At 36.9% G+C, this 72,089-nt stretch overlaps 1 non-coding gene and 1 pseudogene across 1 annotated transcript; one reads left to right on the top strand and one right to left on the bottom strand.

Annotated features, from left to right (window-relative positions):
• Nucleotides 1-49,019: 49,019 nt before the first annotated feature.
• Nucleotides 49,020-49,852, bottom strand: LOC118921466 (NADH dehydrogenase (ubiquinone) complex I, assembly factor 6-like; annotated as a pseudogene).
• Nucleotides 49,853-67,545: 17,693 nt separating this feature from the next.
• On the top strand, nucleotides 67,546-67,710 carry LOC130680507 (U1 spliceosomal RNA). Its single transcript, XR_008993534.1, has one exon. It is a non-coding gene; the product is annotated as a U1 spliceosomal RNA (small nuclear RNA).
• The last annotated feature ends 4,379 nt before the right edge of the window (nucleotides 67,711-72,089 follow it).

The following is a 72,089-nucleotide window of genomic DNA, read 5'->3' as shown; positions in this document are numbered from 1 at the left end:
CGATCTAGGGAATTTCAACAGACTTTCCAGAAATATTCTCTGGGTCTATTTCAGGGAAAAGTATTTCTTCCATGATACTGACTGTGGAGGAGGGAACATGCTCAACAAAACAGGTCAACATAAAGCCCAGAGATCTCCAAGAGATTTACTAAGAAATTCCTGATGCTCAACTACCAAATGAATCATTTCAGTACCTAGAAGTGGAAACACTGCTTATAAGAAATTTAAGGACACAAGTTGTTCACAACAATAATTTTAAGAGTAAAAGTTAAATATTAGGTCTTTAAATTGTTTCTACATCTACACTTACACAGACATATATACAAAGTGAGTGCTGATAATAAATTCTATACTAAATAGTGGATTGATGCTAATTTCTGCTTCCATCGTACACATATCTTTAGTTTTGTATTAAAGATATTATTATCTAGGGGTTCTCTAAAATTCCTTTATATTTCAGTTACAGATGTTTGTATTATTAAAATAGAATCTAGTGCTTACGTATGTACAACTGGCTTTGAAAGTATAGCAAGATTAACATATGTGTTCTGTAGCAATGATTAACTTCATGTAATTATTATCTCTTGCTGAAGCACCTGTTTTGGTATTGTATTTTTCTTTAAAATTATGGAAAGTAAAAATAATTGCAAGTGTGCTTTAAGTGCTTAAAATATTGCAAAAATCACATAAAGAACATAAAATATATTTCCAGACAAAAACTTCTCAGAAGGAAATGCATTATTTATAAAACCAGTAGCATCTCCAAAAGTGTAGAAATATGAATTGAACATATCAAATATAGCTACTAAAAGGAAAACATGTAAAAATAATTGGAAAAATCCTTTCTATCAAAATAATGTTGTTTTCCATGACAAAAGAGGTAAAATGTTTTAAAGCATCTTTGTCCACTGAGAGGAAGTTCAAAGAAGTAAGAAAATCAAATGACTTCACCAGGGAAGTACTTGGTAACATCAAGCTCAGGTTCCAGCCTTTTCCAAGTGGCCTTTTTGTTTCTGCTGTTCCCTGCCCAGCTCACAGTGGCAAAGAATTATCATGGAATTGGGTCACAGGTGCTTGAGCAAGGAATAGGGTGATCCTGTCAGGGACCAGAGATCAGGGGTCACCTTCAGATTTCACTTGGCTTTCACAGCATCAGAGCCCTGAGCACCATAAATCACTGGGGAGTTTGTATACATGTCTTTTCTCTTTGAAGCCATTTCTATTTATCTTTTAATTTTCTTATAACTAGTTAATTGGTGCTACCATTGCTGTCTTGATGTTTGTGAAAATGATCATTTTAAGGTCCCACCTCTGGTAAAGATTCATTTAATATACTTTTTAAGAACACATTTTACCCATGACATTGGATTATCTAAAATTACATAAATATTCCATTCTGATTTAAATAAAAGGTCCTGTTTCTTAAACCATGATCAAATTTTGATATGGTTAGAAACTATACAATCCAGATCCTGTCTCTATGTTATGAGTGCTATTAACAACCTATAAAATCAATTTAATATTTACCTAAATAAGTGTAAGTGCTTTAAAAATACATAAAATGGGGGGCATCAAAAAACATGGTATAGTAGGAATGGAAAGCAGAAAACTCCTTCCAAAAACATATAAAACATGAACATATAGCAGATACAATGCTGCCTGAAAATGACCCAAAGAGTGCAGAAGAGACTAACTACACCTGTGGAAGGAGAGAATACCTCACAGAAATGGGTCAGGAAGCAGCAGAGCCATCTAATACAAAGGAAGAAACACAGAAAACCTGACAAAATGAGGAGCCAGAGGACTGTATTCCAAACAAAACTTCAAGACAAGATGCCAGAAAGAGAGCTAAAAGACACTCAAATCACAAATATTCTTCATAAAGAAATCAAGGTAAAGGTTATAAACATGCTCACAGATCTACAGAATGTCATTCAATATCTCAAGGAGGACATCAACAAAAAGATAGAAGACCTACAAAAGAGCCACTCAGAGCTGAAGAATACAGTACATGAAATGAAACAAAAAATGAGGGATTTAAAAGTAGATTACCAGAGGTTGAAGAAGCTGTAAATGAAATGTAAATTAGGGAATAGGAAAACAATGATGTCAAAAACAGAGAGAAAAATGATCTCTAGGAATAAAAGAATAATAAAAAAGCTGTGTGAGCAATCTAAATGCAACAATATTTGCATAATAGTGATAAAAGAAGGAGAAGAGGATGACAAAGGGATAGAACATCCCTTTGAGAAAATAACTGTTGAAAACTTCCCCAATCTGGGAAAGGAATTGGACACTCAAGTCATGAAAGCACAGAAAACCCCTAAGAAAAAGGAACCCCAGAAAGACAGCACCAACACATATAATAATTTTAATGGCAAACTTCAAGAAGGAAAGAGTATTGAAAGCAAGCAGGGAGAGAAAGATTACTTATAAAGGATATTCCAACAAACTATCAGCAGCCTTCTCACAGAAATTTTCGAAGACAGAGGGAGTGGCATGATGTATTTAATGCAATGAAACATAAGGACCTCCGAAAAGAATACTCTATCTGGCTAGATTATAATTTAAATTTGAAGAAGGATTTAAACAATTTCCAGTTTAAAAAAAGTCGAAGGTATTCATCACTACTAAGCCACTCCTACAGGATACTTAAAAGGACTGCTTTAGATGAATATGTTACTAATGCTAAATAGCTTCCACCAGTGAAAATAAGCCCAGAGTGAAGTTAGTAGACCAATTATTGACCAAGCCCATATGAAATTAAAACACAAGGAGCAAATCAATTACAAGATCAGTCAAGTGACACATAAAAAGTGCAGATTATGATATCTAATACATAAAATAGGATAAAGAAGAAGAAGAAAGTACCTTTAGATTGTGTTTAAATAGAGTAATCAGCAATTTTCAGATGACTGTTATATAGTAAAGAAGCTATCCTTGAACCTTTGGTAAACACAAAACAAAAGCCTACAATAGATACACAAGAAAAAAAAGAGAAAGAAAGGAAGGAAGGAAGGAAGGAAGGAAGAAAGAAATGAATGAAAGAAAGGAGGGAAGAAGGGAGGAAGGAATAATATCCAATCACAACACTAAAGAAATCTATAAAAAAACAAGAGATTTGTATGAGAATAAAAAAGCAACAGAGAGGCGATATGAAGACAACAGAAAACAATTTAAAAAATGGATATGGAAATGAGTTCATATCAATAATCACTTTAAATGTAAATGAACTGAATGGACCAATCAAAAAACATAGGGTGGCAGAGTGGATACAAAATCAAGACCTATCTGTATGCTGCCTACGAGAGACTCACTTCAGACCTAAATACATACACAGCCTAAAAGTAAGGGACGGGAAAAGATACTTCATGCAAATAATAGGGAGAGAAATGCAGTAGTAGTAGTAGTACTTATATCAGAAAAAATAGATCTCATATCAGAAAAACTAGATTTCAAAACAGAGAAAGTAAGAAGAGACAAAGAAGGACATTCCATAATGATAAAGGGGTCAGTCCAACAAGAGGATATAACCATTATAAATACTACACACCCAATGCAGGAGCACTTATATATGTAAATCAAATGATAACAGAATTAAAAGGGGAAATAGGCAGCAATACAATCATTTAGGAGATTTTAACAAACCACCCACATCAATAGACAGATCAACTGAACTGAAATTAAATAAGGAAACAGAAGGACAGAACAATTCATTACATCAGATGGACTTAACAGATATTTACAGAACATTCTGACAATAGCATCAGGGCACATTTTTTTTAAGTATATATGAAATGTTCTCCAGAATAGATCATATACTGGGCTATGGAAAAGAGCCTCAGTGAATTCAAAGTGATTGAAATTAGTAGCAAACGGCTTCTTAGACCACAAGGGTATAAAATGAGAAATAAATTACACAAGGAAAACAAAAAAGCCTATAAACACATGGAGGTTTAATAACATATTTCTAAATAAATAACTGATCAATGAACAAAATAAAACAAAAATCAAGCAATTCTTGGAGTCAACTGAAAATAAAAACTCAATAGCCCAAAATTTGGGGGCTGCTACAAACGTAGTTCTAAGAAGGCAATACATAGTGATAATTTCTTACCTCAAAAAACAAGAAAATCCCAAAAAAACAGTGTAAACTAATTAAGAAACATAGAAAAAGAACAAATGAATTCCAAATTTGGTAGGAGGGACATAATAAAGATCAGAGCAGAAATAAATAAAAGAGAAGAATAAAATAATTTAAAAAATCATTTTAACCTGCAGCTGGTTCTTTGAGAAAATGACCAAAATAAATAAACCCTTAGCCAGAATTATCAACAAAAAATTTGTTACTGGCACAAGAACAGACCATTAAATCAAAGGAATAGAATAGAGAGCACAGATACAAACCCATGCATATATGGTCAGTTAATATATGATAAAAGTGCCAGGAATACACAACGAGGAAAAGACAGCCTCTTCACCAAATGATGTTGGGAAAATTGGACAGCTACATACAAGAGAATTAAACTGGATTATTGTCTAACTCTACACAACAGTAAACTTGAAATGGATCGAAGACCTGAATGTAAATCATGAAACCATAAAACTCTTAGAAGAAAACATAGGCCAAAATCTCTTGAATATAAACATGAGCAACATTTTCCTGGACATATCTCCTTGGGCAAGGGAAACAAAATCAAATCTGAGCAATTGTGACTACATCATACAAAAGAACCTTCTGTAGAACGAAAGCCACCATCAGCAGAAAAAAAATTCACCCTACAGTATGGGAGAATAAATTTATAAATAACTTATCTAGTAAGGGGTTAACATCAATATATATGTAAAGAACTTGTATGCCTCAACACACACACAAAAATTAAACCAATTAAAAAATGGATGGAGGACATGAACAGACACTTCTCCAGAGAAACAGAGATGGCCAAGAGGTACATGAAAAGATGCTCCACATCACTAATCATCAGGAAAATACAAATTACAAACACTAAGAGATAAGAACCTAACACCAGTTAGAATGGCCACAACCCAAAGGACAAGAAACAACAAATTCTGGTGAGGATGTGGAGAAACCTAACCCTCCTGTGCTGTTGATGGGAATGTAAATTGGGGCAATACTTGTGGAAAGCAATATCAGTATATGATATATAATATATATAGCTTTTTTATTACCAATTCTATTTAATTGCTCTTAATTCATCTGATCATATTTTTCTGTTTCTTCCTTGGTCAGTCTTAGAAGATGGTATTTTTCTAGAAAGTTGTCCATTTCTCCCAGTTTATTGGCATATAATTTTTCATAGTGTTCTCTAATAATTCTTTGTATTTCTAGGGTGTCTGTTGTGATAATTACTTCTTCATTTCTGACTTTTTTTTATGTGTGTACACTCTCTTTTTCTTGATAAGTCTGGTTAGGGCTTTGTCTATTTTGTTTACTTTCTCAAAGAACCAGATGCTGGTTTCATTGATTTTTTCTATTGTTTTATTCTTCTCTATTTTATATATTTCAGCTCTGATCTTTATTATGTCCCTCCTTCTACTAATTTTGAGCTTCATTTGTTCTTTCTCTAGTTTCTTTAACTGTTTATTTGAGATTGTTCTTGTTTTCTGAGGTAAGGTTGTTTTGCTATGTACTTTCCTCTTATAACTGCCTTTGCTGCATCCTCGAGGTTTTGATCTGTTGAGATCTTGTTCTCATTCATCTCCATGTATTGCTTGATCTCTGTTTTAATTTGATCATTGATCCACTAATTATTTAGTATCATGTTGTTTAGCCTCAATGTGTTTGTAGGCTTTTTTGTTTTCTTTGCATAATTTATTTCTCGTTTCATTCCACTGTGGTCTCAGACTCTTTGAATTTTTTGAGGCCCTTTTTTGTGCCCTAGTATGTGATCTTTTCTGGAGAATGTTCCATGTATGCTTGAGAAGAATGTGTATCCTGATGCTTTTGTGTGGAATGTTCTCTAGATATTTGTTAAGTCCATCTGATCTATTCTGTTGTTCAGTTCCTCTTTCTGTCTTGTTGATTTGTATATTGATGTGGGTGGTGTGTGTTATAGTCTACTAAAATGAATGTGTTGAAGTCTATTTCCCCCTTTAATTCTGTTAGTATTTGTTTTACATATGTAGGTACACCTATGTTGGGTGCATAGATATTTATAATCGTTATATCCTGTTGTTGTACTGATCCCTTTATCATTTATGGAATGTCCTTCTTTATCTCTTATAACTTTCTTTGTTTTGAAACCTATTTTGTATGATATAAGTACAGCTACTTCTATTTTTTTCTCATTATGATTTGCATGAGCTATCTTTCTCCATTCCTTCACTTTTAGTCTGTGTATGTCTTTGGGTCTGAAGTGAGTCTCTCGCAGGCAGCATATAGATGGGTCTTGCTATTTTATCCATTCAGTGACTGTATGTCTTTTGATTGGTGCATTCAGTCCATTTACATTTAATGTGATTATTGATAGATATGAACTTATTGCCATTTTATTAATCGTTCCTGGTTTTTATATCTCCTCTCTGCTCCTTTTCTCCTTTTAGAATCTTGTTATTTGATGGATTTCCTTGGTGTTGTGATTAGATTTTCTTTCTCTTCTTTCCTTCCTTCCTCCCTTCCTCCCTTCTTTTCTTTCTTCTTTCCTTCCTCCCTTCCTCCCTCCCTCCCTCCTTTCTTTCTTTCTTTCTTTCTTTCTTTCTTTCTTTCTTTCTTTCTTTCTTTCTTTCTTTCTTTCTTTCTTTCTTTCTTTCTTTCTTTCTTTCTTCCTTCCTTCTTTCCTTCCTTCCTTCCTTCCTTCATTCCTTCCTCCCTCCCTCTCTCTCTCTCTCTTTCTTCTCTTTCCTCTCTCCTCCCCTCCCCCTTTCTCTCACCTCTCCTTCCCCCTCTTTTCTTTTTTACATCTATTGTAAGTTTAATTTTTTGGTTAACAAAGATCTGAGAACAGCTTCTTTACTATGTAACAGTCTATCTTAAATTGTTGATTACTCTGTTTCTAACACGATCTAAAGGTATTTTTTTACTGTGTTCTTCTTCCTCTTCCACACTTTTCATTATGTGTCATATTCTGTAATTTTTTGCATCCCTTAACTGATGCTTATTTTCCTCCTTTTGTTTGAATTTCATAGTTGCTTGATAGTTAATTGTTATAGTACCCTTACTATGGGTTTATTTTCATTATTGAAGGGTTTCTTGCCTTAGGAACAGTCCCATGTAGAGCAGCCCCTTTAAAATATCTGGTAAGGCTGGATTAGTGGTGGTGGTGAATTCTTTCAACTTTTGTTTATCTGGAAATTGTTTAACCCCTACTTCAAATGTAAATGATAATCTTGCCAGTTAGAGTATTCTTCATTGGAATTCCTTCTGTTTCATTACATCAAATATGTTATGCCTTTCCCATCTGGTCTGTTCTCTTTCTGATGAGAAGTGTGCTGATAGCCTGATGGGGTTTCTTTCATAAGTAATTTTCTCTCTCTCTGTGTGCTTTCAACACTATCTCCTTGTTCTTAAACATTGTCATTTAAATTATTATATGTCACAATAGCCAAGAATTGGAAGCAACCTAAATGTCCATTGATAGATGAATGGATAAAGAAGATGTGGTACATATACACAATGGAATACTATTCAGCCATAAGAAAAGGGAAAATCCAATCATTTGCAGCAACATGGATGGAGCTGGAGGGTATTATGCTCAGTGAAACAAGCCAAGAGGAGAAAGAGAAATACAAAATGATTTCACTTATCTGTGGAGTATAAGAACAAAGGAAAAACTGAAGGAACAAAACAGCAGCAGAATCACAGATCTCAAGAATGGACTAACAGGTACCAAAGGAAAGGGACTGGGGAGGATGAGTGGGTAGGGAGGGATAAGGGAGGGGAGAAGTAGGGGGGTATTAAGATTAGCTTGCATGGGGGGGTAGGAGAAAAGGGAGGGCTGTACAACACAGAGAAGGCAAGTAGTGATTCTAAAACATTTTGCTATGCTGATGGACAGTGACTGTAAAGGGCTTTATGGGGGAGACCTGGTATAGGGGAGAGCCTAGTAAACATAATATTCGTCATGTAAGTGTAGATTAGTGATACCAAAAACAAAACAAAAAAAATAAAAATAAAAAAGGGCAGTTCCTGTGTGGTAAAATCCAATGAGTTCTACACAAGGGTATAAAGGGCATATAAAAGTGTAGGCAAAGGGCCTGTTTGTGTTTATATAGAGGATCTAAGCCTCATTTGGCTACCCTGAAAATCAACTAAGGTATGATATAAAAAAGAACTTCCAACATCAGCACTCTCTGGAAGACTCATGCCAGAAGATGATCATCAAAAAACCCCAACAAAGATACACGCACTGCTACAGCTGTAGATGCACTCATCCCACCAGCTCCTGGACTTGCCATGGGAATGAAGGAGATATCTAAGCTGGCCTGTGCATACAGTAAAACAACAAATTTGACTGGATCTACACTGTTGGAACTCAACCAAGAATTAGGAGAAGTGCAAATTGTAGTGCTCCAAAATCTTACAACTACAGACTATTTACTGTTAAAAGAACATAAGGGATGTGAACATTCCCCAGGAATGGGTTGTTTTAATTTGTCTTATTTCTCTCAGACTGTTCAAGTTCAGTTGGACAATATCCTCCATATCATAGATAAGTTTTCACAAATGCCTAAGGTGCCTAACTGGTTCTCTTGGTTTCACTGGAGATGGCTGGTAATTACAGGTATGCTTTGGTTATGTAACTATACTCCTATTATGTTAATGTGTGTGCGCAATTTAAGTAGTAGCTTAAAACCTACACGTGCTGAAGTTACTCTACAAGAAGTTATGTCAAAGAAATAATCAATCTTCCCATGTTTTCTTCCGCCTGCTACTTCTATAGCTTTTCTTCTTCCTTCCTAATTACAACCCTTGAATAGAATTCGTGCCTCATATCCATTCTACCGAGTATCATAATTCTTCCAAGTGGTAAAGATACCTCAAGACAAATGCTGGGCATAGAAGCTACAGGGCATAAATATGCAAAGAAATAAAAAGCTAACCATTTCAAACAAAAAGGCTTCTCTCTCACTTACCAACTTTACATTTCCCTGTATGGCCCCGGAAGATGACTGGTTAGCCAGAGACGGGTAAGATTCCTCATGGGAGGAACAACCTAAGACAGGCACAGTCGCAGGGGAGTCATCAGGTGAGAAATTGGGGATCAACAGAGGTGAGGCTTAGAACCTCACCCCCACGTTCTGAGAGAAATCTTCTGCATACGTGGATGTTTTATTGCCCTTGTCTAGCTTGGATTAACACATAGTCTACAGGCACACACCTGATCATCTACATTTGCTCTCTTACAACACTAAACTATGTTTTCTACCTTTATCTTGTATCTACCTACCACTTCAGCATGTTATGAAAAATAATAATAATAAAGAGAGAAATGTGGTATCCACATATAAATCAAGTATAAAAGCCAAATGAGTATTTATATTTGAACTGACTGTTTATAGTTCATAATGCATGAGCAAAACCAAAAGTTTCTGTGATGACTGCCCTTGTACTGTTCACTATGTAACTTATTCATTATGTAAGAATTTGTTCTCCATGTAAGAACTTGTTTGTTATGCCTCAGAAGATTGGAGGCTGACGAAAATTAGGCTTGGGGTGGATTAATGATTGTCCATTGAGCAATGACTCCCCTATGCAGAATTTTATTGTCGTTAACAACCATTTGATCAATAAATATGAGAGATGCCCTCACAAAAAAAAAAAAAAAAAAAAAAGGCCAGACATCCAATGGTAAAATAAATAAGTAACCGGGATGTAATGTATAGCCTAAGGAATATAGTCAAGATATTGTAACAGCTTGGTAGGGTGATAGCTGGAACCTAAAATTATGTATATAAATGTTTTATCACTGTGTTGTACACTTGAAACTAATGTAATGTAATAGTGTGCGTCAACTACCCTTCAATAAAAAATAATTAGGAAAAAAACAATTATTATATGTCTTGCTGTTGTCTTCCTGGGTTTTCTTTTGCTAGGGGCTCTCTGTGCTTTCATGACCTGAGTGTCTAAGTCCTTCCCCAGACTGGGGAAGTTTTCAACAATTATTTCCTCAAAGAGACTTTCTATCCCTTTGTCTCCCTCTTCTCCTTCTTGTACACATATTATGTGAATATTGTTCCTTTCGGACTGCTCACACAGTTTTCTAAATATTCCTTCATTCCTAGACATCCCTTTTTTCTCTGTGTCTTTGGCATCATTGTTTTCCTATTTCCTTTTATCCATTTCATTTACAGCTTCTTCAACCTCTGATAATGTACTTTTAATCCTTCATTTTATGTTTCATTTCAGATACTGTATTTTTCATCTCTGAGTGTCTCTTTTCTGGGTGGGTCTTCTGTCTTTTTGTTGAGACCATCCCTGAGATCTTGAACATCGTTTTTGTGGATCCCTGAGCATGTTTATGACTTTTAATTTAAGTCTTTATCAAGACGGTTGGTGATTTCAATTTCATTAACCCCCCTTTCTGGTGTTTTGACTTGTACTTTTGTTTGAAATATATTCCTTTGCCCCCTCATATTTTCAGTGTTTCTATGTTTCTTCCTGTGGAGTAATAGCTTTATGCATGAAGCACCCTCTAGTGCTCAGACACCCAAGACACTTTGCTTTCCAGTGCAGGAGCCCCAGATGTTGGCATCCAGGAGGTGGGGTACCTTTCTGTCTGGTTGTGGTCTGATTCCAGGTGAGCTTTTTGATTCAGCCACACCTTTGTAATGACCACAGAAGTTTCTGATGGAGTAGCTTTGGTGGGCCCACCCTCTGCCTGGCCTGCAGCAGTGGTGGGGTTTTCAGAGTTAAAGAGGTGGGCAGGCTTGATTGTATCTGTCCAGGTCCAATGTATGAACACTCCCATTTAGAAATGAGCTCTCAGGGAGCTACCAAAGGCAGTTCCTAGGCTGAGCCAAACAAGTTTGAGAAAGCTGGGAGAGTCTCCCTCAACCTACCCAGCAGCATAATCCAGCACTGCTTCTGGGCCAAGTGGGCCACCTGCAGGATGTGTGCACAGGGTGGAGCCTTGGGGTGCATTGCCATTGTGGGGTATTGGGATTCTGGGGCTCCCCAGTGTTCCTGGGCAGAGAGCTTGGCATAATCCTTGCCCCTCTGGCACCATTCCCGTTGTTGGGAAGTCTTTCAAAGGGCTTTCCTTGCTTTTATCTCTGGGGGGCTGGTGGAGCATTCCTGTGTCCCGTTAGCACCTGAAGTCTCAGCCTCCCTGAGTATTCCACCTATATTTGTTATCCAGTCACACTAATCACCAGAACACCTTGTAATGTGGTCTTGTGCTCCCAGAGCAGATCCCCTGAGCCAGGTGTTCAGTAATCCTGGTTTCCTAATCCCTCCCCACTGTGTTCCTCTTCTTCCTCACTTTGGGGTGGGCTCAGGTCCCACTGGAGCTCAGTTTTTCCAGTTTACCCTTTACTGAGGTCATCTCTTCTTCCCCAGATATAGGTGGTCAGTTCTGCAGTCTTCAGGTCATTTTCAGTTTTAGTTGTAATTGTTGGATGTTTGTGTTTTATGTGGTTGGGGAGGTTGCCTCCTTACTCCACCATCATTTTCCTGGAATTGCATTCTCATTATGATGGGTCAAATTAGATGCGGACTGCAAATTAATTACTAAATTTAATGTGGTAAAATTTATGAAAGTGTGAAAGTCATCAATTTCTTGACAAGATATGTATTGTGGAGTTTTGGGGGCAATGCCTGATCAGAATGGGTTAAGAGGATGTAGCAGGGAAGGCTTGGGGAAAGCTCTGAGAAAACTTTTTCAAGGATATATTCTGTGAATGGCAGCAGAAATTTTTTCATAATTTTCAGGAGCATTGAAGGTAGAGATTATTTAAAAATCATATAAAATACTATATTTGCAAGAAATTGGAATGACCACATAGAAAAAGAAGCATTATGATGCAAGATACATAAACAAAACAATTCCTGCATGGATTTCCTAGATGCTGGGAAAAGAGATAAGAGCTAGTGCAGGAAGGGAGGAACTGGGAAAAAATAAGAGGGTTGATACCTTCCTGTATGGTCAAAAAGGGAGTGCTGAATGTATAATTTCTGAATCTTGGAGCAAAGAGTGTTGAGTGTGTGACTTCTGCATCTTGAAAGTAATAGAACAGTGGGGGGAGTGCCTGTGATGTATCATCTGATCACTTCTTTATTCTCAGGATTGCCTCTCAGCCCCAATTTATCCCCTTCTGGGCTGCCTTGTGATAAGCAATCTGGAGCCCATAAACATTTCAGTTTTATTGACAAATCATGTTTGTCAGTAGATGGTGATGGGGGATCACACAACAGTTAGTGAGTGATGACCGGACAGTAAGTAGAGGAGGGTGCTTTCAAGGTAGGTTTTACTGGCTTTCTAGGTGGGTTCCGCAGCATGACTTACCATCCCCCCACCAAGTGTCTGCCCCGCAAGTTCTGCTGTCATCCCTGCACACAGTCTCTTGCACCCCGCCTGTGCACCTCAACACACTTCTCCACCCGCCACTGGTCCAGAGCCACATACCCTCTTCTGTCATCTGAAACACTATTGACAGATACTTTTTTCCAACTTCTCCCCATATCAGGCATTTGTGTATGCTGTATAGTCATCTTTCTATCAACAATGATGTTACACATTGAAAGGAAACTCATTGACCCAATCTGGCTCTATATTGGACATTTCTCTTTGTCAAGGGAAAAAAATGTTAAAACATTGCTAATAATAAATGAAGAGAGCAACAATTAACATTATTGGTAAAAGATCCATTACATTCTCTGTCTGATAATATGGAGTGTAGTTGGAAAACACTGATTATGTCAATTGTCAACACTGTGCAATCATATATACTTAGAAAAGCCAAAATACCTATACCATATAATATCTATGGCAAACAGTATTGCTTGATTCCATTTGTTGTTGCTTGGTTTGGGAAAATACTCTTTATTTTCACATCACCCTATATTTTACTCCACTTCTTCAATTATCAGATATTTCTGTCTTCTCAAATTCTCTGTTTTACATTATGACTGTCCATCAGTCTTAGTTTTGTGAAAGAAACAAATTATTAATAAGCCTAAATACATTGCCTCAGCAAGAAATCTGTTACAAAACAGCCTTGCCTGAACCTTCTGTCCTATTGGGTACTGTTAGCTATAGACTGTATGCTGTGAGGTGGATGTCTAAAACTTACTCATAGTGCATGACTGAATTTGCACTTTTTGGCTATCACCTACCTCTATTTGACCACCATTCCCCTCTCCCCAATTCCTGGTGAATGCCAATTAAATATCTGCTTCTATGAGTTTGACTCTTTTAGTTTCTACATGAAAGTGAGATTATACAATTTTTTTCCTTCTGTGTCTGGCCTATTTCACTTAGCACAGTGTCTTCTGTGTTTATCCATTTTGTTGCAAACAGCAGTTTTTCCTACTTTTTAGGGGTGGAATATTTTTGATAATTTTTTCAGTTTACACAATAGGTAAATTTTGTTTCTTTTTTCCTAATGTTTGTTATAATAATTCTATTTTCTGTATCTTATTTCTTTGGCTAGAAAACCCAGAGTAGGTTTATATTATAACATCAGTGTCTTTTGAAAGCAAAAGAAAATAATATTTTAATTTTATGTCTGAATTTGATGTTTGTTATTATAGTTATTTTTTATCAGAAAAAAGATGATCCTAGCATTCCTTTTTCCTGAGATATTTTTAAATAGAAATGGTTGTTGAATTTTACTAAAATAGATTTAATTCCCTCTTGAGATACTTTTATTGGAATATATTTGACATACAATATTATATTGTTTAAAGTTTGCATCATAGTTATTCAACAGTTATGTACATTATTAAATCCTCATCCTAACTAGTGTAGTTATTATCTGTCACTGTAGAAAATTTTACATAACTAATTGACAATATTCTCTATGTTGTACCTTTGTCCTATAGGGGGATCATTTTCTCTTGATTATTTAACTCTAGCAAATATTTGTCTTGAATTTTATCATTTAGAATGTTTTTACTGAAAATTTTATTAATTTAATAGAGGCAGGAACATTCTTTTTTCTATTATTTTCTTATGTTAATTGTGGTGAAGATGTTTAGAATATTGTTTCATTTGTTCAACGTGATGCATATTTGGTAGAACATTTCTAATTATGTCTTTTTGACATATTTTCCCATAAAAATGGCATATCTCATAGGTATAAATCAATAAAATATAATGAAATAAACATACCCATATATTGATCAATCATGAAAAGCAAAAAAAAAACACATCTACAGAGCAAAATAGAAGACCTCGTTTGAAACTTTGCAATATGTGGTAACTTGCTTATTTCTTCATCAGTTTTCCCAGCATTTATTAATTTTATTAGTGTTTTCAAACTTCCAATATTTTTTCCAGTTTAAACATTTGTAAGCTTGTTTTCTTTAATTTTTACTGATATTATCTGTCTTATACTGTTTATACTCATTTTATGTGATAAATGTCCTGTGTGCTTTTTAAAATTTTGATTAACTGATTAGACCATTAATTATCGTCCATTTAAAATTTCTAAATGCAAAGTTTAATCTGAACATTTGTCTTTAATCATGACTTAGGTTTATCCTATGATAAACACTACAGAGTATTTGCATTATATCTCATTTCAGTGCTATGCTCACTTTGGCATTTAGATATCCTTCCTCCTTTTTCTTTGGCTTATAGACAAACTGTTGTAGTTTTTCTCATATCAAATTATAACAATATGAATAAATAAATCATAACTATACAATGTGGTCATTTTTACAAGCTTAACACATCAACACAACCAGAACCAAAATCAAGAAAAAATGTACGCATATTCCAAATGTATCACCTTTGTACCATTTCAGTTATTAATCCCTCATAGTAAAACAATATAATGACTTCAAACGACCAATTTATATGCATATGCTTATGTTTTTTATAAATGAAATCATCTTGAGTTCTGCTTCATATCTGTCTCTTTCTGTTAATGATGGTGATTATCTGAATCAACATTACTTTTCTTAGTGTCGCCATCATTAAATCATAATTTAGCTGTATATTTTTCAGCATTGTGTTAGTTTCCAGTTTGTGCAATGTAAAATTGCTGTACATATTTATGTGAGTAGGTCAGGAGCATAGATCCATAGGGTGGTGGAGTAATGAACTTAACACCCTTAAGGTTGCATGAATCACATGATTTATTTTGCACTTTCCTTTCACACAACATTCAAAGGATGATCACACATATAATGGATCAATACATCTCATACTGGTTATGACAAATGGTCTGTGTCCAGGCTGTCCCAATCAGCCTCTTGTCTTTCCTACAGTGTGTTCTAGGAGTTCCACCTTTAGGGAAGGTGATGAAGCAGAGAAAGTTCCAGAGGAGTGATAAATATATGATAGCGCTGAAGAGTGGGCAGATGAGCAGGAGCAAGCCTTGGAGCACATGTCTGTCTCCTAGTGTGAGGGACCACTGGAACAAGCTTGCTGCAAGTGCTCTGTGCCCAGTCCCTTAAATAATCCAGTCCATCCATCCAGAGGTTTTAGATAAGAGGGGGCTGTCCCCATCTGGTTTAGGCACTCACACACACACCCTTTAAGGTGAGGTATGTTCCCAGAGACAGTTGGCATGAAAGCAGGCAAACCTGACATAAGCAACTCCATAATGGCTGGTTGTATCAATGCATCTCCTAATACCCATGCGTTACTTGTAAGTTAGTGGTGTCATTTCTTTCTTTTGCATTTTCCAATTAATATTTTCTTAAGAACACAAATCACACAAATGACTATGAATACCTCCAGTACAATAGTTTTAAATGAATTCCATAAATTCATAAAGGAGTCATGAATCTGAGCTATGGGACACCTTCCTTTACACATACCTATCCATTGCTCTCATCAGAGCCATCCATGGATTGCACGGGGTCATCATAGCTCTTGCATCACTTTCATGTACAGAAAAGTCTTGGTAAAGTCCAATTACCACCTTGTCTAATGATGTCATGGAGCTCTTGGCTGTGGACTCTCTGTATGGAGTACTGTGGTCAGTTTGCCCAACTGCTGTCTATGAGCTGTTACTGTCTGCTTTTAAGGTAAAGATCCTCTGACATTTATCTAATAACCTTATTGTGACTCATCCAGTTCCCAGTCTGTCAAACATGGCAATGATACATGCCACTGAGTGTGATCTGTTCCTAAAAAGCTTGACTAGTAAGCTTGGTCCCTCACGTTCACCCTTGAGGCTTTGGCTGTTCCCTGGCACTCATTCATACATGGAAATGCACTTTCTCTATGCTCCTTCCTTCAGCCTGCACTGTAATATTATCATCACAGATCATAAACAAGTCATCACCAGTGTTAAATATGTGTTTGCCCACAGATATTTTCACTATCTTGGCCATTGATGTTAGAACCTCCAATGATTCCCAGGTTGCTTGTATATATTGGCTAATTTCATAGACACAGGATTTTCTTGTGGGTATGCTGTCAACCATCAACTATTCTCCCATAGGTATGAAATCCAATGATCTCCAAATTTACAAGGAACACTTTCAACTCCAGGCACCAATTTCTGTATGCCTCCTGTGAGTTCTAAGATTACAAATTGATATTGCCCAGCTGGGTTATATACATAGCATTGAGTAGTGTCCAATAATATAGGTAGAATTGACTGTTGGCCTATAAATCGACTGGAAGTCTATCCCCTATAATAACTGTTGCTAAGTTTTGTATATTATAGCAGTATTGGGAAAATTGTAAGTTGTCAAGAGATATTTTTAACTTGATGTGGTTGATTTGTGCCTTAAGTGTCTGATATTCTAAACTAACAACCTGTGAAGAATATAGTTGTTAGATGTCTTGCATAAGTTGTATAGCGTGGGCGACTTCATGCAATAAGGAAGAGATCTGATTGGAAAACACATGATAATTTTCCTCTAAAGTCCATTTTCTTTAGGTTGTTTCTACAATTTGGGCTTATTGCATAGCAGCTGTGACTGCCAAGGCAGCAATAGCTATCCACTCAAAAATTTCCCTCCTTTGTCTATGAAGATTTCCTAATTGTGCTCCCTCAGGAAACACAGGTGTAATACACTGTTTTGGTTGCAAAAATTGTGTGCAATGAGAAAATACCTTGAGATATTAAAATATTTGAGATAGTAATAATCCATATCTTCAGTCTAGGTTTAAGTAATATCTAATAGGTAAAAGTGGTTGGCATAATAATTCAAATTGAGGACTAGAGTAGGTGTATCAGTAGTTAACAGCCATCTATGCATAAAGATGGGTTTATAATGGACTGTTAGAAAGTGGACAGTGAAATTATATTTATCTCTCTATATATAACAAGGACCTTAGTCAGAATCAGTCATATTAGGGCAAGAACTAAAATATAATGGACATACCTTAACTTGGTGTTGTGTAGAAAAGATCCAGGTATTCAGGTCATAAGGATATAAAATTTTTTATCCTTATGTTATTTTATGCCAATCATCTAGGTATGGCATGATCACGTACCAGAAGTAAGGTAGTCATCCAGAATAAATTGATGTGGTGGTGGGATCACATTTGGTACCACAGGTGGACCACCAAGACATATGTATTACTTATAAAAATTTAAATTTAGTCAAAATTTTATAATAAATTTTAGGATCATCATAATTAAAGCATTGCAGTATTTGCATTTTCAAAGAGATCAGAATAGGAAGTTTAATAATATTGGTTAACATATTTTTGGAAAGTCTTCCCATTAAAGGACATATTTGCTTTCTTCAGCTTAACAGGAAAAAAGCCAAAGTCATAAACATGAGGAGTATATTGGTGTTGAATAGGTTCACCACAAACAATCCACAGCATTATATTTAAAGAATTTTGGAAGCTATTATATGTTGACAAATGATGCAAAAATGAACTTTGTTGAACAGAAACAAACAGAAAATGTTTGTCAAAGAACCAAGACTCACTATGTAAATTAGGATAGGCATGTATCCAATAACAAGTGTCTTCAGATATGTGTAAGCCATACTGTACAGGAGTACCTAACTTGGGTATTCTCCGAGCGGACAAATGGGAAACTGTGTCTAATTACATATCTAGTACGGGAAGATTCTTGTAAAGTTGTGTTTTACCACTGAGCGGTATTAGGTTTAAGGTAGATTACCTTTGAAATATTAAATTCTGTCCAATGAAATATTTTAATTAAGGTTAAGGGATCCTCTGGATTTTTGCAAATCAGACAAAGGCATGAATATCAGGTCTGCTGACCATGAGATTGGTAACTGTAGAACAATCGGGGCAATTCTTAATGCCCAGGCTGTTAAAAAGTTGTGTACAATTAGTTGTCCAATTTACAGTATCAAAGGTTAAATCGTTCAGAGAAGTAAATTTCAACATTGTATTTTCTAATCTAAACAAGGCATTAAAAGAGTGAGCCTGCATGTCCATATGTTCAGGTTGGCATTTAGCAGGAAGATTATATGTGCTTGGCCAATGAGTATAAAGAACTAAAGCGGAGGCATAATTAAATTATGTTTCCTTCAAAGGTGCATGTTCATATCTCTCTGGGTTACCTGATTCAAATAAATATTGGGTCAAAGAAGCATCATTTATTGGAAAACATATTCATAGTAAATCTAAATTTAAAATTTGTGTGATGGACATTTGTAAACTGACTTTATCACTGATGTCCAGGTCAGTGCTAGCCCCCAAGATGCAATAATAAATAAAATTTTTGCATAAGGATAACCAGAAATCAGTTATCCTATTAAGGTAGCAATATTCAGGAAACTTTTGATTAGGTTTAAGTTTGATTATTGGGTAATAGACCAATGATAATTATTGGAGGAGTGAAAGAATTCCAATCTAAAGCAAACATCCAAGATTTAAATTATTGCTCTGGAGTACTTCTTTTTGTAGTGGTATATATTAATTTTAAAAAGCTTTCATGCTGGTAACTATGACTTGCAATAGCCATGTCACCGAATGTAGACATTTGGAAGTCCTATTAAATTGTAGGTAATCTATGTTAAATTATGGATCTTAATCATAGTTCCATGCAAACCATCACATTATGGTAATGGGAGACGGTCTGGGAATGGAGAAAATTCAAACTTTGAGAATGGTAAGGTCGGTGGAGAACTTGGGGATTTACCAAAATCAGTATTTCCTTCATTATAATCACTTCCCTTATAATCATAATCATAATCTTCAAGTAATTGAGAGAGATTATACCAAATATTCACACTTACATCAATTAATGGGGTTATGTATGCAATATTCCAGCATGTGATATTTTCAGTGTTAAGCTTATTAACAACCATAATAGGAAAGACCTCAAAGAGTTAAGGCAATCCAGTTTTATTGGTCTGTAAATCACCATATTAGAATACATCTTTAGCCAATTTTTCATAACTCAAGACTATATGTTTCTTAGGTTTTGTATAATTTGTATAGCACCCATTCTTTATACATCAAGATGTCATCATATAGCGTGGTACTGGTGTGGTTAATATCACAGAAATGCTAATTGAATCTTGCATTTGTACGACATCTAATAAAGTGGTCATGCATGTGTTCCCAGAATTTCGGCTGCTCACTTATACGAAAAGGTCAATATTGTCTCAGTAGAATATGTTCAGACTATAAGGTTTTGGGTTTGGCTCTAATTGACCATTCATAGTAATGGTGTCATTAAATAATACGTGGAATGGAACAAGGTCTAATGTACCATGAACAGGTGATTGTGTTGAATTTGGATTGGCAGTAGTAGGGACTGTTAAGTAAGGAAGCTCCTCGGTTACAGTAGTGGCTTCCTGTAGCCAAAGGTGATGAAGAAACTGTAAAAGAGATGGATGACATTAAAGTAGAGGATGCAGAGGCTTTAAAAGTGCTCTGGCAAAGGAAAAGAAAGATCAGCCAACTGAGGAGCTGTCTGCTGTTCATATTGACTGACTGTGTTAGGAAAATATTCTTCTATAAAGAGATAGAACTGGGTAGCAATAAAATTTAAGATTGTAACTTAATCACTAGGTGATGTTAGCTGTTGCAGGTCAGAGAATATCTTATCCAGATTTTTATGGACACACAGATTAAGCAAAGCTGTACTCCTTGATTTCTTCCTCTTATATGACATTAACCTCCTATAAATTCTACTGCATATGCGTGTGATTACTTTCAGCATATTAAATAAAGAAAATCTGATTTACAGATTTTTTGGTAGTAAGTTAGGTAAAGGTATGCAGCAGAAAAGAAAATAGCTAAATGTATAACTAACTATTACTAGCCAAGATTTAAGGGAAAGGCATCACTCAACATTGATTACTTATCCTTATAATATCCTTATAACTAATATTCTTATATACAAACACTCAAGTAGTATAAAGAAAACAATATACCCTTAGCAGATATGGCTAAAATTACTAATAGAAACACAGTAAGGGACCACAGTCCAGAAAAAAGTGGGGCTTGAGAAAATGTTTCTATCTTAGATCCTCTAGCAAGAAAACTTAAAAGAGCAAACACACACACACTTGGTATTATAATAAACTAAGTAAGAAAGAAAAAGTGCCTAACAAAGCTCTAATCTTTATCACATCTTGCACGAGCAACCTGAAGATCTCCCTCTATGGGATATTCACAGGCAGAAGGGGATGTATGTCTTTAATTCCTCTTTCAATGTCTGGTATGAAGATCATCGATTCTTTGCAATTTCAGTCCATTAGGGGTCGCTGTCCATAGCATATTTGGACCAGCGGCAGCAATAATTTCCTGTTTGGAAAATATGGCAGGTTTGTTCCTAGATTTAGTGTTAATCTTGGAGCACATCACTGGCTCTCCTTTTGTGAGTTGGTGATTTACAAACATAATTCCAGGCTTGACGAACAACCTTTCCACTTGGCTGGACACCCATAGCAGTTTCTCTAGAATTAGGTTAAAACAAGTCACATCCAACATTTCTTGGAACACGGAGTCTCAATTAAAGAAATCTCTGTTTTTAAAAAATGATTAAAATTTCAACATGTCCTGCAGCTCTCAGATTATATGATACATGGAAATTCCACATTATATCATAACTCGATGCCATTTTCTGGATCAGGTGTCCTGTAAAATGTGAGCCTTGATTGGACTCCATCACTCTAGGTGCCCAAAATGCTGCCATCCATTTATACAGCATGCGGTAAATGCTACGTTGATTTGGTGTGTTATCAGCACAAACTAAGCCTATGCCTGACTAAGTATCAGCCATGGTGCAAGTATATTTACTGGTCTACTTACACTTAGGTAGTGGTCCTATAAAATCAGTTTTGTCTAACAAGTTAAAAGTGACAGGCTTGTATTCCTTTGGAGCTTGTCTATGAACAAATTAGTTATTCTTTCCCTACAGTATTCACAACTCTTAATAGCATTTTGAACAACTTTCCAAGTAGCAATCAAATTCCTCTTATGAAGCCAATTATACAGTTTATGTGCTCCTCTTTGTCCCATTTCAATATGCAATCTAAGTACATCTGGAGTATGCATTAGTCACCATTAGGACTAACAGGATAAAATATTTATGATGTGTCATCCTTTGTCTTATGCAATTTAAGCTTAGGAATAGGAGTCTTAATATGTCATTCTTCATCATCAGACCTGTGTAATTTAAGCTTAGGGATAGATTTATTAACTTGTGTTGCTCTGATCTTGGCTGCCTTGTCTGGCATAAACTGAGCCTTGAGAGTATCCTTGTTAGTATGTACATCTACATGTTTGACCAGGATGCAACAGGAGCTTCACATAATTTAATTCAATACTCCTTACCTCTTTATCAGTAATTAAAAGATCAGTTTCTCTCCACTTAGATGACCATATGCAAAGGCCATTGACTAATGCCCAAGAATCTGTACAAATATACACAACAGGTGGTGGTTTTTTGCTGGACTTTTCTACAACTATCCAACAAGTGACCACTTCTACATCTACATTCTGTACAGACACATCAACCCCTTCCTTGGTAGTTGTTTTATTGTTCCCGGGTCTGAAGGCTGCTGTCTTCCATTCCATTTTGTTCCAATTGGTGACTGCAGAGCCATCTGTAAAACACACATTTTCAATGTCTGTACTATAATCACGGCCTCAAGAACCAATAGGCTGATAAATAGGGGTTCTGATAGTCATTGGTGGTGAGACAGACATATCATTGATTTCCTCAGATAGCATAGTAGGCGCTCTGGAGATCAGACTTAGTGCCCTTTTTGAGATGTACCATTTCCAATTTAGCACCTTAGGATCAATTTGTAGACTACAGGAGTCTTAGAGGGAACATCTGAACCATGCAAGCAGAGGAATTTGAGACTGCATGCACTGCGGCATTTCTCCCATTATAGAGGTGGTTTGTTTAAGTGCCTTATAGAGAGTTCAAATAGTGTTTTCAAATATGGAGTACTTGGCCTGTGCATATTGGAATATTTTGGTCCAAAATCCTACAGGTAAGGATTTCCTGTCTGTAGGTACCTAGAGACTCCAGGATCTATAGTCTCTCAAAAATATGATTTCAAGTCTGGCTTTGCTGATAAAACCAATGTATGAAATAGAGATAGACATTGCTGAATAGTATCTAGTGCCTCTTGCTGAGGTTCTCCCCAAATCTTCAGCCTTATGAATAACCTTGTAAATAGGTTCTAGAATTAACTTAATTAACTTAGGGTACATGCTGTTCCCATTATCCAAACAATCCTACTAACCTCTGTGCTTCTGTTTCATTCTTTGGTTTAGGAATGGATCCAAGTTTATCAATGACCTCACTTGGTATTTTCCTTCCTTCTAATGACCAAATAATACTTAAAATTTTAATGTAGTATTTGGTCCCTTTGTTTTTCCCTCATTAATAGTCCAGCCCTTGTTTCTAAAGTCTATAATTAAGGTCTCCTTCTCCCTCCTTCGCTGCTCATAATTATTACTCATCATAATGATGTCATCAATAAAGGTCAGAATTTTACTTTCATATTTGTGAAAATCAATAGATGAGGATAATAGCTGATAACCTATAATAGGATTATTACTTTATCCTTCTGGCAGTCTGGTAAATTGATAGAGTTTTCCTTCCCATGAGAAGGTTGTATATATATTGCCATGAAGGTTCAGCCAGAGGAATGGTAAAGAACATATCAGTCATATCAATTGAGACAAAGTATTTGGGATTATATTGGGTTATTATATTAACAGTGGTCACCATCTCAACAGCATGCCTTCCAGTTTTGGAGGTACCTTATTTAATTCCCTATAATCTACAGTAATCCTATATGCTCCGCTAAGTTTCTTTACTGGACGCACAGGAGAATTATACAAATGGCTGCTCCTCTGTACTGTCACTTGTTCAGTCAGGGGATTATGAATTTTTTCTCTTATTTCCCGATGGCCACCCTTGATAGGGCATTGCTTTATAAGCACTGTCTTACTAGATGTGGGAAGGACAATGCGGTTATATTAATTGTATTCTAACATACTCTAGCACTCAACTTTAACTTTCTATAGAGAATTAATTAAGGTCAATTTGTAGGGATCCATTTGGACCCTAGAATGTTTTCACATTTATCTGAATAATAAATATATAATTCCCTAAAGTTTTGTTAGGTTGTATTATATATCCATTCTTCATTTGAATATGTCAGCAAAACTGAGCCTCCTAGGCCTTGAGTGTACAGGGGATTCTTGAATACCTTAGGTGTAACTTTTGAAATAGAAATATAATTTCCTGTATCAATTAGAAATGATACACACTGTACTTCATCAGCATCAGGTTCTGCATTAGTTAGTCTCACCTTCAAAGTTATGTAGGGTCTACTGTCCGCATGTCCAGGGGAGGAGCCTGTACAGGTGACAGGAAGGTAGCTCCTCTTGATGCTCCCCCTGCTCTAATGGGTTCATCCAGCCGTGGACCTGCTGTACCATCACCGATCTAGCCAGAAGTCTCACTGGAGAACTGACTGGCCCATCCTTCTCTGATCACCATATCGTAAGAACCTTAGATTCCCAATGGGATCCTCATTATTAGGTACTCATCCAAATGGATTGTCAGGACTCTATTGTCTCTGAAGAGGTTGTGGTAGACCAAACCTCTGTGCCTGTGGGGTCATGCTGGCACACTGCATGTTCAAGTCATTCGAAATTTTGCTAATTCCTTCCAATATAATCCTACATTCCTCAGGACTAGTGACTTGCACTGTCTGAACTTGGTTTTCTAGTTTTACTGGGGATTTCTTGTAATCTTGTAACATCCCTTTTGCAGTCCTGAATGTGTGATCCCATCCCCCAGGGTACTGTTTTCTAGGGGCTGCAGGTCTCCATTCCCCCCTTTCTAGGAATGGAGTTGGTAGAAGTAATTGCCTTCCCACCTATACCAATCTCCCTCTGGAGCTGCAAAGTTTTAATTAAATTCATAAAGGTTTTGACTCCAGTAACTAGTTGCATATATGCAACTTACAGATTGTTGGGGGCTCCCTATAGGAATGCTTTCTTTGCTGCAGTATCCATAGTGCAGCTCAGGGGAGCAGATCCCTCCTGTCCATAAGCATACTTAAGGACAGTTAGTTTCTTTAACACCTTCATTGCCTCACCAGTAGTTTTCCATTTTAGCTTAGTCCCCAAACCAGTAGGGTCTACATACAGGTGAACTTGCACCCATGCTTAGCTGACCCATTCTCACAAGCTCAAAATAACCTTAGGATCATTTTCTGGTATGGCCTGCAGGGTAGTGTCTAACCTGGGCTCCACTGTGAGGCAAACTATTTGGGACATCTCTTCCCCAGATAACTCGATAGTATTTCCACCTGTGTCCCATAACTTCGACGTCCAATCTGAAACTGAGGCTACGTCTTGAGCAAAGTTGGTTCTTATTTTCTGCATCTCTTCTCTGGAAAAACTCTTGGTTTCCCCCTGTATAACTGGTGATGTAGGCCCGTGGTTTTAACTATAGCTGTTTTCTTTGTGACCACAGGCCTCACTTGGGCTGTCTCATTAAAATCAAAAGGATTATAATATTCCCCAGGGTTTTCAGCATGAGGTTTTGGATATGTACTTCTGAGCTCAAGTTGAGACCATGCCTTCTGCAGCTCCCTTTCAGGAGGGATCTTACCCTCCTCCTGTCTTCATCAATGTCTGTCATAGATTTAAGTAGCAATGCAGGTGCCTCACCTTGGATGCTCTGGCCAGGAGCAGCTCCAAGGTGGACGGTCCATATTAAATAGTTTTTAAACCATCCAGCACCTGATATACGGTTTCTAAACCAAATCCTCTGTCTTTTCCCAAGTTTTATTATGCTCAGTTACTTTTCTCCTAATGGAAGCTTTGCAGTCCTTATATGCCTTAATTCTTGCCAGTATCTTATCCTATAATTTTGGTGCACCTAAGAAAAGATGAAATGAATTAATTAAAAAATTGTATATCCTAATATTTCTAAACTGTTATTAGACACTGTCCAAAAGAGCACAACAATAGTGTTCCGCTGATATCTCCAGCTTTATATTGTCCATATTACTGAAACACATACTGCAATAATGGATCTATCACTAATCCAAAATGGTTTAAATAGAATGTTAATATTGAGATACATCCTATTATATGAATGATGAAGTTGAAAATAATATGTGCTTAGAAATAAAGTGAAACCACTCCCTCAACTACCCAAATATAATTAGACTTAATTTCTACAATTCCAAGGAGTTTCCCCAGACTCAATTTTATGTCCTTGTTTCTAAGGCTGTAAATGATGGGGTTCAATGACGGAGGCACCACTGTGTAAAATATAGACAAAATCATCTCTAGATCTGATGTCAACTCAGAGGCTGGCTTCAGGTAGGCCAAGGAAGCTGTGGAAACAAGCAAAGTCACAACAACCACATGAGGGAGGCAAATGGAGAGGGCTTTGGACCTGCCCTCCATGGAGGAGATCCTTGAGACAGCAGAGAAGATGTGCACATAGGAATATGAGATAGGAAACAAAGAAGTGACATAGTTGCCATGAATGCTGTCACTGATACTTCATTTATGTTCATTTTGGAATCTGAGATCAAAATAATCTGAGGGATATCACAGAAGAAATGATACATTTTGTTGGAAGTAAAAGTAGTGGAAAATGTTGCTGCCGTGTGCATGGCTCCAGAGACCTCCCCCACTGATGTATGAAGCCACCACCATCTGTCCATACGCTCCCTTGTTCATGATGGTCTCATAGTGCAGTGGATGGCAGACGGCCACGTAGCGGTCATAGGACATCACTGTGAAGATGGCCAGTTCAGCAGCACCAAAACACATGAGGAAAAACACCTGGAAGACACATCCAAGGAAGGATATCCTATTCCTACTTATCATGGAGTTGAGAACAAATTTGGGAACAGTGACAGAGATTTAGCAGAGATCTATGAGTGACAGGTTCTTCAGGAATAAGTACATGGGTTTGTGAAGCTGAGAATCCCAAGTAATAAGGATAATGATGAGTCCATTTCCTAAAAGGGCTGCCAGGTAAGCCATGAGGAACAGGACACCATGTAGGGTTTGAATCCTTGAGTCCTCAGAAAATCCCAGAAGGAGAAACTCAGTGACCCCTGTGTGCTTGATCATCATCCAACAGCATGTTCCAAAGAGTGAGCTGTGCACTGTAATCAACACACAGAAAGAAAAGAAAATGGTACCTACCTGTGCTGATGGATATGTTCATTATCATACCTGTGGTCATTTTCTCACAAATTGTATGTGTGTGTATTTGTACTTGCATATATATATATATATATATATATATATATATATATAAAGTAAATGTGTACCTTTATATTAAGTTGAAAATTTTAAATATACACAATTTTTATATTTTGCTATAACTCAAAAATCAGAAAAAATAAATACATGGGACAGGTTCTTTCAAAATTATGTCTTATTTTGTATGTCTATGAAAGAAAATTAATCTTTCAAATTCCTGGTTGCACTGATGTCTTGGTGTTGTATTATTGTGATTGTCTCATGTATGTGTAACAATGTCTGTGATTGAGGAATGAACTGATTTTTCAGCATTTGAAAATTTCTGTGATGTGTTCTCAATTATGGCTTTATCAAATTGCCAATGTGATATCCACTAACACATAGTAAGTTATGCTGGAAATACACCTCTAGCTGTTTGAAGAAACTCCAGCATATCTGTATAAAATTGTTTCAAAGAAAACCAAAATAGGAAGCAAAGACCAAGGTGTTCCTGGAAAGTTGTTTAATTGTTCATAGTTATTTAATTTTGCTTCTTGGTTTCATTGCCCTTGAAGATGAGTGAGTATTGAGTCCATCAAAATAATCTAGTCAGAAAATTATAAAAACTATGATTCCATTAAAATGTGGTACCTATGTTAAGTTCATATAGACAGTAAATACATGATTGTCAAGGTCTGGGGGTAATGGAATGTGGAGTTACAGTTCACTGGGCTAGAATTGCAGTTTATCAATATTAAACAGCTTTGGAGATGGATGGTGAAGATGGATGCACAGCAATGTGAATGTAGTTACCACGATAGGAAAATGCTTAAAATAGTTAAGATTTCTTATGATATATGCATTTTATCATTATTAAAAGTAGTTTAAAAGTCTTTGGGTAAATTCCTAGGCTTAGAATTCCCGGGTCAGATGGTATTTCTATTTTTAGTTTCTTGAGGAACCTCCATATTACTTTCCTCAATGGTTGAACTAGTTTAAATTCCCACCAGCAGTGTAGGAAGGTTCCCCTTTCTCTGCATCCTCACCAGCATTTGTTGTTCCTAGTCTTTTCTATGTTGGCCATCCTAACCAGTGTGAGGTGATGTCTCATTGTGGTTCTAATTTACATTTCCATGATAAAAGTCTTCTAACTTTCAACAATAATTTATCTGAAATGAATGATATATAAAATTTATATATGAATTTTAAGACACATTTTAGCATAATGGCCAGGAAAATATGCCCATTACCAGAACACTTATTTGTTAAAAAGATACTAATTTCATGAATTTCTGATTTTTAGCCAGCTTCATTGGAGATAAGAAGGAATTGTTTATGGCTTTATAGTAAGGAGTCTGAGAGTCAGTGTAATGAAGAAGAAAGGGCAAGGACCAGGGATTAGAAACATGTTGGTTTTCAATCTGAGTCTGTCATGAACTGTGTAAATTACTTTGTGAAACTCTGTGAATATTTTAAGTGACTGAGTTTTACAATTGATTAACAATAGATTATATGTGAAGCCCTATGGAAATTTATTGAGCAATGGGAGTACTCTGTACAGAGTTTTTGCCACAAAGTAAACATTTACTATAAACAGCTACTAAATGACATACATAAAAGGTAACATTGGCTTAGTATTTATTGTGCCTCAGAAAATTAAATATAGCAGTTAAAAGCAAGGCTACAAAGCCAGAACTGTGGGGTGTGCACTTCCTCATTGCTGCTGTCCACCTGTAGACATTTGCCAGAATGCGTAAGCCCTTGTGCCTGCTTCACTACTTTGTCAAAGGACTGTTCTAGGCATTAAATTTGTTAATGTAATGAAGTTACTAGAAACCTTTATTAACTGGAAGATTTGGGCAATGGTGATGGTCACCAACCGTTAATTGGTTATATTGACATTTTATTTATTATTAATGTTAATCTTCTCTGTAAATAGAACAATGTCCCAATACTACTCTCATTTCACAGCTGAAGTTAGTAATACAAAGAGAAGTCATCATCTCCCTGACCTCTGCCCAGTATCGTGGGGCATGGCCTGTAAATGGCACAGATGATACTGGAAAGTGGTTCCTTTGGCTTCCATTCTGCAAAAACACACAGAACAGAGAGTTCTTGGCAGGCAGGAGCCAATGTGTGTATGACCTAAATAAAAAGTTATTTATTTAGCCCAACATATATGTTACATTATCGAAACACAGGATTGGGCCATCTGGTTGCGGCTAACAACTTCATTGCTGTAGTTATTGCCCTTTGCATGGGACGGACAGGGTTTGTTTATATGTGTGTAGCTTCTGCCCTTTAATATTGGTGAGTGAAGGGGAGGGAGAGAACATTGTCTCAATTACAGGCATGTTTAAGTTCTTCTAGTTGTAGAAACTAGTTGTAAAAAAATGTTTTTTAAACAAGAATTAATAATGTATCATATACTATTTATGTTCTACATTTTCAGGATATTTTCTTCCCAGAAAATTTGTTTACTTTAGATATCATTGTTCCACCACTTACAGTTTCAGCTGTTTCATGACGTATAGGAAACTACCTGTCCTAGGTAGGAGGAATGGTAAAAAATAAATTAACTCAAATTATAGGCTTCAACAAAAAGTACATTTCCTCCTCCTCTCTCCTGGTGGTCTTAAACACCATTAGCTATTATTGAAAGACTTAGTTTCTGGCTTTTGTTCATTCCCTATATCTTAGTTGTCAGAGATATAACACAGTAAATTCTTCCTTATCTCTAAGTGGTTTTATAAAGTCCAAACACTTACCCAAGGGTTCATCTATGAAATGCAGTCCACAAAGACAGGGATGTAAACATCTCTGATAATGCCTAACTATATTAATATATTTCCAAATTCCACATGAACCTGAATTGCATATGTTCATGAAACAACAAATATAACTCAGTCTCCCAATATACTCTGTCAGAGTGTCAACCATTGCTGTGGTTCCAAAAATTCTTGTACGTCTGAGGGCTTTGTTAACTGTGGCCTAATGGGCAGCATTTGCCGGAGATAGTGGGCAGGCTCCTTCTCAGTCTGGAAACTCCAGGCCTGCTCAGCCTCCTGAAGTCTGACACTCCTGAATCCAGAGCACTGAGTATGAGGCATGAAAATGCTGCTTTCATTTTCATAGACACTTAGGCACCACTTATCTTGGTGGTAGTTGAAATGCTGAAGCCTCTCTACATAAAAGCACCGTGTTAGTCACCATATTCCATCTCTACACATCAAAGTAATTTAAGTGCTAAAAGGTCACAACTGTTGATTTTCTGGTAAGGGTAAAGCATAGTAATGTAATGGGGATAATGCTGTAAAACACATATTTATAAAGGCCTAAGATGTGTATACGTTTGTGAGAGAGTTTCTTTTGTAAGGGAAGAATGAAGTAGAGAGAGTTCTCCATAAATCCTCTATTTCAGAAAGAGCCATGGACAAAGGGATAATGACAGACACACCCATTTCATTTTGTGTTATAATTTTGAGAAACACTGCTTCTACTAATTATTTAATATGATTATTGATAACTTGTAAATCATTTCCTTTTCTAGTCTTTTGAATTATATGTGGGATTAATTTATGTGTGAAGAAGAAACTTCTGATCAGGATGTATTTTGAATGCATAACATTAATTTTAAAAGTACACAACTACGACAAATCAATTGCAAATGTCAGGATTAATTTTTTTCAATTTGGAGAATAGGCTTAACAAGTGTAGAGGTTATCGGGTCCCATATGATGTATGTGTTTAGATTTTAACATTACTATAAAACTTTTAGCTATATTTAGGAACACATTAGAAAGGAAAAATCCTATTTCTGTGAAGTGATTATATTTTTAAATTTTATCTATACTACATTCCAAATTCTACTTTCCTTATTTGCGTTCATATTTGTCTGTCTGATTTTTGCTTATGTTCACAACTGTCTTTTTTAACTCTGGGGTTTTTCTCTTTTGATTGTATCTGAGGCCAAAAAAACTGAAATATACAATAATACAAAGTTTATGAGAATAAATGCTATTTAGAATTAGTGTCTATATATATACAGTAATTTAATTGGATAATGTCAGAAAAATATTTTTTTAAGAAAAATAATATTTTTTTTATATAGAAAAGGAAAATTTCACCCTCCCCAAAATTCCAAATAGCTGTTACTTACGTGGCGATTGTGTGATTCTCTCTGAAAAGCCGGTCCATAAAATAAACTATTTCCTTACTACAGGAATTACACATTTGTTTTGAACTCTTAAATCTTCATAGATTCTCTTCATCCAGGAAGATTTGTTCTCATCTAATGTAATAGAAGTTAGTAGCAGGCTGTATCCCAGCAGGAACTGGGAGAACTATTTTCCTCTCACTGAGAGAAGAACCTCTTTAAGGCCCTCTAAGGAAAAGGTGAATTGTTACATGTATGAAGTGGTGGTGTGTCCCCTAAATTCTTTAAAGAACACCCAGGAGGGGAAGTGGTGGGACAGGAGAGACCAGGGGGAGGTGGTTATAGTCTGAGGACCTGGGGAATTAAAACTGAGAATAAACCCAGAAGTCTATTAAGGGGAAATTGTTTCTTTTTTGATATTGGTTGGGGAGAAAGTGGCAGGCTCAACAGAGCAACGGAACATTTTCTCAAAAATCCCTGATGCTGTGCTACCAAATTTGAGTGATCAAACATAATTTGAGCTAAGAAGTCTCAAAATCCCTAATGTTTGGTTACCAAATTTGAGTGATCAAACATAATTTGTCAGCTAGAAAAATAATTTTTATAAGTAAAATTTAAATGGTATGTCTTTAATATATGTAATTATTGGTAATAATTATTAATTATATGTATAAGTGATTATGTGTCTACCTTCACAGACATATACATTAATTGAATATCCATACTATGTGGAATATATTAAAGAACACAAACTCATTTCTCACATCATGGTTCATCCTTCCTTGGTTTTTAATGAAAATATATTGCCTAGGGGTTCTTTAAAAATTGTTCTATTTATATTACAGTTATTAATATTTTAAATTAGAATCTAGTGATTAGTTATGACAACTACTTTTGAAAATTTAGCAAGAGTGACATGTTTTCTGCTGGGAGGATTTATTTCATGCAATAATAAGTTATTTCCTCCTGCAGAAATAGATGTAATTATTCTTATGTTACCTCTGACACTGTAGTATTTTTTTTTAATTAGAAAAATAAAAATAATAATTGCAAATGTGCAATGTGTGGAAATTGAATAACTCCTGAATCTCATGGATAACATAACAACTTCAGAAAAATATTGTTTGTGAAGGAAATACCGTTAGAAATCTGGAATTAACTTACCAAAGTGTGTGGAAATTTGACCTTTACATAGCAGAAAAGTAACATCTACAAAAAGGCTCAAGTTATGGAGAAAGGACTGGAATGAAGCACTTTTTTCTCTCAGAATGAATTATTTTCTGTAGGAAAAGAGCTCAGGAAAGTTGGAGGACAGCTCTGTAAACTGAGAGAAAGCTCAAGGAGCTTAGAAAAGAAAATGACCACATCCAGCAAATACTACTTAACATTGGGTAGAGTTCCAGGCTTTACCAAGTAACCCTTTTATTGTCTGCTTCATGCACAGGTCACAGAGGCCCAGAATAAGTATGGGATCATGTGGGTCATCATACACCCAAAGAAGGAGCAGAGCCACACTCTCCAGTGTCAGGCATCTAGGGTAACCTGGATGTGACAGGGCTTTCATACCACCTGAGCCCTGATAACAACAGTCACAGGAGAAATTCTACCTGTTTTCTGTCACAGAAGTCAATCCTTACTATATCTGAATTTACTTTTTTAGATTAATGCTACCATTGCTTTCACTGGACTTTGATAGCATTATAATTGTTTTCATTAAACTATAAGCGGTATGAAAAATAATGTTGGTTTCAAGTGTACAACATAGTGATTTCACAATTGCCAACATTACCAAATGCTGACCATAAGTGTAATTATGTCAGTATTCATACTGATTTCAAACTCTATTATAATATTTTTATTATATTACCTAAAATGCATTTTCACCCACAAGAATAATTCATTTTTAAATTGGAATTTTGTGACTCTTTATCCATTTCACCTACCATTTTCCCCTTACCCCATGGAAACCATCTGTCTCTACTCTATGTCTCTTAGTCTATTACTATTATGTCTGTCTCATTGTTTGTTCATTTACTTTGTTTGCAGATTCCACATGTAAGGGAAGTCATATCGTATTGTCTTTCTTTGACTTATTTCACCTAGCATACATTCTAGCTCTATCCACATTGTTACAAATGGCAATATTTCATTATTTTTTATGGCTGAGTAACATCCCATGGATATATGTACCACCCCATATATTCATCCATTCATCTATTGCTGAACACATAGAGTGTTTCCATATCTTGGTTATTGTCAATAATGCTGTAATAAGCATGCATGTGTGTATATCTTTTCAAGTCAGTGATTTTGTTTTCTTCAGGTAAATTCCAAGAAATGAAATTATTTTGTCATATAGTGTTTCTGTTTTTAGGTTTCTGAGGAATTTCCATAGTGCTTTTTATAGTGGCTGGACCATTTTACAATACCACCAATAGTAGAGGAAAGTTTCTTTTTCTCCACATCCTCACAAACACTTTTTTCATATGATTTGGATAGAGCTATTCTGACTGCTGTGATATGATATCTCATTGTAATTTTGATTTGCATTTCCTTGATGATTAGTGCTGAACATCTTTTTATGTGAACATTGGCTGTCTGTACATTTCCTTGGAAAAAAATCAAGTTTTCTGCCCATTTTAAAGTGGGTTATTTATTTATTTGTTTCTTTATTTATATTTGGTGCTGACGTGTATGAATTCTTTATAAGATTTGGATATTTACCTCTGTTCAGACATATCATTTGCAAATATATTCTCCCTTACAGTAGATTGCCTTTTTGTTTTGTGGATGGTGTCCTTTGCTGTGCAGAAGACTTTTGGTTTGATGTAGTTCCACTTGTTAATATCTGTTTTATTTCTCTTGCCTATGGAGATGCATCTTAAAAATTTACTATTGCTGATCAAGACTTTACTGCCTGTGTTTTCTTCTAGAAATTTTATATTTTCAGATCTTACATTTAGGTCTTTAATCCATTTTGAGTTTATTTTTGTGTATAAGACAGTGATCCAGGTCCACTGATCCAGGTTCATTGCTGTGCATATAGCCCTCCTGTTTTCCCAGTGCCAGTTGTTAAAGAGACTGTCTCTCCTCATTATATTCTCTTGCTTCTCTTGTTATATTAATTGACCATATCGTTGTGCATTTATTTCTGTGCTCTTTATTCTGTACTTCTGCTCCTTGTATCTATTCTTATCCCAGCACCATACTGTTTTGATTATTGTAGCTCTGTAATATAGTTTGAAATCGGGAAGCACACTGCACCCAGATTTGATCTTCTTGTTCAATATTGCTCTGGCTATTTATGGTCATTTGCAATTGTATGCAAATTTTAGGATTGTTTGCTCTAATTCTGTGAAAATGCCATTGTTATTTTAATAGGCATTGGATTGAATCTGTAGATTGCTTTGGGTAGTGTGTACATTTTTACAATTTGAATTCTTATCTGCTACATGGGAATATCTTTCTATTTGATTATATATTCTTTAATTTCTTTCATCAGTGTCATAGTTTTGAGAGCACAGGTCTTTCACCTACTCGGTTAGGTTCATTCCTAGGTATTTCATTCCATTTGATACAATTCTAAAAGAAATTATTTTCATTTCTTGTTCTGCTAGTTTGTTATTTTTACATAGGAGGGCAAGAGATTTCTGTATATTGATTTTTGTATCCTGTGACATTGCTGAATACATTTATTAGTTCTAATATTTTATGTAGAGTGTTTAGGGCTGTCCCTAGTATCATGTCATCTACCAACAGTGACAGTTTTATTTCTTCCTTTCTCTTTTCTTTGTCTGGTGCTGTGGCTAGGACTTTCAGTACTATGGTGAATAAAAGTTGTGAGAGTGGATATCCTTGCCTTTTTCCTGATCTTAGAGGAAAAGTTTCCAGCTTTTTACATTGCATATTATATTAATTGTGGTTTTGTCATATATGGCCTTTATTATGTTGCTGGATATTCCTTCTACATCTGTGTTTTTAGATTTTTTTTTATCATGATAGATGTTGGATATTTTCAAATGATTTTCCAGTTTTTATTGATATGATCATGTGGTTTTAGCCTAACTTTGATTATGTGGTGAGTCTCATTGATTGACTAGTGAATATTGATCCATCCTGGATCTTTGTGGATAATAAACTTCACTTGGTCATCATGAATGATAATTTTGATATATTTTAAATTTGTTCTGCTATTTTTATTGTGGATTTATATTTCTTTTTTCCTCAGGGATATTTGTTTAATTTTATTTTTCTATATTCTCTTTTTCTGTTTCTGGTAATGCTGGCTTTGTGGAATGAGTTTGGATGTATTCCTCTTCTACTTTTTAAAGTTTTTTTCAAAAGAATAGGTAATATCTCTCCTTTAAATGGTTGGTACTATTCACCTGTGAAGTCATCTAATCTTGGAAATATTTTGTGGCAACTTTTTGAATAGCAATTCATTTTTGTTACTAGTATTCAGTCTGTTCAGATATTCTGTTTCTTCCTGGGTCAGTCCTGGAAGATTGTTTCCAGGTATTTATCCATTCCTTGTACTTGTCCAAATTACTGGCACAAAATATTTATAGAATCCTCTTATAATCCTTTGAATTTATCTTGTGTAATCTGTATCTTCTCTTTCATTTCAGATTTTATTTGATTCCTCTTGTTTCTTTATGAGTGTAGCTAAAGTTTAATCAATTTTATAGACCTTTTCAAAGAGCCAGTTTTTAGTTTCATTGATTTTTTTCTCTTTTTCATAGTCTCTTTTTAATTTATTTCCACTCTGATCTTTATTGTTTACCTCCTTTTATATATTTCTTTCTTCCTATTTTGGGTTCATAAATATACACAATAGTTATATACTCTGTTGGACTGATCACTTTATAGTTATGTAATGTCCTTCTTTCTCTCTTGTTACTTTATTTGTTTTGAAGTCTATTTTGTCTTATATAAGTCCTCCTGCTTTATTCTCTCTTTCATTTGCCTTAAATATCTTTTTCTCTCCCTTTCAGTTTATGTATATCTTTGTGTTTAAATGAGTCCCTTGTAGGCAGCATAGAGATGCATCTTAGATATTTTCGATTCTGCCACCCTATGTCTTTGATTTGTGCATTTAGTACACTCACATTTAAGGTAATTATTGATAGATAGGTACTTATTACACTTTCCTTAATAGCTTTCTGGTTGCTTTGTAGATCCCCCCTTTTCCTTTCTTCCTCTCTTCTACACTTCTCTTGTGACTTGATGGTGATCTTTAATTTTTTTCCTTGGCAATTAAAATATTTTGTGTATCTTTTATAGCCTTTAGGTTTGTGGCTAATTTAAGGTTCACTAGTAGTTTCCAAAATATGTAATAGTCTATATTAAGTTGGTGGTCTGTCAATTTTGAAAACAATATAAATGTACTATTCTTGGAAACAACACATTGTAGAAGGGGACAGCATGGTTTACAAATGGCCTTAGCTCATTGTTCTGGAATGGAACATACTTGTGCAAGCAGTCTTTTGTCAAGAGAAAGAAAGACCTTAGGAAAAAGTAGCATTCCATCCACGGACACACCCCTTTATTTGCTGTTTAATTGTGAGCCTAAGAGGAAAGGGAAAATTGAATTTATCCATTATAAAGGTAAATGAACTTTCATTCTTATAGTCTGAACAGCAAGGGCCAGAATTTCATACCTGGGCCAGGCTGTCTATACTGAGGTTCTGGAGACAGTAAAAACAGGAGGATGTTCCACATGAAATTAAATAATATAGCAGTAAGGGCAGTGATAATTTAGGAAATACAAGCAACAATATTGTTTTCTAAACTGTGGATCATTCTTGGGGATGTCACAGTTATATGAATTATATTGATCTTTGTTCAAAGAAATGATAATAAAAATAAAAGTTCAGTGTGTCATTGAGATGAAGATTTTTATTAAACTACCATTTCCCTACCCTCTACCCACACAAACATGTATGCCTCAAAAGGGGTCAGAATTTTTTCTTTAAATACTGTGTATATTCAATACACATGGAGTGAATACATAACAAAGAATCCTTTTATTGAAGAAATTCTCTATTTGAAAACTTCAAAAATATGCTGCATAAAAAGGAAGATGTGAAGATAAGAGTGATTTTTTTAAAAATTTATTTTGGTATCATTAGTCTACAATTATATGAAGGACATTATGTTTACTAGGCTCCCACCTTCACCAAGTCCCCCCCACATCCCCATTAACAGTCACTGTCCATCAACATAGTAAGATGCTGTAAAATCACTGCTTGTCACCAAGTTCACAGTCACTGTCCTTCAACATAGTAAGATGATGTAGAATCACTACTTGTCTTCTCTGTGTTGCACAGCCCTCCTAGTGCCCCCACAACAATAAACATGCTAATCCTACTGCCCCCTTTCTTTTATTCCCACCCGTATCCCACCCTTCCCACCCATCCTTCCCAGTCACTTTCCCGTTGGAAACTATTAGTCCATTCTTGGGTTCGGTGCTTCTGCTGCTGAATTGCTCCTTCAGTTTTCTTTTGTTCTTATACTTCACATATGAGAGAGATAATTTGGTACTTGTCTTTCTCCACCTGGCTTATTTCACTGAGAATAATAACCTCTAGCTCCATTGATGTTGTTGCGAATGGTAGGATTTGTTTTTTCTTAGGGCTGAGTAATATTCCATTGTGTATATGTACCACCTCTTCTTTATCCAATCATCTGCTGATGGACATTTAGGATGCTTCGATATCTTGGCTATTGGAAATAATGCTGCAATAAACATAGGGGTGCATTGCTCTTTCTCATACTTGATTGCTACGTTCTTAGGGTAAATTCCTAGGAGTGCAATTACTGGCTCAAATGGTAAGTCTGTTTTGAGCATTTTGATGTACCTCCATACTGCTTTCCACAATGGTTGTACTAATTTACATTAACACCAGCAGTGTAGGAGGTTTCCCCTTTCTCCACAGCCTCGTCAACATTTGTTGTTGTTTGTCTTTTGGATGGCAGCCATTCTTACTGGTGTGAGGTGATACCTCATTGTAGTTTTAATTTGCATTTCTCTGATAATTAGCGATGTGGAGCATCTTTTCATGTGTCTGTTGGCCATCTGTATTTCTTTTTTGGAGAACTGTCTGTTCAGTTCCTCTGCCCATTTTTAAATTGGGTTATTTGTTTTTTGTTTCTTGAGGTGTGTGAGCTCTTTATATATTCTGGACGTCAAGCCTTTATCGGATCTGTCATTTTCAAATATATTCTCCCATACTGTAGGGTTCCCTTTTGTTCTATTGATGGTGTCTTTTGCTGTACAGAAGCTTTCAGCTTAATATAGTCCCACTTGTTCATTTTTGCTAATGTTTTCCTTGCCCGGGGAGATATGTTCAAGAAAAGGTCACTCATGCTTATGTCTAAGAGTTTTTGAATATGATTTTTTCCAGGAGTTTAATGGTTTCATGACTTACATTCACGTCTTTGATCCATTTTGACTTTACTTTTGTATATGGGGTTAGGCTGTGGTGCAGTTTCATTCTCCTACATGTAGCTGTCCAGTTTTGCCAGCACCATCTGCTGAAGAGACTGTCATTTCGCCATTGTATTTCCATGGCTCCTTTTTCAAATATTAATTGACCATATATGTCTGGGTTAATGTCTGGATTCTGTAGTCTGTTCCATTGGTCTGTGGTTCTGTTCTTGTGCTACTACCAAATTGTCTTGATTACTATGGCTTTATAGTAGAGCTTGAAGTTGGGGAGTGAGACCCCTCCTACTTTATTATTCTTTCTCAGGATTCCTTTGGCTATTAATGTTTTTTGGTGTTTCCATTTGAATTTTTGAATTATTTGTTCCAGTTCATTGAAGAATGTTGCTGGTAGTTTCATAGGGATTGCATCAAATCTGTATATTGCTTTGGGCAGGATGGCCATTTTGCAAATATTAATTCTTCCTAGACATGAGCATGGGATGAGTTTCCATCTGTTAGTGTCCCCTTTAATTTCTCTTAAGAGTGACTTGTTGTTTTCGGAGTATAAGTCTTTCACTTCTTTGGTTAGGTTTACTCCTAGGTATTTTATTTTTTTATGCAATTGTGAATGGAGTTGTTTTCCTGATTTCTCTTTCTGTTGGTACATTGTTAGTGTATAGGAAAGCCACAGATTTCTGTGTGTTGATTTTTTATCCTGCAAATTTCCTGTATTCTGATATCAGTTCTAGTAGTTTTGGGGTGGAGTCTTTAGGAATTTTTATGTACAGTATCATGTCATCTGCAAATAGTGACAGTTTAACTTCTTCCTTACCAATCTGGATTCCTTGTATTTTTTTGTTTTGTCTGATGCCAAGGCTTGGACTTCCAGTAATATGTTGAATAACCGTGGGTAGAGTGGGCATCCCTGTTCTGTTCCCAATCGCAGAGGAAAAGCTTTCAGCTTCTCGCTGTTCAGTGTGATGTTGGATGTGGATTTATCATATATGGCCTTTATTATGTTGAGGTACTTGCCCTCTATACCCATTTTGTTCAGAGTTTTTATCATGAATTAATGTTGAGTTTTATCCAATGCTTTTTCAGCATCTAAGGAGATGATCATGTGGTTTTTGTCTTTCTTTTTGTTGATATGGTTGAGGATGTTGATGGATTTCCGAAAGTTGTACCATCCTTGCATCCCTAGGATGAATCCCACTTGGTCATGGTGTATGATCCTTTTGATATATTATTGAATTCGGTTTGCTAATATTTTGTTGAGTATTTTTGCATCTAGGTTCATCAGGGATATTGCTCTGTAGTTTTCTTTTTTGGTTGGGTCTTTGCCTGGTTTTGTATTGGGGTGATGTTGACTTCATAGTATGAGTTTGGGAGTATCCCCTCCTCTTCTATTTTTGGAAAACTTTAAGGAGAATGAGTATTATGTGTTCCCTGTACGTCTGATAAAAATTCCGAGGTGAATCCATCTGGCCCGGGGATTTTCGTCTTTGGTAGTTTTTTTTATTACCGCCTCATTTTCGTTGCTGGTAATTGGTCTGTTTAGGTTTTCTGTTTCTTTCTGAGTCAGTCTTGGAAGGTTGGATTTTTCTAGGAAGTTGTCCATTTCTCCTAGGTTTCCCAGCTTGTTAGCATATAGGTTTTCATAGTCCTCCCTAATAATTCTTTGTATTTTTGTGGGGTCTGTCGTGATTTTTCCTTTCTCATTTCTGATTCTGTTGATTTGTGTTGACTCTCTTTTCCTCTTAATAAGTCTGGCTAGATGCTTATCTATTTTGTTTATTTTCTAGAAGAACCAGCTCTTGGTTTCATTGATTTTTGCTATTTTATTCTTCTCAATTTTATTTATTTCTTCTCTGATCTTTATTATGTCCCTCCTTCTGCTGACCTTAGGCCACATTTGTTATTCTTTTTCCAATTTCTATAATTGTGACATTTGACCATTCATTTGGGGTTGTTCTTCCTTCCTTAAATATGCCTAAATTGCTGTATACTTTCCTCTTAAGACTGCTTTTGCTGTATCCCATAGTAGTTGGGGCTTTGTGTTGTTGTTGTCATTTGTTTCCATATATTGCTGGATCTCCATTTTAATTTGGTAATTGATTCATTGATTTAGAAGCGTGTTGTTAAGCCTCCATGTGTTTGTGAGCCTTTTTGCTTTCTTTTTACAGTTTATTTCTGTTTTTATTCCTTTGTGGTCTGAAAATTTGGTTGGACCATTTCAATCTTTTGGAATTTACTGAGGCTCTTTTTATGGCCTAGTATGTGGTCTATTCTGGAGAAAGTTGCATGTGCGTTTGAGAAGAATGTGTATCATTTTGCTTTTGGATGTAGAGTTCTATAGATGTCTATTAGATCCATCTGTTCTATTGTGTTGTTCAGTGCCTCTGTGTCCTTACTTATTTTCTGTCTGGTGGATCTGTCCTTTGGAGTGAGTGGTGTGTTGAAGTCTCCCAGAATGAATGCATTGCATTCTATTTCCTCCTTTAGTTCCGTTTGTTTTTGTTTCACATATGTTGGTGCTCCTCTATTGGGTGCATAGTTACTTATAATGGTTTTATCCTCTTGTTGGACTGAGCCCTTTATCATTATATAATGTGCTTTATCTTGTTACTTTCTTTATTTTGAAGTTTATTTTGTCTGATGCTTGTATTGCATCACCTGCTTTTTTCTCTGTTTTTTGAATGAAATATCTTTTTCCATCCCTTGACTTTAAGTCTGTGCATGTCTTTGCGTTTGAGGTGAGTCTCTTGTAAGCAGCATATGGATGGGTCTTGCTTTTTTATCCATTCTTTTACTCTGTGTCTTTTGATTGGTGCATTCAGGCCGTTTACATTTAGGGTGATTATTGAAGGGTATGTACTTATTGCAATAGCAGGCTTTAAATTTGTGGTTACCAAAGGTTCAGGGATAGCTTCTTTACTATCTTACTGTCTAACTTAACTCGCTTTTTGAGCTATTATAAACACGGTCTGATGATTCTTTTTTTCTGTCCCTTCTTATTCCTCCTCCTCCCTTCTTAATATGTTGGGTGTTTTGTTCTGTGCTCTTTTTAGGAGTGCTCCCATCTAGAGCAGTCCCTGTAGGATGCCCCGTAGTGGTGGTTTGTGGGAGGCAAATTCCCTCAACTTTTGCTTGTCTTTGAATTGTTTAATCCCTCCTTCATATTTACATGTGAATCATGCTGGATACAGTAGTTTTGGTTTGAGGCCCTTCTGTTTCATTGCATTAAGTATATCATGCCATTCTCTTCTGGCCTGTAGTGTTTCTGTTGAGAAGTCTGATGATAGCCTTATGGGTTTTCCTTTGTAGGTGACCTTTTATTTCTCTCTATCTGCCTTTAATATTTTGTCCTTTTCTTTGATCTTTGCCATTTTAATTGTTATGTGTCTTGGTGTTGCCCTCCTTGGATCCCTTGTCATGGGATTTCTGTGTACCTCTGTGATCTGAGAGGCCATTTCCTCCCCTAGTTTGGGGAACTTTGAAGCAATTATTTCTTCAAAGACACTTTCTATCCCTTTTTCTCTCTTCTTCTTCTTCTGGTACCCCTATAATTCGGATATTGTTCCATTTCTATTGGTCACTCAGCTCTCTTAGAATTCTTTCATTCCTGGAGATCCTTTTATCTCTCTCTGCATCAGCTTCTCTCCATTCCTGTTCTCTGTCTTCTAGTCCATTTATGGTCTCTTGCATCTCGTCCATTCTGTTTTGAAGTCCTTCCTGAGCTTATTTTATTTCTGGTCTCCTTCCTTAGTTCTTGCATATTTCTCTGCAAGTCCATCAGCATGGTTATGACTTTTGTTTTGAATTCTTTTTCAGAAAGAGTGGTTAAATCTATCTCCTCAGGTTCCTTCTCAGGGTAAGATGTAGCAGATGCCAAAGCTGTCTCGGTTAGTTTTGTCTGGATCAAATTTTTTTGCCTTTTCATGTTGATAGGTGCAGTTGAGTGCTATTGATGCATCTATCAGCTTTCTACTTGGCTCCTGGCCTTTCTTACTGGGGCAACTGCGACCCCTAGTGTCTTTTGTTGGGCAATTGTGTGTAGACTGGGTTGTTGTATCTTGTCCAGCCGGTATTGAGGAAGCTCCCTTGCTGAGTGCGTTGCCAGCCTCAAGCTGCTTCTCTGGTTTGGCAGGGCCCCGGAGGGGTAATTTATGTTGGAGTGTTTGACTGTTTACCTCTGTGAGGATTCTCAGAGCTGTTGCCCAGGGTTTAGTGCACCCGGATTTCCCTGGAATTTCCAGCTGCTTTACTGTGACCTGGGTTGTTTTCGTCCTGCTGTGGGGTCCCTGTCCCTTTAAGACTTTCAAAAAGCACTCGCTTTTGTTTGTCACAGGGGCATCGGCTTCAGGACCCGCTCAGAGGTCTTGCTTCCCTGTTTCTCTAGTTTCCAGCCCTCCACGTATGCACTCTGTCTGTGCTTTTGTGCAGATGGCTGGGGCTGGGTGTTCAGCAGTCCTGGCCTCCCTCTCCCTCCCCATTCTGACTCCTCTCCTCTCGCCGGTATCTGGGGTGAGGGGTGCTCGGTTTCCGCTGGGCCGGGGCTTGTATCTCACCCCTTTCACCAGGCGCTGGGCTTTTGCAGGTGTGGATGTAGTCTGGCTGTTGTCCTGTGTCTTCCGGTCTCTCTTTTAGGATTAGTTGTATTTGTTGGATTTTCAAAAATACATATGTTTTTGGGAGGAGATTCCCACTGTCCTACTCACACCACCATCTTGGATCCACCCCTTAGATAAGTGTGATTTTTGCTTTTAATTTTTCCTTAGGGATTCAAGACTGAAAATCATCACTCTTTGTAGAAGAGAATAGGGTAATTTTCTATTTTGTGGAGTAACATTAATTAAAGGGTTGTACTACCTTTGGGAACAGAAAGAGTAATTGTCCACCCCTGCTCTATGTGTTTTCCCTCTTCACTAATTATAACATACTAATTATGTGAATTGTTGGATTTTATGTATGTCATAAAATTAAAGAGGCTATTTCCCAATTAAGAAAAAGAATATGGCCAGTGAATCTTTTTTTTAACTAAAGAGTACGTAATATGTTATTACCAGTATCTTCTTAAAGTAATTTTACATTTAAGAAGTCTTGATTTAAAAAAAACACATTTATTTATATTGCTAAAGAAATTTTCCTAGGCACTGTCCAAAAGATACCACAGTAATAAAGTTTCACTGATATCCCATTTTTTCTGCCACTTATCTGAAGAGCATTCTGCACTGACAGCTCTAGCATTAATCCCAAATGACTAAGATAGTACATTAATAATATGATACATCAATTTTAAATAAAAGGCAAAATTTGAAATGGATATGAGTTAGAACTAAAGAGAAAACTCTATCTAAACTACCCAAATATATTTAATTTCACTTAATTACTACAGTTCCAAGGAGTTTCCCTAGAGTTACCTTTATGTCCTTGTTTCTAAGGCTGTATATGATGGGGTTTACTGATGGAGGAACCACTGTGTAAAATACAGACAAAACCATGTCTACAGCCGACTTCACCTCAGAGGCTGGCTTCAGGTAGGCCAATGAAGCAGTTAAAACAAACAAAGTCACAACAACCAGATGAGGGAGGCAGGGGAAGAGGGCTTTGGACCTGCCTTCCAGGGAGGAGATCCTGAAGACAGCAGAGAATATGTGTATGTAAGAATATAAAATAAAGAAGAAACAAGACAGCGAGATACTTATGCCAAATGCAGTCACTGATGCTTCACTTATGATTATTTTGGAGTCTGAGATCAATATAATCTGAGGGATATCACAAAAAAAGTGATGTATTTTGTTGGAAGTAAAAGTTGTGGAAAATGTTGCTGCCATGTTCATGGCTCCAGAGATCCCTCCACCAATGTATGAAGCCACCACCATCCGCCCACAGGTCCCCTTGTTCATGATGGTCTCATAGTGCAGCGGACAGCAGATGGCCACGTAGCAGTCATAGGATATCACTGTGAGGATGGCAATTTCAGCAGTAGCAAAAGTCACAAAGAACAACAACTGGAAAACTCACCCAATTAAGGATATTTTGTTCCTATATATCAAGGAGTTGAGAACAAATTTAGGAACAGTGACAGAGATGTAGCAGAGGTCTATGAATGAAAAGTTCTTCAGGAAGAAGTACATGGGTGTGTGAAGCTGAGGATCCCAAGTAATGAATATGATGATGAGCCCATTTCCTAATAGGGCTGCCATGCAAGCCACGAGGAACAGGGCACCCTGCAGTGTTTTCATCCTCAGGTCCTCAGAGAATCCCAGGAGAAGGAATTCAGTGACACCTGTATAGTTGATCATCTCATCCAATGGTGTGGTCCCAAAAGTTTAGCTGTTTACTGTAAACCAAGATATGCCAATAAATGAAAATGTTACCTAATTATGTGGAAGGATTTGTAAATTATCTGAAGTGAGAATGTCACAATGTGTAGTGTGTGTTTGTCTATATGTATATTTGTGTTTGTATAATATATGTGTATGTCTATGGATGAAGATACACATTTTAAATATATAAAGGTTCTATTTGGATGACCTTCAACTTAGTGTAATGCCTTCTAGGTTCATCTATTTTCTAAAAATAGGTCAAGATTTCCTTCTTTCTTAGGGCCAAATAATATTTCATTGTATGTATGCATCCCATTTCCTTTATCCGTTCAATTGTGATCACTTTGGTTGCCTCCATATCTTGGCTATTCTAAATTAGGGGCCAAAAAATTTGTGTACATATATCGTTGCAATTTCATAATTTTTTTCTGCCATATAATTTCTTTTTTATGTGGAATCTGAGGAACAGAAATGAAAAAACAAGGACATAGCAATACAGGCTGACCTCAAGAAATGAGAGAAATCCCAAATAGTATACACTCACAATTACAGAAATTAGAAAAAGAAGAACAAATGAAATCCAATGTTAGTAGAAGGAGATAGATAGTAAAGATCAGAGCACAAATAAATAAAATAGAGAAGAATAAAACAATAGAAAAAAATCAATGAAATCAGGAGCTGGTTCTTTGAGAAAATAAGCAAAATTGATGAAACCCTAGCCAGGCTTTCAAGTAAAAGAGTGTACATTCATAAACAAAATCAGAAAAGGAGATAATCACAGGAGACACCATAGAAATACAGAGTTATTAGAGACTACTATGAAAAATTATATGCCAATAAATTGGACAATCTAGAAGAAATGGACAACTTTCAAGAAAAACACCAACTTCCAAAACTGATCCTGGAAGAAACAAAAACTGAGCAGACCAGTTACTGGCAATGAAATAGAATTGTGATGAAAGAACTATCATGATATATTATATATTATATATTATATATTAATATATTATATATTATATATTATATATCTATACTGCTTTCCACAATGGTTTCACCAATTTACATTCCCACCAACAGTGTAGGATGGTCCCCATTTCTCTGCATCCTCGACAGCACTTGTTATTTCTTGTCTTTTGGATTGTGACCATTCTAACTGATGTTAGGTTCATATCTCACTGTGGTTTTAATTTGCATTTCCCTGGTCATTGATGATGTCAAGCATCTTTTCAGGTGCTTGTTGACCATTTCTATTTCTGCTTTGGAAGTGTCTTTTCGGGTCCTCCACCCATTTTTTAATTGGGTTATTGTTTTTGGCTTTTTAAGGCATATGAGTTCTTTATATAATGTTTATCACCCCTTATCAGATGTATAATTTATGAATATATTCTCCCATACTGTGAGATGCCTTTTTGATATACTGATGGTGTCCTTTGCTGAACAGAAGCTTTGTAGTTTGATGTAGTCCCATTTGTTCATTTTTGCTTTTGTTTCCCTTTCCTGAGGAGATGTGTCCAGGAAAAAGTTGCTCATTTTTATATTCAAGAGAATTTTACCTATGTTTTCTTCTAAGAGCTTTACAGTATCATTACTTACATTCATGACTTTGACCCATTTCAAGTTGACACTTGTGCATAGAAAATAATCGAGTTTCATTCTCTTACATGTAGCTGTCTAGTATTGCTAACAATATTTGTGTAAGAGGCTCTCATTTCCCCATTGTATATCCATGGCTCCTTTATCGTATATTAACTGGTCATACATGTGTGAGTTTATGGCTGGACTCTGTTCTATTCCATTGATCAACGGATCTGTTCTTGTGCCAGTACCAAATTGTTTTGGTTACTGTAGCTTGCAGTAGAACTTGAAGTCAGGAAGCATAATCCACCCAGCTTTATTCTTCCTTGTCAGGACTGCTTTTGCAATCAGGGTCTTTTGTAGTTTAACATGAATTTTAGAACTATTAGTTCTTGTTCATTGAAGAATGCTGTTAGTATTTTCATAGGGATTACATTGTATCTGTAGATTACTTTAGTCAGAATGACCATTTTGACAATATTAATTATTCCTATCCATGAGCATGAGATATATTTCCATTTTCTGGTGACTTCTTTAATTTCTCTCATGAGTGTCTTGTAGTTTCCAGGGTATAGTTCTTTCAACTCCTTGATTACGTTTATTCTTAGTTAGTTTATTCTTGTTGGTGCAATTGTAAATAGAAATATTTTCCTGATATCTCTTTCTGCTAGTTCATCATTATTATATAGGAATGCTACAGATTTCTGTGTATTGATTTTGTATCCTGAAACTTTGCTGAATTCAGTAATTAGTTCTAGTAGTTTTTTTTTGGATTCCTTAGGGTATTTTATGTAAATTACCATTTCATCTGCAAACTTTGACAGTTTAACCTCTTCCTTTCCAATATGGATGCCTTTTATCTCATTGTGTTGTCTAATTGCCATGGCAAATATCCCAAGTATTCCGTTGAATAAAAGTGGTGAGAGTGAGCATCCTTGTCTTGTTCCCGATCTTAGTGGAAAAGCTCTCAGCTTTTCACTGTTAAGTATGATGTTGGCTGTGCATTTGTCATATATAGTATTTACTATGTTGAGGTATTTGCCCTCTATAAACATTTTGTTGACAGTTATCATAAATGGATATTGAATTTTGTCAAATGCTTTTCTAGCATCTATTGAGATGATCATTTGATTTTTGTCCTTTTTATAGATGTTGTGTATGATATTGATGGATTTTCAAATATTGGACTATCCTTGCATCCTTGGAATAACTATCACTTGATCATGACGATCTTTTTAGTGTATTTTTGAATTCAGTTTTCTAATATTTTGTTGAGTATTTTTACATATATGTTCATCAGGGATATTGGTTTGTAGTTTTCTTTTTTGTGGTGTCTTTGCCTAGTTTGATATTAGATGCTGGCCTCCTGGAATGAGTTTGGAAGTATTTCCTCGTCTTCTACTTTACTGTAAAACTTTAAGGAGGATGGGTATTAGGTGTTCTCTAAATGTATGATAAAATTTAGTGGTGAAGCCATCTGGTCCAAGGATTTTGTTCTTAGGTACTTTTTTAATTAGAAATTTAATTTAATTGCTGGTTGTTCTGTTTAGATTTTCTGCATTGTCAACCAGGGGGATGGAATATCTGATGCTCCTAAGAGTTCTAAACCTGCTGATCTGAGAGTGTCAGGAAGATTTTCTCCACATGTCCTTTCTCCTGAGCAGTGAACTCTGTGTAATCTTTGCCCCTTTCGTGCCCCTCTTGCTGCTGGGCAGTCTTTCAAAATGCCCACCTTTCTTTTGTCCCAGGGCAGCCAGTAGTGCATTACTGTTCTCCACAAGCAGCTGGAATCTCAGTCTTTCTGAGTACTCTTCCTGTCTTAGATTTCCAACCCCACTAGCCTTCAGAGCACCATGTCATGTGTGTTTGTGCTCCTGTAGAGGATTTCCAGGGCTGGGTTTTCAGCAGTCCTGGGCTTCTACCCTTTTCCTGCTCCATTCCTCTTCTCCCAGCTTTTGGGCTGGGGTAGGGTGAGCACATAGGTGCCACTAGTTCTCAGTTTTGCTACTTTCCCCTTTTCTGTGAGGTCTTCTCTTTTCACCAGATGTAAGCTGTCTGTTCTTCAGTCTTTCAGGATTAGTTGTATTTGCTATATTTCTGTGTTTTATGTGATTTTGGGAGGTTTCTGCACTTCTCACCACCATCTTTTTATGACTCCTCTGATCTTTGTGCTTTTACTTCTCCTCCATCTCGCATATAATGTAATGGATGTTATAATATTTAAATACTTAAAAACAATTTATATCCAACAGATTTTTTTATTATGGTTACATTTATTGGTTTTGTTTTTAACTTTTGACCTAGAGATGTAAATGTATGTTTTATGTAGCATCTTTACTGTATTAGAGAATCCCTCTTTGAATATATTTTAACCATTACCAGTGAATTTTACCCTATCTTCTTATTTTATGATAATTCTATTCATTTTACTTCAACTCAGAGAACTCCCTTCAGCATTTCTTGCAAGGCAGGTGTAGTGGTGATGAACATCCTCAGCTTTTGTTTGGGAATGTTTTTATCTCTCATTCATTTCTAAACTACAGCTCTGCTGTTTATGGAAATCCTTCTTGGCAGGATGCTTTTTCATTATTTGATTATGTAATCCCTTTCTCACCCAGTCTGGAAATTTTTGTTGACTGACATAATTATGGTGTTTACCACATAAAGATGTACTATCTTTGTTGTCATTTTTAAAGCTATATTTGTCACTGACTTTTTGACCATTTTCTTTTTTTTATCAGTGCCATGAAATTATTTTAATATCTTTTTCTCTATGACTGAATATACAAAAATAATGGAAGGAATATATTTTTCTGCTGTAAACATGGGTGGAATATTTCAAAATACACATGCTGAATTTTCTTTAAATGGTCTTCTAGGGCAACTGCCTGAAGAAAAGCAGGAAATGCTTTCACAGGAACAGTTTTGTGGAAGAACTTAGCACGGTTTGGGTGCAAGTGTGCCTGGCTGGCAATATCATAGATCACATCTCTCACATTTTAATCTTGGTTCTTCCATAGAAAATCCTCTTGTGAAACACCATGCAGCATACAAACATCCATGGGAAGGAGCACCCTCCTTCTGCTACCATGATGGGGCATTGCTCTCAAGCAACTGGCAATGCCTTGTGCTTTTCCAATATGACTTGCAACATGATCTGCATGAAGGTGCTTTACACCCAGTACATCCAGTGTTAAATAAAAAGATAACTTCGTGTTTTCAGCATAATTTTCTAGTTCCTGGATATTACAGTATGCTCTGTCATTCAAATTTTTTCTCTTTCATCAATAATTTTCATCTTTTAGTCAGGTTATGTCTTTTAACAGACTTCCACAGTTCAATGGCCACAGGCTAATGTGATGGACTGTCACAGTACATATCATCCACAGTTTTTTTCCCAAAATTGCATTCACGTCAGTCCAATTGTTTTCTCAGAGATCGAGTCCTTAACCAGCCTGAGACAGTTCGAATTAAGGGCCCTCACTGCAAGAGCAGAGCTTCTGGATTCTGCAGGGAAGAGCAGAGAACATAAATACCCTCCAAAATCTCATTTCTGCAGCAGCTTTAGGTAGTAACGGTCGGTGCCCAAGGAAACCCATCAGCTAAGCCACGGCCACGCTCGGCCCAGAATCCAAAGACACTGGGAGCTGCAGCATGCTTGACCCTTTCTTTTATTTACTTTTTATTTATTTTTTTATTTTGGTATCATTAATCTACAATTACATGAAGGACATTATGTTCAATAGGCTCCCCCCTTCACCAAGTCCCCCCCACATTCCCATTCACAGTCACTGTATATCAAAATAGTAAGATGCTGTGAAATCACTACTTGTCTTCTCTCTGTTGCACAGCCCACCCCGTAAACCCCCCAACACTATACATGCTAACCATAATACCACTTTTTTTTCTTCCCGCCCTTATCCCTCACTTCCCACCCATCCTCCACAGTCCCTTTCCCTTTGGTAACTATAGTCCATTCTTGGGTTCTGTGCTTCTGCTGCTGTTTTGTTCCTTCAGTTTTCTTTTGTTATTATACGGCACAAAAGAGTGAAATCATTTGGAACCTGTCTTTCTGTGCCTGGCTTATTTCACTGAGCATAATACGTTCTAGCTCCATCCATGTTGTTGCGAATGGTAAGATTTGTTTTCTTCTTATGGCTGAGTAGTATTCCATTGTGTATACGTACCACATCTTCTTTATCCATTCATCTACCGATGGACATTTAGGTTGCTTCCGTATCTTGGCTATTGTAAATAGTGCTGCGATAAACATAGGGTGCATCTGCCTTTTTCAAACTGGAGTGCAGCATTCTTAGGGTAAATTCCTAAAAGTGGAATTCTTGGGTCAAATGGTAGTTCTATTTTGAGCATTTTCAGGAACATCCATACTGCTTTCCACAATGATTGAAGTAATTTACATTCCCATCAGCAGTGTAGGAGGGCTCCACTTTCTCCACAACCTCGCCAACATTTGTTGTTGTTTGTCATTTGGATGGTAGCCATTCTTACTGGTGTGAGATGATATCTCATTGTGGTTTTAATTTGCATTTCTCTGATGACAAGCGATGTGGAGCATCTTTACATGTGTCTGTTGGCCATCTGAATTTCTTCTTTAGAGAACTGTCTATTCATCTCCTCTGCCCACTTTTTAATTGGAATATTTGCTTTTTGTTTGTTGAGGTGTGTGAGCTCTTTATACATTTTAGATGTCAACCCCTTATCGGATCTGTCATTTTCGAATATATTCTCCCATACTGTAGGATACCTTTTTGTTCTATTGATGATGTCCTTTGATGTACAGAAGCTATTCAGCATGATATAGTCCCATTTGTTCATTTTTGCATTTGTTACCCTTGCCCGGGGAGATATGTTCAAGAAGAGGTCACTCATGTTTATGTCTAAGAGATTTTTGCCTATGTTTTTTTCTAAGAGTTTTATGGTTTCATGACTTACATTCAAGTCTTTGATCCATTTCGAATTTACTTTTGTGTATGGGGTTAGACAGTGATCCAGTTTCATTCTCTTACATGTAGCTGTCCAGTTTTGAAAGCACCATCTGTTGAAGAGACTGTCATTTCCCCATTGTATGTCCATGGCCCCTTTGTCGAATATTAGTTGACCATATATGTTTGGTTTAATGTCTGGATTCTCTAGTCTGTTCCATTGGCCTGTGGCTTTGTTCTTGTGCCAATACCAAATTGTCTTGATTACTGTGTCTTTGTAGAAGAGCTTGAAGTTGGGGAGTGAGATCGCCCCCACTTTATTCTTCCTTCTCAGGATTGCTTTAGCTATTCGGTGTCTTTGGTGTTTCCATATGAATTTTTGAACTATTTGTTCCAGTTCATTGAAGAAAACTGTTGGTAATTTGATAGGGGTTTCATCAAATCTGTATATTGCTTTGGGCAGGATGTACATTTTGACGATATTAATTCTTTCTAGCCAAGAGCATGGGATGAGTTTCCATTTGTTAGTGACCTCTTTAATTTCTCTTAAGATTGTCTTATAGTTTTCAGGGTATAGGTTTTTCATTTCCTTGATTAGGTTTATTCCTAGGTATTTTATTCTTTTCGATGCAGTTGTGAATGGAATTGTCTTCCTGATTTCTCTTTCTATTAGTTTATTGTTAGTGTATATGAAAGCCACAGATTTCTGTGTGTGAATTTTGTATCCTGCAACTTTGCTGAATTCCGATATTAGACCTAGTACTTTAGGAGTGGAGTCTTTAGGATTTTTTATGTACAATATCATGTCATCTGCAAATAGTGACAGTTTAACTTCTTCTTTACCAAACTGGATTCCTTGTATTTCTTTGTTTTGTCTAGTTGCCGTGGCTAGGACCTCCAGTACTATGTTGAATAACAGTGCGGATAGTGGGCATCCTTATCTTGCTCCCAATAGCAGAGGAAAAGCTTTTAGCTTCTGGCTGTTTAGTATGTTGATGGCTGTGTGTTTATCATATATGACTTTTATTATGTTGAGGTACTTGCCTTCTATACCCATTTTGTTTAGAGTTTTTATCATGAATGGATGTTGAATTTTATCGAATTATTTTTCAGCATCTATGGAGATGATCATGTGGTTTCTGTCTTTCTTTTTGTCGATGTCGTGGATGATATTGATGGATTTTTGAATGTTGTACCATCCTTGCATCCCTGGGATAATTCTCACTTGGTCTTGGTGTACGATCCTTTTGATGTATTTTTTAATTCAGTTTGCTAATATTTTGTTGAGTATTTTTGCACCTACATTCATCAGGGATATTGGTCTGTAGTTTTTTTTTTGGTAGTCTCTTTGCCTGTTTTTCGTATTAGGGTGATTTTGGCTTCATAGAATAAGTTTGGGAATATTCCCTCCTCTTCTATTTTTTGGAAAATTTTAAGGAGTATGGGTATTATTTTCTCTGTATGTCTGATAAAATTCTGAGGTAAATCCATCTGCCCCAGGGGTTTTGTTCTTGGGTAGTTTTTGGATTACCACTTTGATTTCGTTGCTGGTAATTGGTCTGTTTAGATTTTCTGTTTCTTTCTGGGTCAGTCTTGGAAGGTTTTATTTTTCTAGGAAGTTGTCCATTTCTCCTAGGTTTCCCAGCTTGTTAGCATATAGGTTTTCATAGTATTCTCTGTAGTTCTTTGTATTTCTGTGGGGTCCATCGTGATTTTTCCTTTCTCGTTTCTGATTCTGTTGATGTGTGTTGACTCTCTTTTCCTCGTAATTAGTCTGGCTAGGCGCTTACCTATTTTGTTTATTTTCTCAAAGAACCAGCTCTTGGTTTCATTGATTATTGCTATTGTTTTATTCTTCTCAATTTTATTTATTTCTTCTCTGATCTTTATTATGTCCCTCCTTCTTCTGACCTTAGGCCTCATTTGTTCTTTTTCCAATTTCGATAATTTTGACATTAGACCATTCATTTGGGATTGTTCTTCCTTCTTTAAATATGCCTGGATTGCTATATACTTTCCTCTTAAGACTGCTTTTGCAGTATCCCACAGTAGTTGGGGCTTTGTGTCATTTTTGTCGTTTGTTTCCATATATTGCTGAATCTACATTTTGATTTGGTCATTGATCCATTGATTATTTAGGAGTGTGTTGTTAAGCCTCCATGTATTTGTGAACTTTTTGCTTTCTTTGTACATATTATTTCTAGTTTTATGCCTTTGTGCTCTGATAAATTGGTTGGTAGGATTTCAATCTTTTGGAATTTACTGAGGCTCTTTTTGTGGCCCAGTATGTGGTCTATTCTAGAGAATGTTCAATGTGACCTTGAGAACAATGTGTATCCTGTTGCTTGTGGATGTAGAGTTCTGTAGATGTCTATTAGGTCCATCTGTTCTAGTGTGGTGTTCAGTGCCTCTGTGTCCTTACTTATTTTGTGTCTGGTCAATCTGTCCTTCAGAGTGAGTGGTGTGTTGATGTCTCCCAGAATGTATGCATTGCATTCTATTTCCTCCTTTAATTCTGTTAGTATTTGTTTCACATATGTTGGTACTCCTGTATTGGGTGCATATATATTTATAATGGTTATATCCTCTTGTTGGACTGAGCCCTTTGTCATTATGTAATGTCCTTCTTTATCTTTTATTACTTTCTTTATTTAGCAGTCTGTTTTGTCTGATACTTGTATTGCAACACCTGCTTTTTTTCCTCTCTGTTTTTTTCATCAACTATCTTTTTCCATCCTGTGACTTTAAGTCTGTGCATGTCTTTGGTTTTGAGGTGATTCTCTTGTAAGCAGCATATGGATGGGCCTTACTTTTTCAACCATACTATTACTCTTTGTCTTTTGACTGGTGCATTCAGTCCATTTACATTTAGGGTGATTATTGAAAGGTATGTACTTATTGCCAATGCAGGCTTAAAGTTTGTGGTTACCAAAGTTTCTAGGTTTGCTTCTTTACTATCTTACTAACTTAACTCATTTATTGAGCTATTATAAACATGGTCTGATGATTCTTTATTCCTCTCCCTTCTTATTCCTCCTCCTCCCTTCTTCATATGTTGGGTGTTTTGTTCTGTGCTCTTTTAAGGCATGCTCCCATCTAGAGCAGTCCCTGTAAGATGCCCTGTAGAGGTGATTTGTTGGAGGCATATTCCCTCAACTTTTTCTTTTCTGGTAATTATTCAATCCCTCCTTCATTTTTAAATGATAAACATGCTGGATACAGTAGTCTTTGCTCAAGGACGTTCTGGTACATTGCATTAAGTATATCATGCCATTCTCTTCTGGCCTGTAGGGTTTCTGTTGAGAATTCTGATGATAGCCTGATGGGTTTTCTTTGTAGGTGACCTTTATTTTCTCTCTGGCTGCCTTTAATGCTTTGTCCTTGTCTTTGATCTTTGCCATTTTAATTATGATGTGTCTTGGTATTGCCCTCCTTGGATCCCTTGTCATGGGAGTTCTGTGTACCTCTGTGGTCTGAGTGGCCATTTCCTCCCCTAGTTTGGGGAAGTTTTCAGCAATTATTTCTTCAAAGACACTTTCTATCCCTTTTTCTCTCTCTTCTTCTTCTGGCACCCCTATAATGCGGATATTGTTCCATTTCGATTGGTCACTCAGTTTTCTTTAAGTTCTTTCATTCCTTGATATCCTTTTATCTCTCTGCATCAGCTTCTGTGCATTTGTGTTTTCTGTTTTCTAGTCCATTAATGGTCTCTTGCATCTCTTCCATTCTGTTTTGATGTCCTTCCAGAGCTTGTTTTATTTCTGTATTCTCCCTCCTTAGTTCTTGCATATTTCTCTGCAAGTCCTTCAGCATGGTTATGACTTTTGTTTTGAATTCTTTTTCAGGAAGACTGGTTAAATCTATCTCCCCAGGTTCCTTCTCAGGTGAAGATGTAGCAGATGCAGAAGCTGTCTGGGTTAGTCTTGTCTGGATCAAATATTTTTGCCTTATCATTTTGACAGGTGCAATTTTGAGCTATTTAGTTTCTGTCTGGGAGGGCTAAGGCTTTCCACTAGCTCCTGGCCTTTTTTACTGTGACTACTGCAACTCATAGTGGCTTGCGTTGGGCAGTTGCGTGTAGACCGAGTCTCTGTATCTTGCCCAGCATGTATGGAGGAAGCTCCCTTGCTGTGGGCATGGCCAACCTCAGGGTGCTGCTCTGCTATGGCAGGGCCCCAGAGGGGTAATGGGCGGGGTTCTGTTTGGCTGTTTACCTCCGTGAGGGGTCTCAGAGCTGTTGCCGAGGGGGTTAATGTTCCCGGGTTCCCTGGAACTTCCAGCCGCTGGTCTTTGTCCCGGGAAGCTTCCATCCAGCTGTGGCATCCCTGTCCCTTTAAGACAATCAAAAAGCACTCGCTTTTCTTTGTCACAGGGGCACCGGCTTCGAGACCCGCTCAAAGGTCTTGCTGTCCAGTTTCCAGCATCCCACGCATGCACTGTGTCTGTGCTCTGGTTCGGATGGCTAGGGCTGGGTGTTTAGCAGTCCTGGGCTCCCTCTCCCTTCCCGCTCCATCTCCTCTCCTCCCACCCCACCTGGAGCTGGGGTGAGTGGCACTCAGGTCCTGCCAGGCCAGTGCTTGTATCTTACCCCTTTCACCAGGCGCTGGATTCTCGCAGGTGTGTATGTAGTCTGGCTGCTGTCTTGTGTCTCCTGGTCTCTGTTTTAGGATTAGTTGTATTTCTTGGATTTTCAAAAAATATTTGTTTTTAGGAGTAGATTCCCACTGTCCTACTCACACTGCCATCGTGGCCCCGCCCCCTGACCATTTCTTATAACGTGTCTCATTGCAGTCCTAACTGAGCTCAACATTTTGGGTTATTTTTTCTTACGGATCTTAATACATTTTTCTCCTTCTGGTTGGGAGTTTTCAGACCTTATTGCTTTGAATATATATTTTGGTGTTTTTCTTATCTTAATGGAATTCCCAAAATGAGGATATTGTTATTTTTGATTGTCTGTAAATCCCACAGGCTTTTTTCACTTTTTAACAGGCTTTTTCCATTTTGCCTCTCTAGCTAATCTCAACCATCTTGTGTTCTAGGTCATAGATAATTTCTTCTACATGGTTGTCATCTTTTGAAGGGAAACTAGCACAAGAAAAAGAAATTGTGGTACATATTGAGACCCTTCAACAAATTTGCTTGGAATGGATCCTAACATAAATGGAATGTGGCTAATAATGTTAGTATACCTCAGATACTAAGTACAGAAGGAGTTTTTAGGGAAAAATCCAATTTGCCAATATTTTGACCATTCTACTTAGCAACTGTCTTCCTAGAGAAAAGCATAGTGGAAAGAGGAATCTCCAAGGATAAGAAAGTTTACATATTGAAGTCTCTACTTCACCACTCCTAATGTTGACATGGAGGAAAGTCGACAAGGAATTCTGCAAAGCTTATTGAGTAGTGATAAGAGGTCAATTCCATGGTAGCAGGAGCCCTCACACTTGGTACAGGATGTTTTGGGCTTCACAAAAGTGGGGATGCCTGAACAAGTTTTTCATAGAGTGTGAGATATATTTTCCAATTTTTTCTTGCTTAATGAGATACCAATTGACATACTTAACTGAGTTTAAGGTATGCATCATAATCATTTGATTTATATATATTGTTAAATGATTACTGTATATATTATATATGGTAACATATATTACCTCATGTAGGTATAATGCAGGGAAAAGAAAAAAAGACATTCTCTTTGTGATGAGATCTCTTACAATTTACTCTCTTGTTTTGTATGTATCATACAGCAGTGTAGTCATCATGTCATAAATTATTCCTACTACTTATTTTTCTTATACCTAGAGGTTTGGACCTTTGAACACCTTCCTCTAATTCCCCTTTCCACAGCTCCCCACATTTATATGAGTGTTTGTGTGTTTCTGTGTGTAGTTTCCATACATAAGTGAAATCATGTAGCATTTTTCTTTCTCTGATGTATTTCGTTTAACATAACCTCAAGATCTGTCTACGTTTTCACAAAAGGCAGGGATTGCTACATTTTTATGGCTGAATAACATTCCATTGTATATTTATATGACAAGTTATCTATCCATTTATCTATTGATGGACACTTTGGCTTCCATATCTTGGTGTTAACTTTTGGGGGAAATGTGTTCCCCCCTGGGGGCAAATAAACTTTTGAAACAAAATCACTCAAAGGGAAAAACAAAGTGGGAGAAACCCTTTTATTCCTTACAGTAAGTCACTACTCCCACTTGCCCATGTCTCTCCTGGAGGAAGCCAAAAAGCCCCTCTCCGGCCCAGGTGCCCAGTCTTCCCACACCCCTTGTACAGGCCTACTTATATGGAGATGGACTACTTCCCTCCACCCTTTGGAAACACCTATTGATACAGAGATGGACTAAGGCCAGGTGAGAGACTCTGGAAACATTGCAATTATACCCACAGCCCACCCCTCCAGAAATCTTGTCTCACAATCTACTCCCTATCTTCCACAATGGCTCTGGTGTGAAAAAACTGGATCATCATAACCTGATTAATAACATACAACAAAAGCAGTAAAATCATGATAATCTCCAGTTTGGAGGACCCTGCTAGGTTCAAAGTCCTATGCGAATTAATTCCATAGCTCACCCATTTCACAGGAGGCCAGCAGTTGAACTGGTAGAGAGCCCTGTACAAACTCAACAAGGCGGTGTGGGTCCTAGCAATAATGACTATTGAAGAAAAGAACCTTAAGAGTGATAAAATACATGTTTTAATAACACCAGCATAAGCTAATATTGTCCATCAGTGAGGATGAATGCATGGCATGCATAACAGTAGTCCTGTAATAGGACATTGACAGGCAGGGTATCTCATTCTGGTGTAGTATACAAGACCTTCACACCCCTCCCTGTGGGAGAGTCCAGTGACCACCCATCCAGTTGGTATGGTACCATGTTTGTAGCCACAGTGTCAAACCCCAATAGATGGCCAAGCTGTCAGTGTAAACAACGATAGGTGAGTGCTCCTGGGTGAACACAAGCTGCACTGCCCACAACTCAACCAGTTGACTGCTCTTGCCCTCTCCGTCCTTCATCCATATTGTCTCAATCTTACAAGGGAAAGCCACAGCCCTCCACGTGGGGTGCTACCTACAACTGGAACCAGCTGTATACCAAGCATATTCAGATATAGGGGCTTTTCCCTCCTGATAAGGACTGTTGGCTACCAATGGCTCCAAAGCAAGTTCTTCCTTCTTTCCACTGGCATATGTGACTGGCCCCAATAAGCATTGTTCTCAACTGAAGGGGCTAGTAGAGAGGGCACTAAAGTGCTGTAAATATGTGCCCCATTTACCAGTTTAGGCACCAGAGCCATGCTGCTCCATGTCCATTGTGTTCACTCTTGCACTCACCCCATGATGGGATAGGTAGTTATTAGCTTGGTCAGAGCTGTTCTGGTGATGGGCTCCGTAGCCATCAAGGCGTGGGACACAGCAGCCAGTTGCTTCTCTATCAAGGTGTACCGGATCTCTACTAATTTCCAGAGTTGTGACCAGAATCCATTCATGCCACTGTCAAAGGCCCCATCCATTACCATTTAGAGTTACATTAACATCTAGGTCATGGGGCATTGATGAATCCATTACACTCAAGGCCTGTATGGCCTTCACTGCTTTCTTAGCAGCAGTAAAAGCAGCTGCTGATGTCTCATCCCAGTCCCACATGATGCTCTTTTGTACTAACCAGAATAAGGGCTTCAGAATTTGTGACAAGGGTGGCATAAAATCTCTCTAGTAGCCCAAAAGACACAAAATTTCTTTTAATACTGACACAATGGTAGGGGTAGGGAAAGCCTGTACCTTGTCTGTGACTGCTTCTGGGATAACTTTACTTTTACTCAACCAGGCAATTCCTTAGAACTTTATAGACAAACCAGGTTCCTGAACCTTGGTGCTGTTCACAGCCCATCTATCTCCTGTAGATATTTCAGCAGTCTAGGAACTGCCCCTTCTAAATATGCCAGAGAATCAGACATGAGCATATAAGCACTTTAGTGATACAGCCTCACCATGTGTCGTTTCTTCCATGTGGCCATGTCCTGGACTACAAGTCAGTGACAAATGGTGGGACCATGGATGTATCCCTTTGGAAGGACAAGGAATGTCCACTTCTGGCTTTCCAAAATGAAGACAAAATGTTCCTGACTTTTCTGTGCTATGTCAATAGAGAAGAAAGCATTAGCAAGGTCCACAACATAATGATGTGTCTCTAGTTCATGACTGAGGGTGTCCATAAGGGATGCTTACAGGGGTCAGCAGCATGCAAAGGGGGTGTGACTTTATTCAATTCCCTGTAATCTATGGTCATAGCCAAGAGCTGTATGGCTTTTTCACTGGCCACACTGGGGAATTAAAAGAACAGTGAGTGGGCTTTATGATGCTCACCTTCTCCAGCTCCTGTAGAATTTCTCCGGTTTCCTTCAGTACCCCAGGCAATTTACCTTGATTAGTATTTGTCACCCACCAAGGAAGAGGCAGAGCTACAGGTGGGTGCTTAGCATGCTGCTCAGAACTGCCTTTACCACATGTACCCTCAGTCTGAACTCACCTGCTGTGGTCTGTAGCCACAGGCCTTGCAATGTATCCACCCTCAAAATATATTCAGGGATGGGAGAAATGTGTACAATGTACTCCTTTGGCAGTAAATGCCTTATCACCAGTGGGACTTGGGCTTTCTTCACTCTAATTGCCTTACCCCATAGCCATCTACTATAGCAGGGGTCCCAGGAAAATGTTCAGGCTTGCCATAAATCAGAGAACATTCAGCTCCTGTGTCCACCAGTGCCAGGACACATTGTATATTTGTGGGGGACCAATGAATTGCTAATTCTACATATGGCCTCTTGGCCCCACCACATCCCCCAAGATAGGGGCCTTGAAAGCCCCTTAGTCAAACCACCATTTCCAGTTGTCATCTTGTGGGGGTGAGGGCACAGGCAGGGCCTGAGTACTGTCCCACAGGAAGTCTCACAGGGACACAGGCTGGACATGGGGCTTTGCCTCCGGCTTCCAAGTCCTGGACCTCAGTGGCTGGGACGGCTGCTCTGGCTTTAATTGGTGCCACAGTTCTAACAAGACACCCTTGGGTTTCCCATCAAGTTTTTCTTTTACTATCCTGGCCTTTATCAAATCAACCTACATCTGGGTCCTTGAGACCTTCAGCTGAGCCTTTTCACCTCTCATTTCAGTTGTAGCCTGTACTTCCTTCTATGCTCTGATTGTTTCAACCTCCGCCATCTCTTCTAAAGTACGATAGCCTCACTTATGGGTTGCCCTATGTAGTGTGCAAAAATAGTTTCTAAGGACACAAAGAAAGACTGGGGAACCGTATGGAGCATTTCTCATTCTCCTGGTGAACAACTCCTCACCAGGGCCCTGGGGCTCCATATTACAGATGGTATCATTCATGCCCTACTCCCATAACATCTGCTGGAGCTCTGCATGCAATTTCTGGCAAGTAAGTAACTGTGGTAAATCATCATTATTAGACCAAACCTTCCTGATGGCTGCTGTGAGCCAATCCAGTATGCATGATTCTGTGTGTGCGATGGGCACTTTGCAATCGCTGCCATAGGGAAGGGAGAGTCATCAGGGAAGCCAATCTACCCATTTCAGAAAGAGACATAATGATGTTTTCCACCCTCATACCCCAAAGACACAAAAGTCATGTTGGCAGATGTTCTGAGGGCTTCAGCCAAAACTGGATACTCATGTCCACCAGTTCATCCTGGGAATAGGGAGAGTATGGAGAGCTCCACAGCCTGAGGAGGAGGCTGTTCCTCCCCCACGGAGCCTGCAGTTTTTGCATTTTTATTTTCTTAATTGCAACTGGTCAGGCCTTTAATACAGGAGACGCTGGTGCTCTGGGCTGTGGCCTCAGCAACAGTCCCACCCTCTAACCCAGGCCCCATCCTCCCAGATATCTCCTGTACCATCTCCAGGGCTGAAGGCACCACTCCTTTCTCACCCTACCCCATGGCCTCCTGCAAGTTGGATTCTCTTGCTGCCTCCTCCCTCACTGCTAAAATATCTTCCAGGAGCACAATCTCACTTCTCAATATTCTTAATACTTGTCTCTCTTTCTTAAAGGCATCTGGTAGGTTGCTACCCAGCTCTTCCAGGTGATGCTGGTGTGTGTCTCTTTCCTTGTTAAAGCTTTCCACTATCTCAAGAAACAAACTTCCCACAATTCTGGCTGCTACATGGGCACTAAGGGCCTCTAAGCAGTATTCTATCTCATGGAGGGCTAATGCCACAGCTTCCAGTGTGTCTACCCTTCCCAATTCTGCAGAATGTCCCACCCATCTAGGAGGAACTGTACACTAGACCAATTTTTCATCAGGGTCTCCCCAAGTAGAATCCCCTTGCTGAAACCACACCCTCCACATCTGCCAGAGGTAATGGTGAGTCATCAGCCCCCACCGCAGCAGCAACTAGAGATTCCCCACCATCCGCATGGGGTTTCTGCATCTTCTCTCCATCTCTAGGGGCAGCCCCCCTGAGTGTCACACCCGTGAAGAGAGATGTCAGGTTCAGAGATACTGCCAACTATTTCTGGGGGAAAAATATTTTTATCTCAACCCATGGCAAATAAAATGTTTTGAACTGAAATCAGTCAAGTGGAAAACAAAGTGTGAGAAACCCATTTATTGCTTACAGGAAGTCACTACTCCCACTGGCTCGTGTCTCTCCCTGTCCTGGCTAAGAAGAATAAAATACAACTTCTCCAGTCCAGGTGTGCACTCACTCTTCCCCCATCCCTTATAAGCACTTACTGTTATGGAGAAGGACTACTCCTCTCCACCACTTAGAAACACCTATTAATACAAGATAGACTAAGGCCAGGTTAGAGATCCCGGGAATACTGAAATTTTACCCACAATTGGAAATTTGTAATTAATCATGTTATAAATAGACAGGTGCAGATGACTTTTCAACTTAGTGTTTTCATTTCCTTTGGACATATTCCGAAAAATGAAATAGCTGGATCATGTATTTATGTTTTAGATTTTCTGAGCATTATTTATGCTAGTTTCCATAGTGGCTGCTATGATTTATAATAACGCTGAGTGTACTGTGGTTCCCTTTTTTCACTTCCATGCTAGTATTTTTCCATTATCTTTTAGATTATGGTAATTCTAACTACACTGAGGTGATACCTTAGTGTAGCTTTGATTTTCATTTTCCTAATTACTCTATCTCTATCTCTTCTATTAAGTGATACATAGCATCTTTTCATCTATATGTTGCCCATTTATATATCTCCTTTGGAAAATTGCCTTTTATATACTATGTCCATTTATTTCTTGGATTACTTTTTGTGTTGTTTTTGCAGTGATGCTTTCTAATATGATGAATTCCCACATTATTTTTTTTATGAATGTTTTCAGGTCACCCATTTAATTATTTAATACATTTTGAGTTAATATTTGTGAGTGGCAGAAGATAGGACACCAGTTACCTGTGCACAGACACTGGGTCATGTGAGGCCATAGTGCAGAGGGTGGCAAATGGCAACAGAGCAGTCACAGGATATGAAAACAAGGAGCAAGAACTCTGTGGTTCCTAAAAGATAAGTAGGAAGGTTTCGACATTGTATGTTGTGAGAGAAATCAATTCACTACCAATTAGATAAGTCATGATGTATTTGGGATTGCAAATTGAGATGGTACCAAAAGTTAAGTAGGACAAATTTCCCACAGGCAATTACACTGGGAAATAAATATAGGGACCATAAAATTTTTAACCAGGTTCCCACTTAATCAGTAAGAAAAACAGAACTTGAAAGACTTGGAGTTCCTGGGACCTTGAGATATTCATCAGGAGAAATTCTGTGAAGATGGTGAAGTTTTCCAGTCTCTCCCTGGAGTCAAAGGATAAACTAAGAAGATAATACTAGAGACCATAATTAAAGTACAAATTATGCTTGTATGGAATGAAATGTCTGCTGTATGTAATTTACTACATTGATTTACTCTCACAAAGGCACACTGATGTACAGACCAATATCATTACCCTTCAGTCCTCTTATTGAATGTGTTTCAAAGAAACCTTTCTTACAGGTGTATTTTTATGGTAACCCACATGAAGAAATGTGCATTGGGCTTCTCTGAATTGCTTGTTGATCTCTTTTTGGAGGGCATTGCTGTGCTTGGATTTCTGACAAGCCTCAGAACAACTACTAAACACAGGCTCTTATAAACCTGCAGACCTTCAATGTCTTGTTTTCCATAGAAATTCTGGCCAATCCATTGAGATTAATTAGATTGGCAGTAGGTATTTTACAGATACACTTTAAATAAGGGTTTTTAAACTTTAAGTAAATAAGGGTTTTTAAACTTTAAGTAAAGGGATTTAAATAGGTAAAACTTTGGAAAGCACAAGATCCCCAAAATAGCTTCTGGGTAAGTGATGAGATAATGACATCTTAAAATTACTTACTCATTATAATGAAAACAATATCATATAGGAAAAAAATTCATACATATATATGTTACATGATAAATAATGATATTTGTGAAACATAAAAATGAGGTAAAACAAGATCAATTTACTTACCTATCATATTTATAAGAAAGTTGTTTAAAAAAGCAGCAAAAGTCAACATTAATGATAAAACTTATGTAATACATTTGAAATTAATAGGCACAGAATAAATATTTTAAAATATGTATAACTGCACAATGGACTCTGAAGTTTTTCTGCCTCTTAATGTATAGTGAAGAAAGAATCTTGAGATGATTGTGAGAATTCTAATTAATATGTGAGTAGATAGATTTTGAATAAGATCATAGGATAAAATCATAAATGTGCCATGATTGTACAGTGGTTTGAGTCCAGTGAGAAAAGATGTCATGAAAATAGAGAATACTACTTCACAACTGTGGTGGGTTTTAAGAAACAGAAGTAAACATATGTATTTATTTTTGTAATATTTATTTGAGTGGATCATGCAACACATACAGATGGCCATATAGAAATTGAATTTTACTGATCTAGCAACTATATTTGAAGGACACCTGTTTTCTGTTCTGCCCAATTAGGGCCTCAGATCATGACATGTCATAATTTGTTCAACTTAAGATTTAATTGTAGGCTAGTTCAAGGTTATCCATATATCTGAAAATCATGGAAATCATAAAAGCCCATTTTTTCTGAATACAATTTCCCCTCCTCTCCTCAAATAAAATATTTAACTCAATACTGAAATAAATATTATACAGACAACAACTCCATGAAAATTTTTAAGGGGATTGAAAACAACTTTTTCTCTGATGACAGCATTACTGGCTGAGATGCTGTTTTTCCCAGGATCATGTCTTGGAGGCAACGAATAATGAAGCCAGAAGATAAGAGTATGGAATAACCAGCAAGGTTTTTAATAATGAGTGAGAAGGAAAGAAAGAGACTCCCTCTAAAGAGAAGGGGCTCCAAAAGTGGAGGCCACTGTGGCTTTAGTGCCTAGGGATTATAAACCAAAAAAAAGGAAGTTTACAGGACTGTCAGTGGCTTGTTGCTAGGAAGACCCGTTTGTTTTTCAGGCTAAATTCTCCAGATCCCCAGGATGTGGCTCATTGTTTCCTGTGAGGCCTTGACCCTATTTCCCTCCTGCCTTCCCCTTACCTGGCTCATGAGTTCTACTGGCTGTCCACATCCTACTACTTCTTGCATCATTAGGAATCATGTAGTGTGTGTCAATCAATGTTTTATATGCTATCTACTACCAAGACTAGCTTCTCCAGGACTACGCCCTGTGACAATCCACCAGATGCCACCCATGGTCCATGTTCAGAAATGTCAATGATTAAATTCAACCGCAATTGCTGTGTTCTTATTTTTTTGTCCTATAAATTATTAACACACATTTTAAGCATTAAAGCACTATCACAATGCTTTGTTTCATATGACAAGTATTATTTCATGTTTCTCTATATTTCTCATGTTTACAAGATATTCTCAAATTCCCTGTGTACAAATTATCTTTTTTGACCTTGCTAAGCCTAAGAAGGATGGACAATCAGCAATATATTTTATGTAATTTATGTTTATGCATATGGATGGAGTTGTTAATATGAGTATTCTTTTCTGTAATTATCTAATAAAGTGACAGAGTATCTGTTTATCTATAGAATGTGGAAATACACTGAAACAAAAAGGCTAGATGAAAAAATTATTATTTTTGGTATAAAATTATACATATGGGTGATTTTTACAGAAAAATAAATCTGATTTTTTTTCTCACCTTTGTGCATACCAATGTGTGCATATGGCAAATAAATTATCATTGTAGGTGTTATTAACTTACAAATCCATGGGGCTACTACAACACAAAATATCCACTACATACCACAAAATAATTAGTAACTAAAAAGAGGGAATAAAAGTAATAGTAAGCAAGACTTTTCTTTATTAACTGCATAATTATCTATAGCTAATTTATTAATAGATCCATCTTTTTCTTTATCAAATGACCAAATAACTTATTTTTATGGTAATGTTTTTGTACACAAAAAAATGTGTTTTGTATACATTTCTACATTAATTATTGAAACATTAATGTCCAGTTAAGGGACAATATCTCTTCTGTGAAATTGGAAAGCTCTTTTAAACATTCTGTCCAGAGCAGATTTAATCTCCCTGTTCTTCAGGCTAAAGATGATGGGGTTAAATAAGGGGATCACCATGGAGTAGAACATAGCTTTGAGGATTGCTTGAATACTTGATGAGTTGGAAATATGACCAAAACAACCAAACAATTCAGAAACTATAAAGAGAATAAATGTAGCGATCTGGGGAGAGCATGTTGACAGCACTTTGCTCTGGGCTTCTACAGAATGCATCTGGAGCACGGTTAAAAAGATGTAAACATATGAGGTTAATAAGATGACAAAGCAGAATAACATGAGGAAAGAACTTACAGTGAGGGTCACAAACTCAGAAAACTGCACAGCCTGGGATGCTATGTTCATAAATTGAGGCACATCACAGAAAAACTGGTGAATCACATTGGACTTTATGAAGGGGTGACTGAACATGGTCCCTGTGTGGACAGCAGAATAGACCAGCCCACTGGCCCATGAGACACCTGCCACCTGTGTGCACAGACATGGGGTCATGTTGAGCCCATAGTGCAGAGGGTGGCAAATGGCAACATAGCGGTCATAGGACATAACCACAAGGAAAAAGAACTCTGCAGATTCAAAGAAAATATATAGGAAAGTGTGAGCAGTGCATTCTCTGAGAGAAATCAATTTACTGCACATTAGAGAATTCATGATGGATTTGGGAACAGTAACTGAGATGTAGCCAAAATCTATGAGGGCTAAATTGCCCGTAAAAAAGTACGTGGGGGAGCGAAGATGTGCATCTATAACAATGATGGTAAATGTCAAAAGATTTCCAGCCAGAGCTCCTAGATAAACCATTAAGAATATCAGACCTTGCAAGATTTCGAGCTCCCTGGAGCTTGAGACGTCCATCAGGAAGAACTCTGTGAAGGTGCTGCCATTGTCTGTGTTTGTTAACATGCTTCAGTGACCTGTAGTCAATTGATCAAAGGGTAATGAAAATGCTATAAAAGTGATATAAATTGGTTTATTGAATTAAAACATATACAAACCTTATATAATGATTGTACCTTGCAGAGTACATTTTAATTAACCAAGTGAAATAATCAAAGTGTAAGAAAACACAGTATTAAATACAGTCAATAAACCTTGGAAAATATTAAATAAATACTGTAAATATACCTAAATACTAAAACCTTTCAATATAACTGGAAAAAATCCTTTTTTTCCCAATAGGATCTAAAATCAAAACATCATCCAGTAACGGAATGAGCAATGATTAAACACAGATATACTGATGACTGAGACATGGGGTATCTCTCAGCACATAGTGTTTCTCAAAGACCCCTGCTGTAAAGGTAATACCATTACCCTTCAATTTCTTTCCTTAGGCACAATCCAGAGAGTCCTTCCTTGGAGCTGACGGGACTTTGACTCTAAGAGACATGAAATAAAATGCACTGGCTTTTCTGTTTCTTTTGGTATCTCTTTCTGTTGGGCAATGGTTTATTTGATCTCTCACAAATCTCAGGGGAACTACAAATTGCATCCTCCAGGAATGCTGAAGGCCCTTCATGCCTTGTTTATAATAAATATCTTGGCCAATCCATTGAGATTAATTAGAGTGGCAATAGTGTATTTTTAGAGATAACCTTTGAAGAGGTTTCATAACCTTTGAGAAAGCACAAATCCTCCAAAATGGTTTATGGATCGCTCTTGTTTTAATGAGTAAATAAATGTATTTGTCAAATGTGTGTTGATAATACTTACCTAGCAGAAGAGATAGCATGGTCACAAAGGTGGTTTTCCTGAGGCAAGGCTCATGCATTTGCACTCCTCATATGCTGAACCTTGTTATTTCCCCAAATGTGTGAAACTTGACTCCATAATTTTTGGTAGTGGGGGATTGCGCTTGTGCTTTCCCCTGATATAAAAAAAAAAGGAAAAAAATATGTGTTAATAGAGTGGAAGTAAAATATATCAATGTGCCCAACTCTCATACCTGAACTAATTTAACCAAAAATGTATGATACAACTCACTAAATAAATAGTAAAGTTAATGCAATAGCTTGAAAATTGGCATCCATAGAATGAAAAGGATAATGGCTATCAAAGCACAATGTAAATGCTTATCTAAAACTTACAGCAGACCCTGATTGTAACTAATGAACAGGATCTAATGAAAAAAGACAAATGGACAAAATACCAAGATGATCCTAAAAATTATCCCAAGGAAAGGAGTAGAACAACCTTGAATAAGTTCGGGACAAATATCATCAAAATTCTATATTCTAAGATGCATCAGGTCAGTAAGCGATATATTAACAAAGCAAATATGCTATTTTAAACAGTTCTGGGCTTCATATCACAAAGGAATCAAAAGTAAAGGAGTGTGGAATGTAAAAATGACAAGAAAGGGTAGAATAATGTACTTTTCACTGTTGAATGTCTTTAACAAGCATATTGAATTAACAATAGCAAAAAATAACCTCCAAAGTAGGCATGTCCTCTGAACTTCCTTGTGCAAATGGAAGGAGAACAGATTATACATGTAGACCTCTTCAGACCTCATAATGGGTGCACTCAATGTTTTGAAGCCCTGCTTCTGTCTCCTTACCCCAAATAAAGCTCTCTGCTTAATCAAAAGCTGACACTCTGCCCATGCTTTCTTCATTATGAAAGCAAAGTAGATCTCCTCTCATCTGGGAAAGGATAACTTATTGAATTTAGGTTCAAGACCTTTTCATAGCAACAATTCTTCAATAAGTTAACTGATTTTTGTGGTTATCTATTTTTTTCTAGTTTTTAGGCTATCATTTACAAATCATAAAAGTGTCTGAGTTAATAAATATCTGTTTTCAAAATCAACAAATTATTGCCCCATTTTACATTTATCATGATGTAACGTTCTTTTTTTAAGAGATTGATTTGAATTGAAACATAAAGTCAATAAAAATTTTTGATCTAGGTTTAATTCCCAATATTTAAATGAGAATTTTCCATTAGTCTATCTCATACCATGGAATAAATTGCTCATATTACTGTGATATAAGGCTAATTAAATCCGATGGAAACCTGAGCAACCGTACAATCAGACCTATCATCAAAACAATAAAACCATTTCCCTAAACACAACAAACCATGGTGCATCTCTAAATAGTTACCAATACATCAAGCTGAATTCATCAACATTTTTCAGAATGTTATTCAATCTAATACTTTTATAGTTTGTTTCTTTCAGTATTTTTACAACTAATCAAGCCTAAAACCACTACCTGACTGAACTGCTAGATTTAGTAAAGAGGTACATAATTAACCTGGGAACTAGTAAATTCTGCTTTTCTCAGAGCATACAACCATTTTCATAATTGAATATCCTTCATCTAGGCCTTAAATGCAAGAGAAAGAAAACATGTTCTAATGATTTCTAAGTGGCCGGCTAACTTTGTCATGGAGAAGAGTTACACAGGGATTTGAAACAAAGACATAAAAAGCTTTGATGGCAGTTATTTTATGAATTGCAGCATGTGCATTTATCCCTAACTACAGGAGCTGTTGGTGGCTGATATTTAGATAATACTAGGAGAGACAAGTAAAATAAAATACGTTGTACACACATTTCCATCTTTGGAAGGTACGTTTAGTTCAGCTAAAGTGCTGGTCCATTTTTAAAAATTTATTCTTGTTAATGTATAAATGATATACAATCTTATATTGGTTTCAAGTATACAAGACTGTGTTTTAAAAGTTACCCACATTATTAAATCTTCATCCCAACTGCTACAGTTACGGTCAACATAGAAAGATGTTTTAGAATATATTCTCCATGCTTTACTATCACCCTCATGAATAACTTATGATAGTGAATTCTTTGCCCTTTTATCCCCCACCGCTTCCCCCCACACCTACTTCAACCCCTCCCTCATGGTAACCACTAGTCACTTCTCAGTGTCTATGAGTCTACTGCTGTTTTGTTCCTTCCATTTTGCTTCTTTTTATATTCCACAAATAATTGAAATCATATTGTACTGGTCTTTCTCCACCTGTCTTATTTCACTGAGCATAATACCCTTTAGTTCTCCACATGTTGTTGCAAATGTCAGGATTTCTTTTTTTCTAATGGTGGAATAATATTACATTGTGAATGTGTATCACTTCTTCTTTATCCATTCATCTACTAATGGACATTTATTAGTAGAAGCAACCCAAGTTGCTTCCATAACTTGGGTATTGTCAATAATGCAGCAATAAACATAGGGGTGCATGTATCTTTTCTAATCAGGGATTTTGATTTCTTTGGATAAATTCCTAGAAGTGGAATTAGTGGGTCATATGTATTTCTATTTATAGATTTTTGAGGACCTTCCATACTCCTTTCCACAGTGGCTGGAAAAATTTACATTCCCACCCCCCCTAAAGTATAGGAGGGTTCCTATTTCTCCAAATCCTTGCCAACATTTGTTCTTTCATGTCTTTTGGACAGTGTCCATTCTAACTGACATGAGGCACATTGTGGTTTTGATTTACACTTCCCTGATTATTAGTGATCTAGTCATCTTTTCATGTGTCTGTTGGCCTTCTGTATTTCTTCTTTTTAAAATTATCATGCACCTGTCCATTTTTTAATTAGGTTATTTGTTTTTTGGTGTTGAAGTGCATGAGTTCTTTATACATTTTAAATGTTAACCACTTATTAGATAAACTGCTTACAAATATATTCTCCCATACTGTAGGTTCCCTTTTACTTCTGCTGATGGTGTCCTTTTTGGTACAGAGGTTTTGTAGTTTGATGTAGTCCTGCTTGTTCATTTTCATTTCCCTTGCCTGGGGAGATGAGTCCAGGAAAAAATTGCTCATGCTAATGTTTAAGAGAGTTTTGCCCATGTTTTCTTCTGAGGATTTTATGGCTTCAGGTCTTACATTTGCTCTTTATTCCATTTTTAATTTACTTTAGTTTTTGGAGTTAGACAGTAATGCAGTTTAATTCTCTTACATGTAGCTATCCAGTTTTCCCAACACCATTTATTGAAGAGATTGTATTTTTCCCATTGTATGCTCACGGATCCTTTATCATATATTAATTGACTATATGTGCATGGATTGATATCTGGGCTCTCTATTCTATTCAATTGACCTACAGATCTGTCCTTATGCCAGTACCATACTGTTTTGATTGCCATAGCTTTGCAGTATAGCTTGAAGTCGGAGGGCTAATCTCCCAGCACTGTTCTACTTTCTCCAGATTTCTTTGGCTATATGGGTTAAATTGTTCTCCATATGAATTTTAGGATTCTTTACTCTAGTTCATCGAAAAATGCTATTGTCATTTGAAAAGGACAACATTAAATTTTAAATTGCTTTGAGTAATTTTGCTCAATCCAATTTTTAGTTTTAGTAGATTTTTGGTGGAGTCTTTAGGGGTTTCTCTATATATATCATGTCATCTTCAAATACAGTTTAACTTGCGCCTTTTATCTCTTTATCATGTCTGATTGTCATATGTAGGACCTACAGTACTATACTGAGTAAAAGTGTTGAAAGTGGACATCCTTATCTTGTTCCTTATCTTAGAGGAAAAGTTTTTAGCTCTATGCCATTGAGTATGATTTTAGCTGTGGGCTTGTCATATATAGACTTTATTATATTGAGATACATACCCACTCCACATTGTGTTGAGAGTTTTTATCATGAATGGATGTTGAATTTTGTCAATTGCTTTTTCAGCATCTATTGATAGAATCATATTATTTTATCCTCTCTGTTGATGTAGTCTATGACACTGACTGGTTTATGAATACTGTACCACCCTTGCATACCTGGAATAAATCGCACTTGGTCAACATGGATGATCCTTTTGATGTATTCTTCAATTTGGCCTGCTAATATTTTGTTGAGGATTTTTGCATCTGTGTTCATCAATTATAATGGTCTATAATTTTCTTGTAGTGTCTATCTGATTTTCGTATTATAGTGATGCCTGCCTCATAGATTGTTTGGAAATATTCCTTCCTCTTCTACTTTTTGGAATACTTTAACAATGGATTTTAGCTATTGAAATATTTGGTGGAATTTTGCTGTGAAGCCATTTGGTCCTTGAATTTTCTTTCTTGGGAATTTTTTGTCTACCAATTCAATTTTGTTACAGGTAATTTATCTGTTCAGATTTTCTGTTTCTTCCTGGGTCAGTCTTGGAAGGTTTTATTTTTCTAGGAATTTGTCCATTTCTTCAAGGTTGTCCAATTTATTGGCATGTATTTTTTCATAGAATTCTCTAATAATTCTTTGTACTTCTGTGGTATCCATTGT

Source organism: Manis pentadactyla, chromosome 13, assembly GCF_030020395.1.
Source record: "Manis pentadactyla isolate mManPen7 chromosome 13, mManPen7.hap1, whole genome shotgun sequence".
Taxonomy (NCBI): domain Eukaryota; kingdom Metazoa; phylum Chordata; class Mammalia; order Pholidota; family Manidae; genus Manis; species Manis pentadactyla.
The sequence above is the reverse complement of the archived record's forward strand: the minus strand, read 5'-3'. Positions and strand labels throughout refer to the sequence as shown.